The sequence below is a fragment of the Hyla sarda genome, chromosome 1 (assembly GCF_029499605.1).
Source record: "Hyla sarda isolate aHylSar1 chromosome 1, aHylSar1.hap1, whole genome shotgun sequence".
Classification (NCBI taxonomy): Eukaryota; Metazoa; Chordata; class Amphibia; order Anura; family Hylidae; genus Hyla; species Hyla sarda.
The window spans coordinates 601,602,820-601,674,869 of record NC_079189.1 but is presented as its reverse complement, the minus strand read 5'-3'; the positions used below and the strand labels follow the sequence as shown (position 1 = coordinate 601,674,869).

General features: G+C 44.6%; 1 protein-coding gene across 1 annotated transcript; it reads left to right on the top strand.

Moving 5' to 3' along the window:
- Nucleotides 1-33,777: 33,777 nt before the first annotated feature.
- On the top strand, nt 33,778-67,344 carry LOC130293926 (zinc finger protein 182-like). Its single transcript, XM_056543262.1, has 9 exons — nt 33,778-34,466; nt 34,550-34,617; nt 36,304-36,622; nt 42,069-42,981; nt 57,081-57,102; nt 57,226-57,376; nt 57,460-57,527; nt 61,065-61,476; nt 64,648-67,344. The coding sequence occupies exons 1-9, from the start codon at nt 34,379-34,381 to the stop codon at nt 65,892-65,894; spliced, it is 3,288 nt and encodes a 1,095-aa protein (XP_056399237.1). The 5' UTR covers nt 33,778-34,378; the 3' UTR covers nt 65,895-67,344.
- Nucleotides 67,345-72,050: the final 4,706 nt, after the last annotated feature.

Sequence of the window (72,050 nt, the reverse complement as noted above, 5' to 3'; positions counted from 1 at the left end):
CTAATTTACGCAGGAAAAGTCATCAACTGCCGAGCTGAGAAGTTCGTGACGAATCGAATTTACTCTAAGTTCGCTCATCTCTAATTGCGAGGTTAACTGAGAAATTTCAAAAAACAAAGTACTCAGTCCTCAGCAAACTAACTTAAAATTAGCTAATATGATGGATGGATGGTTCAAAAATTTAAAAAATAAAAGTTTCCAAATCTAAATATAATTTATTGTATGCATAAAATCAATACAGCAAATGAATGAATAATATACAGTGACCCCCCCGACCTACGATGGCCCCGACATATGATCAAATCGACATACGATGGCCTCTCATACGATGCTTTTTTATGTCGGGGCCATCGCATGAAGTGTTATCCGGCAGCGCCAAATGCTTAAGCTGCTGCCGGATAGCAGCTTAATGTTCCCTGTGTGGTGCGGTAAGTATTACTTACCCCTCCACGATGCTCCGGGGTGCCCTCCGGGTCCAGCGCTGGTCTTCCGGTGTCTTCTCGGCCCTCTCCGATGACGTCAATACGCTGCTGCGCCCAATAGGAATGGCGTACGCAGCGGCTTAATGACGTCGCTACGCAGGCCCAGTAAGGCCTTGCAGAGGACCGGAGAAGACAGCGGAGGAGCGGAGAAGACAGCGGAGGACCGAAGAAGACAGAAGAGGACCGGAAAAGACAGCGGAGGACCGGAGAAGACAGCAGAGGACCGGAGAAGACAGCAGAGGACCGGAGAAGACAGCAGAGGACCGGAGAAGACAGCGGAGGACCGGAGAAGACGACAGCGGAGGAGCGGAGAAGACAGCGGAGGAGCGGAGAAGCGGAGAAGAGAGCGGAGGACCGGAGAAGAGAGCGGAGGACCGGAGAAGAGAGCGGAGGACCGGAGAAGAGAGCGGAGGACCGGAGAAGAGAGCGGAGGACCAGAGAAGAGAGCGGAGGACCGGAGAAGACAGCGGAGAGCCCAGCGGAGGCCCAGGGACACCATCTCGAGCGGCAGGGACAGGTGAGTACAGCTTCCTATACTTTACATTGCCCGAATCCCTCAACATACGATGGATTCGACAAACGATGGATCGTTTGGAACGAATTACCATCGTATGTTGAGGGACCACTGTATATAAATAAGCTGCAGGGCCCTACAGCTGTGTATATTATAAAAATATATATATATATATACCTGGAGAGAAAAATAAGTATATAATAATGTAGACAAATTGTATAAAACAGTGATTCCCAACCGCGGTGCCGCGGCACACGTGTGTGCCGTTCGCCATTGGCCGTGGTGTCGCGGGATTTTGCTGTGATTTTTATTTTTTTTTTAAATATCCCGCCCCGGCCTGCGCGCTTATGACGGGCGGCGCAGGGGGGAAGGGAAGCCTGCGTGCGCACACAGCGTCCCCCTCCCCACTGCGTCCCCTGTGTCCCCTGCGTCCCCCTCCCCCTTCTACCTTGCGGTGCAGTGGGCCAAAAATGGGTCCCTGGGGCGGAACGATCTTCACCTGCGCCGGACTCCCGTGCCTGCCGTGGACCTGCAAAGCTGCGGGGACCGGCTTGCTTAAGGTACTGTACCCTTTCCACCCCTCTGTTACCCCTTCTCAACCCTGTCCAACCCCCTCCCCGCCATCACCCGGGTCCACCGTATACCCCCCCCCTGTCACCCATGTCCATCCCCCCTGTCACCCATGTTCACACCCCCCCTGTTGTTCACACCCCCCCTGTCACCCACGTTCACACCCCCCTGTCACCCATGTCCACCCCCCCTGTCACCCATGTCCACCCCCCCTGTCACCCATGTCCACACCCCCCCTGTCACCCATGTCCACACCCCCCTGTCACCCAGTCCGTCCCCCCCTCCTGTCACCCATGTTCACCCTCCTGTCATCCCTTTCACTCCCGTTCACCCCCTCCTGTCACCCATGTTCACCCCCTCCTGTCACCCATGTTCAACCCCTCCTGTCACCCATGTTCACCCCCTCCTGTCACTCATGTTCACCCTCCTGTCATCCCTTTCACTCCCATCCACCCTCCTGTCACCCATGTCACCCATGTTCACCACCCTCCTGTCACCCCTGTTCACACCCATGTTCACCCTCCTGTCATCCCTTTCACTCCCGTCCACCCCCTCCTGTCACCCATGTTCACCCCCTCCTGTCACCCATGTTCACCCCCTCCTGTCATCCCTTTCACTCCCGTCCCCCCCCCCTGTCCACCCTCCTGTCACCCATGTTTACCCTCGTCCACCACCCTCCTGTCACCCCTGTCCACCACCCTCCTGTCACCCCTGTCCACCACCCTCCTGTCACCCCTGTCCACCACCCTCCTGTCATCCCTTTCACTCCCGTTCACCCCCCATCACCTATGTCCACCCCCGTCCACCCTCCAGTCATCCCTGTCACCCCCGTCCACCCTTCTGTAATCCCTCTGTCATCCATGTTCACCCTCCTGTCGACCCATGTCCACTCCTCTGCACCCCTGTCCACTCCTCTACACCCCTGTCACCCATGTACGCTCCTCTATACCCCTCTGTACACTCCTCTACACCCCTTTGTCACCCATGTACGCTCCTCTACACCCCTCTGTCCGCTCCTCTACACCCCTCTGTACACTCCTCTACACCCCTGTCACCCATGTAGACTCCTCTACACCCCTGTCCACTCCTCTACACCCCTGTCACCCATGTACTCTCCTCTACACCCCTCTGTCCACTCCTCTACACCCGTCACCCATGTCTGCTTCTCTACACCCCTGTCACCCATGTACGCTCCTCTGCACCCCTCTGTCTGCTCCTCTGCACCCCTCTGTCTGCTCCTCTACACCTCTCTGTCCACTCCTCTACACCCCTGTCACCCATGTACGCTCCTCTACACCCCTCTCTACACCCCTCTGTACACTCCTCTAAACCCCTGTCACCCATGTACGCTCCTCTACACCCGTCACCCATGTACGCTCCTCTACACTCCTCTACATCCCTCTGTCCACTCCTCTACACCCCTGTCACCCATGTACGCTCCTCTACACTCCTCTACATCCCTCTGTCCACTCCTCTACACCCCTCTATCCACTCCTCTACACCTCTGTCACCCATGTAGACTCCTCTACACCCCTGTCCACTCCTCTACACCCCTGTCACCCATGTACTCTCCTCTACACCCCTCTGTCCACTCCTCTACACCCGTCACCCATGTACGCTCCTCTGCACCCCTCTGTCTGCTCCTCTACACCCGTCACCCATGTCTGCTTCTCTACACCCCTGTCACCCATGTACGCTCCTCTACACCCCTCTCTCCACTCCTCTACACCCCTCTGTACACTCCTCTACACCCCTGTCACCCATGTACGCTCCTCTACATCCCTCTGTCCACTCCTCTACACCCCTGTCACCCATGTACGCTCCTCTAGACCCCTCTGTCCACTCCTCTACACCCCTCTGTCCACTCCTCTACACCCCTCTGTCCACTCCTCTACACCCATCTATCCACTCCTCTACACCTGTCACCCATGTACACTCCTCTACACCCCTCTCTCCACTCCTCTACACCCCTGTCACCCATGTATGCTCCTCTACACCCCTCTGTACATTCCTCTACACCCCCCTGTCCACTCCTCTACACCCCTGTCACCCATGTACTCTCCTCTACACCCCTCTGTCCACTCCTCTACACCCCTGTCATCCATGTCTGCTTCTCTACACCCCTGTCACCCATGTACACTCCTCTACACCCCTTTGTACACTCCTCTACACCCCCCTGTCCACTCCTCTACACCTCTGTCACCCATGTACTCTCCTCTACACCCCTCTGTCCACTCCTCTACACCCCTGTCACCCATGTACGCTCCTCTACACCCCTCTTTCCACTCCTCTACACTCCTGTCACCCATGTACGCTCCTCTGCACCCCTCTGTCTGCTCCTCTACACCTCTCTGTCCACTCCTCTACACCCCTGTCACCCATGTACGCTCCTCTACACCCCTCTCTCCACCCCTCTTTCCACTCCTCTACACCCCTGTCACCCATGTACGCTCCTCTACACCCCTGTCACCCATGTACGCTCCTCTACACCCCTCTGTCTGCTCCTCTACACCCCTCTGTACGCTCCTCTACACCCCTCTGTCCGCTCTTCTACACCCCTCTGTCCACTCCTCTACACCCCTGTCACCCATGTACGCTCCTCTACACCCCTCTGTCCACTCCTCTACACCCCTCTATCCACTCCTCTACACCTCTGTCACCCATGTACACTCCTCTACACTCCTCTACACCCCTGTCCACACCTCTACACCCCTGTCACCCATGTACGCTCCTCTACACCCCTCTGTCCACTCCTCTACACCTCTGTCACCCATATACGCTCCTCTACACCCCTCTGTCTGCTCCTCTACACCCCTCTGTCCGCTCCTCTACACCCCTCTGTCCACTCCTCTACACCCCTGTCACCCATGTACGCTCCTCTACACCCCTCTATCCACTCCTCTACACCTCTGTCACCCATGTACACTCCTCTACACCCCTGTCACCCATGTATGCTCCTCTACACCCCTCTGTACACTCCTCTACACCCCTGTAACCCATGTACTCTCCTCTACACCCCTCTGTCCACTCCTCTACACCCCTGTCATCCATGTCTGCTTCTCTACACCCCTGTCACCCATGTACACTCCTCTACACCCCTCTGTCCACTCCTCTACACCCCTCTGTCCACTCCTCTACACCCCTGTCACCCATGTCTGCTTCTCTACACCCCTGTCACCCATGTACACTCCTCTACACCCCTTTGTACACTCCTCTACACCTCTGTCACCCATGTACTCTCCTCTACACCCCTCTGTCCACTCCTCTACACCCCTGTCACCCATGTCTGCTTCTCTACACCCCTGTCACCCATGTACACTCCTCTACACCCCTTTGTACACTCCTCTACACCCCCCTTTCCACTCCTCTACACCTCTGTCACCCATGTACTCTCCTCTACACCTCTCTGTCCACTCCTCTACACCCCTGTCACCCATGTACGCTCCTCTACACCCCTGTCACCCATGTACGCTCCTCTACACCCCTCTGTCCACTCCTCTACACCCCTCTATCCACTCCTCTACACCTCTGTCACCCATGTACACTCCTCTACACCCCTCTGTCCACACCTCTACACCCCTGTCACCCATGTACGCTCCTCTACACCCCTCTGTCCACTCCTCTACACCTCTGTCACCCATGTACGCTCCTCTACACCCCTCTGTCTGCTCCTCTACACCCCTCTGTACGCTCCTCTACACCCCTCTGTCCGCTCTTCTACACCCCTCTGTCCACTCCTCTACACCCCTGTCACCCATGTACGCTCCTCTACACCCCTCTGTCCACTCCTCTACACCCCTCTATCCACTCCTCTACACCTCTGTCACCCATGTACACTCCTCTACACTCCTCTACACCCCTGTCCACACCTCTACACCCCTGTCACCCATGTACGCTCCTCTACACCCCTCTGTCCACTCCTCTACACCCCTCTGTCCACTCCTCTACACCCCTGTCACCCATGTACGCTCCTCTACACCCCTCTGTCCACTCCTCTACACCCCTCTATCCACTCCTCTACACCTCTGTCACCCATGTACACTCCTCTACACCCCTGTCACCCATGTATGCTCCTCTACACCCCTCTGTACACTCCTCTACACCCCTGTAACCCATGTACTCTCCTCTACACCCCTCTGTCCACTCCTCTACACCCCTGTCATCCATGTCTGCTTCTCTACACCCCTGTCACCCATGTACACTCCTCTACACCCCTCTGTCCACTCCTCTACACCCCTCTATCCACTCCTCTACACCTCTGTCACCCATGTACACTCCTCTACACCCCTGTCACCCATGTATGCTCCTCTACACCCCTCTGTACACTCCTCTACACCCCTGTAACCCATGTACTCTCCTCTACACCCCTCTGTCCACTCCTCTACACCCCTGTCACCCATGTACGCTCCTCTACACCCCTCTCTCCACTCCTCTACACTCCTGTCACCCATGTACGCTCCTCTGCACCCCTCTGTCTGCTCCTCTACACCTCTCTGTCCACTCCTCTACACCCCTGTCACCCATGTACGCTCCTCTACACCCCTCTCTCCACTCCTCTACACCCCTGTCACCCATGTACGCTCCTCTACACCCCTCTCTCCACTCCTCTACACCCCTGTCACCCATGTACGCTCCTCTAAACCCCTGTCACCCATGTACGCTCCTCTACACCCCTCTGTCCACACCTCTACACCCCTGTCACCCATGTACGCTCCTCTACACCCCTCTGTCCACTCCTCTACACCTCTGTACACTCCTCTACACCTCTGTCACCCATGTACGCTCCTCTACACCCCTCTGTCTGCTCCTCTACACCCCTCTGTCTGCTCCTCTACACCCCTCTGTCTGCTCCTCTACACCCCTCTGTACGCTCCTCTACACCCCTCTGTACGCTCCTCTACACCCCTCTGTCCACTCCTCTACACCTCTGTCACCCATGTACGCTCCTGTACACCCCTCTGTACGCTCCTCTAAACCCCTTTGTCACCCATGTCCACCCCTCTACATCCCTCTGTCACCCATGTACACTCTTCTACACCCCTCTGTCACCCATTTAAAAAAAAGTTTGGCACCTAATAGATTTGTTTTGCAGGTTTAACGGTGAAGAATTGTGTGTGGAAGAAATCGTGATGATGGCCCCGACCAGATGGAGAAGAGAAGACAACATTGCAAATTAGAGAAGACGTCATTTGTGAGTTGCTGTATAAAGCAGCACTTTAAACTACATACCCACTGATAAATAGATATAGTGCATTGCATTTTTTTTTTACCATTTCCCCCCTTTTATTTTTTTATTTTTTTTTTGCTCGTCAACCTCTGTAGCGGTGCCCCGCGGAATTTTTTTTTTTCTTCGAGGTTTGCCCCGACCCGAAAAAGGTTGGGAAACACTGGTATAAAAAGATAACATAAGAATTGGGTTAACACATCGAGTTATCACATAAGGAGCCTGGCAGTCCGGCTGTTGGCGTTTGCCGTTAAGCGATTCCTGAAAATGAAAGTCACAGGCACTAAGTGCCACTCACCCACTCCACGCCAGTCCCGAGGGTCCCGGGGATGTTATCTTCTTGCTCCAGCTGGAAGCGGCGAAAGCAGAAAGATGATAACATCTCCAGGACCCTCGGGACTGGCGTGGAGTGGGTGAGTGGCACTTTGTGCTAGGGTCGGGGCGGTATACCGGTTCATACCGAATACCGAAATTTTTGTGCGGCACAATATAAATTTTAACCCATACCGCAATACCGGTTTAGCCCCTTCCCCTCGGGGATGAAACCACCATAAGTTACAAAAATACCGCGATACACATATTTGGCCATACCGCCCAGCCCTACTTAGTGCCTGTGACTTTCATTTTCAGGAATCGCTTACCGGCAAACGCCAACAGCCGGACTGCCAGGCTCCTTATGTGAAAACTTGAGGTGTTAACCCTATTTCTGGTGCTCCTCATATGGAACTTGACTTGTTGCCATTCACTATACAAGATTTATTCTTACCGGCCCAGATTTATCAAACTGTGTGAGGCTGGGTTCACACCACGTTTTTCAAATACGTTAACCGTATACGGTTTTCCCCAAAAAAAACGTATACGACCGTATCCGAAACCGTATGCATAGAGAATGCATTGTAAACCGTATACCAAATGTTGTGTACGGTTGCATCCGTTTTGCCTCGGATACAGTTTTGCCGATTTTTCAACCGTAGGCAAAAAACGCTGTCGACCACGTTTTTGCCTCCAGTTGGAAAACCGTATGCGAACCGTATGCGGTTCTTTTAACATTGTTGTCTATGAGAACCGTACACAGAATTTCAGAATACGGTTGCACACGGTTTTTCTAATCCGTTTTTTGGAGTTGACACACGCGCAGATCTTCTCTCACACTCTCCTCAAGCCAGGGTGATCCACACAGGAAACCACTCCCACATCCTTTGGAATTTCAATAGAACAATAGTAACTTTATTAAATTGCTGGAAAACTAATTCCAACAAAATAGCAAAACCGTTGGCAAAAACTGATGCAAATGGATAGAACAGTACGGGGGAAAAACCGTATACGTTTTAATTTGGATTCATACGGTTGTATACAGTTTTTGCCATACGTTTTTTAGCGGAAAACCGTATACGGTAACCGTATTTGGAAAACGTGGTGTGAACCCAGCCTGAGAGAGAAAGTGGAGGGATTTTCCCCTAGTAACCAATCACAGCTCAGGCAACAAGCTGAGGTAAAGTGAAAGCTGAGCTGTGATTGGTCGCTGTTGGACAATCTCTCCACTTTCTCTCACACAGTTTGATAAATCTGGGCCGCTATTCTTACCATTCTTCCTCTGGGACTTTTTTTGTTTCAGTTTATTCATCTACAGGATTGGCAACAATTTCATGAAACAATTGGGAACTGTTACTTTGTGATAATAGGACTTGTTCTACAATTTTTATCTGCAGGTTTTGTGATTATATATATATACAGTGATCCCTAAACTTACAATGGCCTCAGCATACAATAGTTTCAGCATACAATGGTCTTTTCTGGACCATTGTAACTTGAAACCAGACTCAACATACAATGCTTTGAAATCTGCGAAACGTGGTGGAAGAACCAACCAATCAGAATGGATATTTCACTGGTAAAACCCCTGTGCATGCACTGACTGGTGTCTGGTAGCGCCCCCTACAGTACAGGGAGGTATTACATGTTCTCTACAGTACTACTCTTTACCTGTATTACTGAAGTGTATGCACTGACTGGTGTCTGGTAGCGTCCCCTACAGTACAGGGAGGTATTACATGTTCTGTACTACTCTTTACCTGTATTACTGAAGTGTATGCACTGACTGGTGTCTGGTAGCGCCCCCTACAGTACAGGGAGGTATTACATGTTCTGTACTACTCTTTACCTGTATTACTGAAGTACATGCACTGAGTGATGTCTGGTAGGGCCCCCTACAGTACAGGGAGGTATTACATGTTCTGTACTACTCTTTACCTGTATTACTGAAGTGTATGCACTGACTGGTGTCTGGTAGCGCCCCCTACAGTACAGGGAGGTATTACATGTTCTGTACTACTCTTTACCTGTATTACTGAAGTACATGCACTGAGTGATGTCTGGTAGCGCCCCCTACAGTACAGGGAGGTATTACATGTTCTGTACTACTCTTTACCTGTATTACTGAAGTGTATGCACTGACTGGTGTCTGGTAGCGCCCCCTACAGTACAGGGAGGTATTACATGTTCTGTACTACTCTTTACCTGTATTACTGAAGTACATGCACTGAGTGGTGTCTGGTAGCGCCCCCTACAGTACAGGAAGGTATTACATGTTCTGTACTACTCTTTACCTGTATTACTGAAGTGTATGCACTGAGTGGTGTCTGGTAGCGCCCCCTACAGTACAGGGAGGTATTACATGTTCTGTACTCTTTACCTTTATTACTGAAGTGTATGCACTGACTGGCGTCTGGTAGCGCCCCCTACAGTACAGGGAAGTATTACATGTTCTGTGCTATTTACCTGTGCAAGGGTTAGCTTCTCCTTTGGTGAGGGCGGCTCCATTTTCCTTTTTTAGGACATTGCGTGTTCTGTACAGGACCCTGAAGAAGCTCCTGTCCTCTACATAGACCAGTGTTTCCCAAAGAGGTTGCCTCCAGCTGTTGCAAAACTACAACTCCCAGCATGCCCGGACATGCTGGGAGTTGTAGTTTTGCAACAGCTGGAGGCACCCTGGTTGGGAAACACTGACAGACAGTGATTACAGCTCCCAGCAGATCTTTCTTACTTTTATATGTAAGGATTTGCTTTATCTATATTAGTTATCTACTTATTTTTCTTTATTCCTCACTTTTTCCTATTTTTGGATGACATTTTGGAGGCTTCAGAACCAATTACCAGGTTTCCATAGAGTTATGGTCTCAACATACAATGGTTGTCCCAGAACCAATTAATATAGTAACTTGAGGGACCACTGTGTGTATATGTATATATGTGTGTATATATATATATATATAGTGAGAGAGAGAGACAGAGAAAGAGATATATATTTTTTTTCATTTGATTTTGCCGGACCGGTCGTAGTCATACAGTGGTCCCTCAACATACGATGGGAATCCCTTCCAAACGGACCATCGTTTGTTGAAACCATCGCATGTTGAGGGATCCGTGCAATGTAGACAATAGGAAGCTGTACTCACCTGTCCCCGCCGCGCCGGACCCGTCAGACCCTGGATGTTGCGCTCCATCGCTGTCACCGTGATGTCCCCGCCGCTCCGGAACCTCTCTGCTGCCCGGGATCGGCACTCTCGCGTCGCCGTCATCACGTCACTATGCACGGCGCTCCTATTGGATGACGGGACGGCGTGCGCGGCGACGTGATGACGACAATGGAGAGCACCGGCGATGTAGGGGATCTCGAAGAGGACGCTCCGGAGCCCCGAGGACAGGTAAGTGATCGTCACCGGAGCTCACAGGGCACCTTAAACGGCTATCCGGTGTCAGCTGAAGCAGTCTGCGCTGCCGGATAGCCGTTTATGCGATGGCCCCGACATACAAAAGCATCGTATGTTGGTGCTGCCTTCAATATGACCTCTGAGAGGCCATCGTATGTTGAAATGATCGTATGTCAGGGCTATCGTAGGTCCGGGGGGGGGGGGGGGGGGGTCCACTGTATTCTTATGTTATTATCTTTTTTAGAGATGAGCGAACTTACAGTAAATTCGATTCGTCACGAACTTCTCGGCTCGGCAGTTGATGACTTTTCCTGCATAAATTAGTTCAGCTTTCAGGTGCTCCGGTGGGCTGGAAAAGGTGGATACAGTCCTAGGAAAGAGTCTCCTAGGACTGTATCCACCTTTTCCAGCCCACCGGAAAGCTGAACTAATTTATGCAGGAAAAGTTATCAACTGCGGAGCCGAGAAGTTCGTGGCGAATCGAATTTACTGTAAGTTCGCTCATCTCTAATCTTTTTATACAATTTGTCTACATTATTATATACTTATTTTTCTCTCCAGGTTTATATATATTTATAATATACACAGCCGTAGGGCCCGGCAGCTGATTTATATATATTATTCATACATTTGCTGTATTGATTTTATACATATAATAAATTATATTTTTCGATTTGGAAACTTGTATTTTTTCCAAATTTTTGAACCATCCATCATATTACCTAATTTTGGGTTAGTTTGCTGAGGATTGAGTACCTTCTTCTTTTTTCAGATTTGTAAATTACTTCTATTAAAAAAATCTTAATCCTTCCAGTACTTATTAGCTGCTGAATACTACGGAGGAAATGCTTTTCTTTTTGGAACAAAGAGCTCTCTGCTGACATCACGAGCACAGTGCTCTTCTGACATCTCTGTCCATTTTAAGAACTGTCCAGAGTAGAAGAAAATCCCCATAGAAAACATGCAGTTCCTAAAATGGACAGAGATGTCAGCAGAGAGCACAATGTTTCAATGTTTCAAAAAGAAAAGAATTTCCTCTGTAGTATTCAGCAGCTAATAAGTACAGGAAGGATTAAGATTTTTTAATAGAAGTCATTTACAAATCTGTTTAACTTTCTGGCATGAGTTGATTTAAAAAAAGAAAGTTTTCCACCGTAGTACTCCTTTAATGTCTATGGGAGGAGGTGTGACAGCTATGTACTAGTCATCACCCCCCCTCCCATAGACATAAATGGAGGAGGCATAAACGAACACGGAAGCTCCAAGCGAAGTACCTGAACTGCGGAGAACACAGATCTGACCCCCCACATGGCTTAGTTACATGTCCCACCACTAGTATGTTTTGGACACATCTTATTTTCGTGCGAAATCCACAGAAAGAATAAACACGAATATTCTTTTAGTGGATGCCGGAATCAGGATTTCCGTGGCAGAAAGTGTGCACAGTGCAGCAGAATCCAACTGGAATCAACGGGATTTTGATGCAGTGGAATTTAGGAATGGAATATTCCTGTGGAATTCCGCTCAGAAAATCCGTCCCGTGAACATAGCCTTTAGTGGGACGGGGAGTTCTGCATTGTCTGCATTTATTTCTGTTCCTTATTTCACTGCTATGCGTCACATTTAGAGATGAGCGAACTTACAGTAAATTCGATTCGTCACAAACTTCTCGGCTCGGCAGTTGATGACTTATCCTGCATAAATTAGTTCACCTTTTCCAGCCCTCGGGAGCACCTGTATCCACCTTTTCCAGCCCACCGGAGCACCTGAAAGCTGAACTAATTTATGCAGGAAAAGTAATCAACTGCCGAGCCGAGAAGTTCGTGACGAATCGAATTTACTGTAAGTCCGCTCATCTCTAGTCACATTGTTACGTCGGATTTATCTTTGTATCTTTCATTTTGACTTCTGATGTTATTGTCAATCCTCACGTGGTCTTAGTCGGACTCATTTAGTTGTGAAACTGTTGGAAAATAATAATAAAATAAAAATATATAGTGTAGCTTCAGGTTTATTCTTTACTGAGGGGGAGGAAACGTTCCTGGGCTGGCCTTCATATCTCATGTGGGAATTTCTTTCCTTACTCCTAACAACTGGCTGCTCTGTGCACTGAGGCTCTGTTACACGCCCCTGGCTCGCACAGCAGGCTGATTGACAAGTTGAGAGCCTGCACACACAATTCCTGTATTTTCACTGTAATTTGATAAATCTCCCCCCACAGAGCTTTGGATAGGGGATAAGATGTCTTTGGCCAGAATACCCCTTTAGGCTACATTCACACGTAATAGGATCCTGCACAGATTTGATGCGCAGGATTTGTAACAGCCAATTAGAAGCTGTGCTCAGTTATTTAGTTTACATTGAAATCTGCAGCAGAAAATCCAATGGATCAAATCCTGCGCATCAAATCTGCGTACGTGTGAACGTACCCTTAAAGCGTACCCGTCAGATCCAACAAAGAACATTTTTTTTAAATATATCACTCAGTACCTAATCCTGACCATGTACATCTAATTTTTATGTGTCTAGAACCTTTATTTCTTTTTTTATTACACTTTTAATTCAGCTCACTAGTCTTAATTCCTCTCAAAGGGAGGGGGTGTGGCCTCACTGTGCAGGTCTCCGCCCCCTCCCTCAGTATGCTGTCTGCTCACATCTCCCCTAGCATCAGCAAAACTACAACTCCCAGCATGTCCTCAGTGACAGTAGCGGGACACAAGCTGACAGTGGGAGGACAGCCCTGCGCTCCCAGCTGTCAATCAAGGAAGTGTGTCCATGACATAGGTGATGACGCATGGACACAGCAGGACTAGTATGTATCTCAGGAGGCAGGGGGGGCAGTTGTTTGACTGGATTTTTCTGTATGAAATACTGAAAATTTTCTAATGAAAGCAATTGCAAAACCTATTGGTTATACATTCTTTACAACATATCAGAAGTTTTTGTATCTAACCGTGCCCATTTAATACTTACGTCACCGCAAGATTTTAGTTTTTCCTTTTTCAATACATTAGCAAAGATTTGTGACATTCTGTAATCACTATGGGGGAGATTTATCAAAACCTGTGCAAGGGAAAAGTTGCCCATGGCAACCAATCAGATCGCTTCTTTCATTTTGCAGAGGCCTTGTTAAAAATGAAAGAAGTGATCTGATTGGTTGCTATGGGCAACTGGACAACTTTCCCTCTGGACAGGTTTTGATAAATCTCCCCATTTGTCATTATGGGGGAAAAAGAATAATAGGGGCTGTAACAGAACAACGGTGAAAGGGTCTGAAAACTTTCTGACTGCATTTTATGTGCCGCTTGCTCAACTGAACCATAGACAGCGGAGGATGATTCTTTTGGCAGTAAAATTTCAGAGGCAGAAACTCAAAAAATGTTCATAGTGCAGTCTGTGCAGCAGAATCACATTGACACCAGAATATCCGAGCATAAATTTTTAAGCAGAATTAACCCTTGGAAAATTCTCAGTCGGAGCCCCGCCTTATGAAGAACTCCTCCAAACACAACAAGTTGAGTTTTTACCAAAAAGTTCTACTTTGGTTTCATCTGACCATATGACATTCTCCCAATACTCTTCTGGATTATCCAAATGCTCTCTAGCAAACTTCAGACGGGCCCGGACATGTACTGGCTTAAGCAGGGGGACACGTCTGGCACTGCATGATTTCAGTCCCTAGCGGCGTAGTGTGTTACTGATGGCAGCCTTTGTTACTTTGGTCCCAGATCTCTGCAGGTCATTCACTAGGTCCCCCCGTGTGGTTCTGGGATTTTTGCTCACCGTTCTTGTGATCATTTTGACACCACGGGGTGAGATCTTGCATGGATCCCCAAATCGAGGGAGATTATCAGTGGTCTTGTATGTCTTCCATTTTCTAATAATTGTTCCCACAGTTGATTTCTTCACACCAAGCTGCTTGCCTATTGCAGATTCAGTCTTCCCAGCCTGGTGCAGGTCTACAATTTTGTTTCTGGTGTCCTTCGACAGCTCTTTGGTCTTGGCCATAGTGGAGTTTGGGGTGTGACTGTTTGAGATAACACGTTCAAACAGGAGCCATTAATACAGGTAACTAGTGGGGGACAGAGGAGACTCTTAAAGAAGAAGTTACAGGTCTGTGAGAGCCAGACATCTTGCTTGTTTGTAGGTGACCAAATACTTATTTTCCACCATAATTTGAAAATAAATTCTTTAAAAATCTGACAATGTGATTTTATGGATTTTTTTCCTCATTCTGTCTCTCATAGTTGAGGTATACCTATGATGGAAATGACAGGCCTCTCATCTTTTTAAGTGGGAGAACTTGCACGATTGGTGGCTGACTAAATACTTTTTTGCCCCACTGTACATATAAGCACATTACATACTGAACTGTTACATGTATCCTATAAAGACAACAGGATTCCATAGATATAACAGCTCCATTAACAATACATACCACAGAGCTCAGCTACATGTACATTACACATATACAGCTCTACTGTGTACACATACAGCTCAGCTACATGTACATTACACACAGCTCTGCTGTGTACACATACAGCTCAGCTACATGTACATTACACATATACAGCTCTACTGTGTACACATACAGCTCAGCTACATGCACATTACACATATACAGCTCTACTGTGTACACATACAGCTCAGCTACATGCACATTACACATATACAGCTCTACTGTGTACACATACAGCTCAGCTACATGTACATTACACATATACAGCTCTACTGTGTACACATACAGCTCAGCTACATGTACATTACACATATACAGCTCTACTGTGTACACATACAGCTCAGCTACATGCACATTACACATATACAGCTCTACTGTGTACACATACAGCTCAGCTACATGCACATTACACATATACAGCTCTACTGTGTACACATACAGCTCAGCTACATGCACATTACACATATACAGCTCTACTGTGTACACATACAGCTAAGCTACATGTACATTACACATTACAGCTCTACTGTGTACACATACAGCTCAGCTACATGCACATTACACATACAGCACTACTGTGTACACATACAGCTCAGCTACATGCACATTACACATATACAGCACTAATGTGTACACATACAGCTCAGCTACATGTACATTACACATATACAGCTCTACTGTGTACACATACAGCTCAGCTACATGCACATTACACATACAGCACTACTGTGTACACATACAGCTCAGCTACATGTACATTACACACATACAGCTCTCCTGTGTACACATACAGCTCAGCTACATGCACATTACACATACAGCACTACTGTGTACACATACAGCTCAGCTACATGTACATTACACACATACAGCTCTCCTGTGTACACATACAGCTCAGCTACATGCACATTACACATATACAGCTCTACTGTGTACACATACAGCTCAGCTACATGTACATTACATATATACAGCTCTACTGTGTACACATACAGCTCAGCTACATGCACATTACACATATACAGCTCTACTGTGTACACATACAGCTCAGCTACATGCACATTACACATACAGCACTACTGTGTACACATACAGCTCAGCTACATGTACATTACACATATACAGCTCTACTGTGTACACATACAGCTCAGCTACATGCACATTACACATATACAGCACTAATGTGTACACATACAGCTCAGCTACATGTACATTACACATATACAGCTCTACTGTGTACACATACAGCTCAGCTACATGCACATTACACATACAGCACTACTGTGTACACATACAGCTCAGCTACATGTACATTACACACATACAGCTCTCCTGTGTACACATACAGCTCAGCTACATGCACATTACACATACAGCACTACTGTGTACACATACAGCTCAGCTACATGTACATTACACACATACAGCTCTCCTGTGTACACATACAGCTCAGCTACATGCACATTACACATATACAGCTCTACTGTGTACACATACAGCTCAGCTACATGTACATTACATATATACAGCTCTACTGTGTACACATACAGCTCAGCTACATGCACATTACACATATACAGCTCTACTGTGTACACATACAGCTCAGCTACATGTACATTACACATATACAGCTCTACTGTGTACACATACAGCTCAGCTACATGCACATTACACATATACAGCTCTACTGTGTACACATACAGCTCAGCTACATGCACATTACACATATACAGCTCTACTGTGTACACATACAGCTCAGCTACATGCACATTACACATATACAGCTCTACTGTGTACACATACAGCTCAGCTACATGTACATTCCACACAGCTCTACTGTGTACACATACAGCTCAGCTACATGCACATTACACATATACAGCTCTACTGTGTACACATACAGCTCAGCTACATGCACATTACACATATACAGCTCTACTGTGTACAAATACAGCTCAGCTACATGCACATTACACATATACAGCTCTACTGTGTACACATACAGCTCAGCTACATGCACATTACACATATACAGCTCTACTGTGTACACATACAGCTCAGCTACATGTACATTACACATATACAGCTCTACTGTGTACACATACAGCTCAGCTACATGTACATTACACATATACAGCTCTACTGTGTACACATACAGCTCAGCTACATGCACATTACACATATACAGCTCTACTGTGTACACATACAGCTCAGCTACATGTACATTACACATATACAGCTCTACTGTGTACACATACAGCTCAGCTACATGCACATTACACATATACAGCTCTACTGTGTACACATACAGCTCAGCTACATGTACATTACACATATACAGCTCTACTGTGTACACATACAGCTCAGCTACATGTACATTACACATATACAGCTCTACTGTGTACACATACAGCTCAGCTACATGTACATTACACATATACAGCTCTACTGTGTACACATACAGCTCAGCTACATGTACATTACACATATACAGCTCTACTGTGTACACATACAGCTCAGCTACATGCACATTACACATATACAGCTCTACTGTACACATACAGCTCAGCTACATGCACATTACACATATACAGCTCTACTGTGTACATATACAGCTCAGCTACATGTACATATACAGCTCAGCTACATGTACATTACACATATACAGCTCTACTGTGTACACATACAGCTCAGCTACATGCACATTACACATATACAGCTCTACTGTGTACACATACAGCTCAGCTACATGTACATTACACATATACAGCTCTACTGTGTACACATACAGCTCAGCTACATGCACATTACACATATACAGCTCTACTGTGTACACATACAGCTCAGCTACATGTACATTACACATATACAGCACTACTGTGTACACATACAGCTCAGCTACATGTACATTACACATATACAGCTCTACTGTGTACACATACAGCTCAGCTACATTACACATATACAGCTCTACTGTGTACACATACAGCTCAGCTACATGCACATTACACATATACAACTCTACTGTGTACACATACAGCTCAGCTACATTACACATATACAGCTCTACTGTGTACACATACAGCTCAGCTACATGTACATTACACATATACAGCTCTACTGTGTACACATACAGCTCAGCTACATGTACATTACACATATACAGCTCTACTGTGTACACATACAGCTCAGCTACATGTACATTACACATATACAGCTCTACTGTGTACACATACAGCTCAGCTACATGTACATTACACATATACAGCACTACTGTGTACACATACAGCTCAGCTTCATGTACATTACACATATACAGCTCTACTGTGTACACATACAGCTCAGCTACATGTACATTACACATATACAGCTCTACTGTGTACATATACAGCTCAGCTACATGTACATTACACATATACAGCTCTACTGTGTATACATACAGCTCAGCTACATGTACATTACACATATACAGCTCTACTGTGTACACATACAGCTCAGCTACATGTACATTACACATATACAGCTCTACTGTGTACACATACAGCTCAGCTACATGTACATTACACATATACAGCTCTACTGTGTACACATACAGCTCAGCTACATGTACATTACACATATACAGCTCTACTGTGTACACATACAGCTCAGCTACATGCACATTACACATATACAGCTCTACTGTACACATACAGCTCAGCTACATGCACATTACACATATACAGCTCTACTGTGTACATATACAGCTCAGCTACATGTACATATACAGCTCAGCTACATGTACATTACACATATACAGCTCTACTGTGTACACATACAGCTCAGCTACATGCACATTACACATATACAGCTCTACTGTGTACACATACAGCTCAGCTACATGTACATTACACATATACAGCTCTACTGTGTACACATACAGCTCAGCTACATGCACATTACACATATACAGCTCTACTGTGTACACATACAGCTCAGCTACATGTACATTACACATATACAGCTCTACTGTGTACACATACAGCTCAGCTACATGTACATTACACATACAGCTCTACTGTGTACACATACAGCTCAGCTACATGTACATTACACATATACAGCTCTACTGTGTACACATACAGCTCAGCTACATGTACATTACACATATACAGCACTACTGTGTACACATACAGCTCAGCTTCATGTACATTACACATATACAGCTCTACTGTGTACACATACAGCTCAGCTACATGTACATTACACACAGCTCTGCTGTGTACACATACAGCTCAGCTACATGTACATTACACATATACAGCTCTACTGTGTACACATACAGCTCAGCTACATGCACATTACACATATACAGCTCTACTGTGTACACATACAGCTCAGCTACATGCACATTACACATATACAGCTCTACTGTGTACACATACAGCTCAGCTACATGTACATTACACATATACAGCTCTACTGTGTACACATACAGCTCAGCTACATGTACATTACACATATACAGCTCTACTGTGTACACATACAGCTCAGCTACATGCACATTACACATATACAGCTCTACTGTGTACACATACAGCTCAGCTACATGCACATTACACATATACAGCTCTACTGTGTACACATACAGCTCAGCTACATGCACATTACACATATACAGCTCTACTGTGTACACATACAGCTAAGCTACATGTACATTACACATTACAGCTCTACTGTGTACACATACAGCTCAGCTACATGCACATTACACATACAGCACTACTGTGTACACATACAGCTCAGCTACATGTACATTACACATATACAGCTCTACTGTGTACACATACAGCTCAGCTACATGCACATTACACATATACAGCACTAATGTGTACACATACAGCTCAGCTACATGTACATTACACATATACAGCTCTACTGTGTACACATACAGCTCAGCTACATGCACATTACACATACAGCACTACTGTGTACACATACAGCTCAGCTACATGTACATTACACACATACAGCTCTCCTGTGTACACATACAGCTCAGCTACATGCACATTACACATACAGCACTACTGTGTACACATACAGCTCAGCTACATGTACATTACACACATACAGCTCTCCTGTGTACACATACAGCTCAGCTACATGCACATTACACATATACAGCTCTACTGTGTACACATACAGCTCAGCTACATGTACATTACATATATACAGCTCTACTGTGTACACATACAGCTCAGCTACATGCACATTACACATATACAGCTCTACTGTGTACACATACAGCTCAGCTACATGCACATTACACATACAGCACTACTGTGTACACATACAGCTCAGCTACATGTACATTACACATATACAGCTCTACTGTGTACACATACAGCTCAGCTACATGCACATTACACATATACAGCACTAATGTGTACACATACAGCTCAGCTACATGTACATTACACATATACAGCTCTACTGTGTACACATACAGCTCAGCTACATGCACATTACACATACAGCACTACTGTGTACACATACAGCTCAGCTACATGTACATTACACACATACAGCTCTCCTGTGTACACATACAGCTCAGCTACATGCACATTACACATACAGCACTACTGTGTACACATACAGCTCAGCTACATGTACATTACACACATACAGCTCTCCTGTGTACACATACAGCTCAGCTACATGCACATTACACATATACAGCTCTACTGTGTACACATACAGCTCAGCTACATGTACATTACATATATACAGCTCTACTGTGTACACATACAGCTCAGCTACATGCACATTACACATATACAGCTCTACTGTGTACACATACAGCTCAGCTACATGTACATTACACATATACAGCTCTACTGTGTACACATACAGCTCAGCTACATGCACATTACACATATACAGCTCTACTGTGTACACATACAGCTCAGCTACATGCACATTACACATATACAGCTCTACTGTGTACACATACAGCTCAGCTACATGCACATTACACATATACAGCTCTACTGTGTACACATACAGCTCAGCTACATGTACATTCCACACAGCTCTACTGTGTACACATACAGCTCAGCTACATGCACATTACACATATACAGCTCTACTGTGTACACATACAGCTCAGCTACATGCACATTACACATATACAGCTCTACTGTGTACAAATACAGCTCAGCTACATGCACATTACACATATACAGCTCTACTGTGTACACATACAGCTCAGCTACATGCACATTACACATATACAGCTCTACTGTGTACACATACAGCTCAGCTACATGTACATTACACATATACAGCTCTACTGTGTACACATACAGCTCAGCTACATGTACATTACACATATACAGCTCTACTGTGTACACATACAGCTCAGCTACATGCACATTACACATATACAGCTCTACTGTGTACACATACAGCTCAGCTACATGTACATTACACATATACAGCTCTACTGTGTACACATACAGCTCAGCTACATGCACATTACACATATACAGCTCTACTGTGTACACATACAGCTCAGCTACATGTACATTACACATATACAGCTCTACTGTGTACACATACAGCTCAGCTACATGTACATTACACATATACAGCTCTACTGTGTACACATACAGCTCAGCTACATGTACATTACACATATACAGCTCTACTGTGTACACATACAGCTCAGCTACATGTACATTACACATATACAGCTCTACTGTGTACACATACAGCTCAGCTACATGCACATTACACATATACAGCTCTACTGTACACATACAGCTCAGCTACATGCACATTACACATATACAGCTCTACTGTGTACATATACAGCTCAGCTACATGTACATATACAGCTCAGCTACATGTACATTACACATATACAGCTCTACTGTGTACACATACAGCTCAGCTACATGCACATTACACATATACAGCTCTACTGTGTACACATACAGCTCAGCTACATGTACATTACACATATACAGCTCTACTGTGTACACATACAGCTCAGCTACATGCACATTACACATATACAGCTCTACTGTGTACACATACAGCTCAGCTACATGTACATTACACATATACAGCACTACTGTGTACACATACAGCTCAGCTACATGTACATTACACATATACAGCTCTACTGTGTACACATACAGCTCAGCTACATTACACATATACAGCTCTACTGTGTACACATACAGCTCAGCTACATGCACATTACACATATACAACTCTACTGTGTACACATACAGCTCAGCTACATTACACATATACAGCTCTACTGTGTACACATACAGCTCAGCTACATGTACATTACACATATACAGCTCTACTGTGTACACATACAGCTCAGCTACATGTACATTACACATATACAGCTCTACTGTGTACACATACAGCTCAGCTACATGTACATTACACATACAGCTCTACTGTGTACACATACAGCTCAGCTACATGTACATTACACATATACAGCACTACTGTGTACACATACAGCTCAGCTTCATGTACATTACACATATACAGCTCTACTGTGTACACATACAGCTCAGCTACATGTACATTACACATATACAGCTCTACTGTGTACATATACAGCTCAGCTACATGTACATTACACATATACAGCTCTACTGTGTATACATACAGCTCAGCTACATGTACATTACACATATACAGCTCTACTGTGTACACATACAGCTCAGCTACATGTACATTACACATATACAGCTCTACTGTGTACACATACAGCTCAGCTACATGTACATTACACATATACAGCTCTACTGTGTACACATACAGCTCAGCTACATGTACATTACACATATACAGCTCTACTGTGTACACATACAGCTCAGCTACATGCACATTACACATATACAGCTCTACTGTACACATACAGCTCAGCTACATGCACATTACACATATACAGCTCTACTGTGTACATATACAGCTCAGCTACATGTACATATACAGCTCAGCTACATGTACATTACACATATACAGCTCTACTGTGTACACATACAGCTCAGCTACATGCACATTACACATATACAGCTCTACTGTGTACACATACAGCTCAGCTACATGTACATTACACATATACAGCTCTACTGTGTACACATACAGCTCAGCTACATGCACATTACACATATACAGCTCTACTGTGTACACATACAGCTCAGCTACATGTACATTACACATATACAGCTCTACTGTGTACACATACAGCTCAGCTACATGTACATTACACATACAGCTCTACTGTGTACACATACAGCTCAGCTACATGTACATTACACATATACAGCTCTACTGTGTACACATACAGCTCAGCTACATGTACATTACACATATACAGCACTACTGTGTACACATACAGCTCAGCTTCATGTACATTACACATATACAGCTCTACTGTGTACACATACAGCTCAGCTACATGTACATTACACATATACAGCTCTACTGTGTACATATACAGCTCAGCTACATGTACATTACACATATACAGCTCTACTGTGTATACATACAGCTCAGCTACATGTACATTACACATATACAGCTCTACTGTGTACACATACAGCTCAGCTACATGTACATTACACATATACAGCTCTACTGTGTACACATACAGCTCAGCTACATGTACATTACACATATACAGCTCTACTGTGTACACATACAGCTCAGCTACATGCACATTACACATATACAGCTCTACTGTGTACACATACAGCTCAGCTACATGTACATTACACATATACAGCTCTACTGTGTACACATACAGCTCAGCTACATGCACATTACACATACAGCTCTACTGTGTACACATACAGCTCAGCTACATGTACATTACACATATACAGCTCTACTGTGTACACATACAGCTCAGCTACATGTACATTACACATACAGCTCTACTGTGTACACATACAGCTCAGCTACATGTACATTACACATATACAGCTCTACTGTGTACACATACAGCTCAGCTACATGCACATTACACACATACAGCTCAGCTACATGCACATTACACATATACAGCTCTACTGTGTACATATACAGCTCAGCTACATGCACATTACACATATACAGCTCTACTGTGTACACATACAGCTCAGCTACATGCACATTACACATATACAGCTCTACTGTGTACACATACAGCTCAGCTACATTACACATATACAGCTCTACTGTGTACACATACAGCTCAGCTACATGCACATTACACATATACAACTCTACTGTGTACACATACAGCTCAGCTACATTACACATATACAGCTCTACTGTGTACACATACAGCTCAGCTACATGTACATTACACATATACAGTTCTACTGTGTACACATACAGCTCAGCTACATGTACATTACAAATATACAGCTCTACTGTGTACACATACAGCTCAGCTACATGTACATTACACATATACAGCTCTACTGTGTACACATACAGCTCAGCTACATGCACATTACACATATACAGCTCTACTGTGTACACATACAGCTCAGCTACATGCACATTACACATATACAGCTCTACTGTGTACACATACAGCTCAGCTACATGTACGTTACACATATACAGCTCTACTGTGTACACATACAGCTCAGCTACATGCACAGTACACATATACAGCACTACTGTGTACACATACAGCTCAGCTACATGCACATTACACATATACAGCACTACTGTGTACACATACAGCTCAGCTACATGTACATTACACATATACAGCTCTACTGTGTACACATACAGCTCAGCTACATGCACATTACACATATACAGCTCTACTATGTACACATACAGCTCAGCTACATGTACATTACACATATACAGCTCTACTGTGTACACATACAGCTCAGCTACATGCACATTACACATATACAGCTCTACTGTGTACACATACAGCTCAGCTACATGCACATTACACATATACAGCTCTGCTGTGTACACATACAGCTCAGCTACATGCACATTACACATATACAGCTCTACTGTGTACACATACAGCTCAGCTACATGCACATTACACATATACAGCTCTACTGTGTACACATACAGCTCAGCTACATGTACATTACACATATACAGCTCTACTGTGTACACATACAGCTCAGCTACATGCACATTACACATATACAGCTCTACTGTGTACACATACAGCTCGGCTACATGCACATTACACACATACAGCTCTACTGTGTACACATACAGCTCAGCTACATGTACATTACACATATACAGCTCTACTGTGTACACATACAGCTCAGCTACATGTACATTACACATATACAGCTCTACTGTGTACACATACAGCTCAGCTACATGCACATTACACATATACAGCTCTACTGTGTACACATACAGCTCAGCTACATGTACATTACACATATACAGCTCTACTGTGTACACATACAGCTCAGCTACATGCACATTACACATATACAGCACTACTGTGTACACATACAGCTCAGCTACATGCACATTACACATATACAGCTCTACTGTGTACACATACAGCTCAGCTACATGCACATTATACATATACAGCTCTACTGTGTACACATACAGCTCAGCTACATGTACATTACACACATGCAGCTCTACTGTGTACACATACAGCTCAGCTACATGCACATTACACATATACAGCTCTGTGTACACAAACAGCTCAGCTACATGCACATTACACATATACAGCTCTACTGTGTACACATACAGCTCAGCTACATGTACATTACACATATACAGCTCTACTGTGTACACATACAGCTCAGCTACATGCACATTACACATATACAGCTCTACTGTGTACACATACAGCTCAGCTACATGTACATTACACATATACAGCTCTACTGTGTACACATACAGCTCAGCTCCATGTACATTACACATATACAGCTCTACTGTGTACACATACAGCTCAGCTCAATGCACATTACACATATACAGCTCTACTGTGTACACATACAGCTCAGCTACATGTACATTACACATATACAGCACTACTGTGTACACATACAGCTCAGCTACATGTACAGCTCTACTGTGTACACATACAGCTCAGCTACATGCACATTATACATATACAGCTCTACTGTGTACACATACAGCTCAGCTACATGTACATTACACACATGCAGCTCTACTGTGTACACATACAGCTCAGCTACATGCACATTACACATATACAGCTCTGTGTACACAAACAGCTCAGCTACATGCACATTACACATATACAGCTCTACTGTGTACACATACAGCTCAGCTACATGTACATTACACATATACAGCTCTACTGTGTACACATACAGCTCAGCTACATGCACATTACACATATACAGCTCTACTGTGTACACATACAGCTCAGCTCCATGTACATTACACATATACAGCTCTACTGTGTACACATACAGCTCAGCTACATGCACATTACACATATACAGCTCTACTGTGTACACATACAGCTCAGCTACATGTACATTACACATATACAGCACTACTGTGTACACATACAGCTCAGCTACATGTACATTACACATATACAGCTCTACTGTGTACACATACAGCTCAGCTACATGCACATTACACATATACAGCTCTACTGTGTACACATACAGCTCAGCTACATACACATATACAGCTCTACTGTGTACACATACAGCTCAGCTACATGTACATTACACATATACAGCTCTACTGTGTACACATACAGCTCAGCTACATGCACATTACACATATACAGCTCTACTGTGTACACATACAGCTCAGCTACATGTACATTACACATATACAGCTCTACTGTGTACACATACAGCTCAGCTACATGTACATTACACATATACAGCTCTACTGTGTACACATACAGCTCAGCTACATGTACATTACACATACAGCTCTACTGTGTACACATACAGCTCAGCTACATGTACATTACACATATACAGCTCTACTGTGTACACATACAGCTCAGCTACATGTACATTACACATATACAGCACTACTGTGTACACATACAGCTCAGCTTCATGTACATTACACATATACAGCTCTACTGTGTACACATACAGCTCAGCTACATGTACATTACACATATACAGCTCTACTGTGTACATATACAGCTCAGCTACATGTACATTACACATATACAGCTCTACTGTGTATACATACAGCTCAGCTACATGTACATTACACATATACAGCTCTACTGTGTACACATACAGCTCAGCTACATGTACATTACACATATACAGCTCTACTGTGTACACATACAGCTCAGCTACATGTACATTACACATATACAGCTCTACTGTGTACACATACAGCTCAGCTACATGCACATTACACATATACAGCTCTACTGTGTACACATACAGCTCAGCTACATGTACATTACACATATACAGCTCTACTGTGTACACATACAGCTCAGCTACATGCACATTACACATACAGCTCTACTGTGTACACATACAGCTCAGCTACATGTACATTACACATATACAGCTCTACTGTGTACACATACAGCTCAGCTACATGTACATTACACATACAGCTCTACTGTGTACACATACAGCTCAGCTACATGTACATTACACATATACAGCTCTACTGTGTACACATACAGCTCAGCTACATGCACATTACACACATACAGCTCAGCTACATGCACATTACACATATACAGCTCTACTGTGTACATATACAGCTCAGCTACATGCACATTACACATATACAGCTCTACTGTGTACACATACAGCTCAGCTACATGCACATTACACATATACAGCTCTACTGTGTACACATACAGCTCAGCTACATTACACATATACAGCTCTACTGTGTACACATACAGCTCAGCTACATGCACATTACACATATACAACTCTACTGTGTACACATACAGCTCAGCTACATTACACATATACAGCTCTACTGTGTACACATACAGCTCAGCTACATGTACATTACACATATACAGTTCTACTGTGTACACATACAGCTCAGCTACATGTACATTACAAATATACAGCTCTACTGTGTACACATACAGCTCAGCTACATGTACATTACACATATACAGCTCTACTGTGTACACATACAGCTCAGCTACATGCACATTACACATATACAGCTCTACTGTGTACACATACAGCTCAGCTACATGCACATTACACATATACAGCTCTACTGTGTACACATACAGCTCAGCTACATGTACGTTACACATATACAGCTCTACTGTGTACACATACAGCTCAGCTACATGCACAGTACACATATACAGCACTACTGTGTACACATACAGCTCAGCTACATGCACATTACACATATACAGCACTACTGTGTACACATACAGCTCAGCTACATGTACATTACACATATACAGCTCTACTGTGTACACATACAGCTCAGCTACATGCACATTACACATATACAGCTCTACTATGTACACATACAGCTCAGCTACATGTACATTACACATATACAGCTCTACTGTGTACACATACAGCTCAGCTACATGCACATTACACATATACAGCTCTACTGTGTACACATACAGCTCAGCTACATGCACATTACACATATACAGCTCTGCTGTGTACACATACAGCTCAGCTACATGCACATTACACATATACAGCTCTACTGTGTACACATACAGCTCAGCTACATGCACATTACACATATACAGCTCTACTGTGTACACATACAGCTCAGCTACATGTACATTACACATATACAGCTCTACTGTGTACACATACAGCTCAGCTACATGCACATTACACATATACAGCTCTACTGTGTACACATACAGCTCGGCTACATGCACATTACACACATACAGCTCTACTGTGTACACATACAGCTCAGCTACATGTACATTACACATATACAGCTCTACTGTGTACACATACAGCTCAGCTACATGTACATTACACATATACAGCTCTACTGTGTACACATACAGCTCAGCTACATGCACATTACACATATACAGCTCTACTGTGTACACATACAGCTCAGCTACATGTACATTACACATATACAGCTCTACTGTGTACACATACAGCTCAGCTACATGCACATTACACATATACAGCACTACTGTGTACACATACAGCTCAGCTACATGCACATTACACATATACAGCTCTACTGTGTACACATACAGCTCAGCTACATGCACATTATACATATACAGCTCTACTGTGTACACATACAGCTCAGCTACATGTACATTACACACATGCAGCTCTACTGTGTACACATACAGCTCAGCTACATGCACATTACACATATACAGCTCTGTGTACACAAACAGCTCAGCTACATGCACATTACACATATACAGCTCTACTGTGTACACATACAGCTCAGCTACATGTACATTACACATATACAGCTCTACTGTGTACACATACAGCTCAGCTACATGCACATTACACATATACAGCTCTACTGTGTACACATACAGCTCAGCTACATGTACATTACACATATACAGCTCTACTGTGTACACATACAGCTCAGCTCCATGTACATTACACATATACAGCTCTACTGTGTACACATACAGCTCAGCTCAATGCACATTACACATATACAGCTCTACTGTGTACACATACAGCTCAGCTACATGTACATTACACACATACAGCACTACTGTGTACACATACAGCTCAGCTACATGTACAGCTCTACTGTGTACACATACAGCTCAGCTACATGCACATTATACATATACAGCTCTACTGTGTACACATACAGCTCAGCTACATGTACATTACACACATGCAGCTCTACTGTGTACACATACAGCTCAGCTACATGCACATTACACATATACAGCTCTGTGTACACAAACAGCTCAGCTACATGCACATTACACATATACAGCTCTACTGTGTACACATACAGCTCAGCTACATGTACATTACACATATACAGCTCTACTGTGTACACATACAGCTCAGCTACATGCACATTACACATATACAGCTCTACTGTGTACACATACAGCTCAGCTCCATGTACATTACACATATACAGCTCTACTGTGTACACATACAGCTCAGCTACATGCACATTACACATATACAGCTCTACTGTGTACACATACAGCTCAGCTACATGTACATTACACATATACAGCACTACTGTGTACACATACAGCTCAGCTACATGTACATTACACATATACAGCTCTACTGTGTACACATACAGCTCAGCTACATGCACATTACACATATACAGCTCTACTGTGTACACATACAGCTCAGCTACATACACATATACAGCTCTACTGTGTACACATACAGCTCAGCTACATGTACATTACACATATACAGCTCTACTGTGTACACATACAGCTCAGCTACATGCACATTACACATATACAGCTCTACTGTGTACACATACAGCTCAGCTACATGTACATTACACATATACAGCTCTACTGTGTACACATACAGCTCAGCTACATGTACATTACACATATACAGCTCTACTGTGTACACATACAGCTCAGCTACATGCACATTACACACAGCTCTGCTGCAGACATATATAACACACACATACACAGCTCTGCACCACGCACATCACACACACACAGCTCTGCTGCATACACATAACTTCAGCTCATCCAGCAGCGATCACAACCAGCACAGCAGAGTCCTGCATACACTGAGCAGATGAGCCGAGAGCAGCAGCCCCTGATCATGTGACTCCTCCTCCTCTTCCTCCATGTGACTGATCACATGACTGTGACATCATGGCAGGTGGTGTAAGCACAGGGTAAGTACCCGGCTCTGTACAGTCTGCAGGTGGAGGTATGTAGTGTACATATATATATATATATATGAGGATTGTGATGTCATCAGGAGGAGACGCAGTTCTCAGTGACGTCATTACGGGGGATTTTTATTAATGGTGGATGAAATGAAAGCAGGGATTCCTCCATTGTTTCGGAGTAATATAGACTCTTGTCCTCTGAGGGGTCCCATAGACTTATATGTCACACGTGATATATTGTCTCTCTTTCCTTAACCCATTACTTTCCTCCCTCCTATCATAGTAGATAACATAGTCTACAATGTGCTGGGTGCAGTAGTCCTACATATGTCGGGGTTCTTCCTCTCCTAGGACGCAGACAGGTGAGTCTGTTCTCCATACACATGGGGCCCTCCCCGGATACGCTGCTGTCATCATCCTTGTCCTTATACGCCGAGGGGCACGACGTACTGTATTAAAGGGATTTCCCGGTTATTAAAAAAGTATCCCCCATCTATAAGATCAGACCACCCCCACACCCTCCAGAATTGGACCCATCTTTTACATCGGGGCCTCCACCTTCCACGACCAACTGATTTCGGGGGGGGATTGGCTGAACCGTCACTGCCAAGACCAGAAGGTAAAGGGTTTGGAGATTAAATCATGGGGGTACCAGTGCCCGGACCACCCACGATCAGACACTTATTCCCTATCCTGTGTATAGGGGATGTGTTTTTAAAGGGGTACTCCAGCCATAGACATCTTATACCCTATCCAAAGGACAGGGGATAAGATGTCTGGTCACTGGGGTCCTCCTGCGATCTCCATGCAGCACCGGCTGGGATGACCCCTCGTGACGTGACACCACGCCCCCTCCATTCATGTCTATGGGAGGGGGAATGTCGGTTGTCAAATCGCCGTGGTCCCGCTGCTGGAGACCCCGAAATCGCTGCTGCGGCACCGCGCTATCATTACTGCACAGAGCGAGTTTGCTCTGCATGTAATGACGGGCGATACAGGGGACGGAGCAGGGTGATGTCATGGCTCCGCCCCTTGTGACATCACGACCCGCCCCTTTAATGCAAGTGTATGGCAGGGGGCGTGACGACCACCATGCCCCCTTCCATAGACTTGTATTGAGGGGGCGGGGCGTGACATCATGAGGGGCGGAGCCATGACATCACGCTGCTCCGTCCCCTGTATCGCCCGTCATTACGTGCAGAGCGAACTCACTCTATGCAGTAATGATAGCGCCGTGCCGCAGCAGCGATCCCGGGGGTCCCCAGCAGCGGGACCGCGGCGTTCTGACATCTTATCCCCTATCCTTTGGATAGGGGATAAGATGTCTAGGGGCGGAGTACCCCTTTAAGGTAAGCCCCCTACACCATATCCAATGGACTGAAGATTCATAGCCCCAATGTACTTCTAGTATAATGCAGCAGCAGTCTGGATCAGTGCGAGAGTCCCTGTAGCAATGCAGCCCCACATTTGACATCACATTACCCCCTCCACCCCCAATCACTACATACTGTACTCGTGTATCTCTGTCTCTCCCACGTGCCAACACACCACTCTATGTAGCGGGAGAACCGGACCCCATTCTGGAGATGGAGGGAAGGGGGTCCCAGCAGTCGGATCCTTGCCCTATGATCAGACTCTTATCCTCTATCCTGTGGATATGAAATACGTCTTTAAAGGGGTACTCCACTGGAAATGTTTTATTTATTTTTACTAAATCAACTGGTGCCAGAAAGGTAAACAGATTTGTAAATTACTTCTATTAAAAAATCTTAATCCCTTCAGTACTTATCAGCTGCTGTATGCTCAAGAGGAAGTTCTTTTCTTTTTGAATTTGCTTTCTGTCTGACCCCAGTGCTCTCTGCTGACACCTCTGTGCATTTTAGGAAGTGTTCAGAGTAGGAGCAAATCCCCATAGCAAACCTCTCCTGCTCTGGACAGTTCCTGACATGAACAGAGGTGTCAGCAGAGAGCACTGTGGTCAGACAGAAAGGAAACTCAAAAAGAAAAGAACTTCCTGTGGAGCATATAGCAGCTGATAAGTACTGGAAGGATTAAGATTTTTTAATAGAAGTAATTTACAAATGGGCTTAACTTTCTGGCACCAGTTGATTTAAAAGACAATGTTTTCCAGTGGAGTACCCCTTTTAAGGGTCAGAGCACCCCTTGGGGAACAGGAGAGTTTATCTGAGTGTTTTTTTTTTTTTTCATTTTATTCTTCATGTTTTCTCACGTTGTGTGGATATTTCGGGGGCTCTGGAACAAGTTACATAAAGTTATAGACTCAATATACAATGATCGTCCTGGAACTGGGGATGTCCCGATACCATTTTTTTAAGACCGAGTACGAGTACCGATACTTTAATTCTAGTACTCGCCGATACCAAGTACGAGTACTTATATTTTAAAGGGAATCTGACCCCAGGGTGACCCGATCTCTGGCGCTGTTTACCGTATGATATGTGGGTCCTTGTTGTGTACAATGGAGGCGGCTGCTGTAGTATGAGCCAAGATTTCTCTCTTCTCCATTGGACAGAACAGGGAATTTACATTTCCGGCGAAACCGATGTCTCCGGAGCGATTGCGCTGACATTCACATGATGAGCAGCGGTAGAAACCGGGTCACCTGCATCTACCTATAAATTCAAGTTAGTGCAGGTGACTCTAGTATCCCCTTGCAGACATTAGCAGCAGTCCCCACTTTTAGACAGCAATTCCCCCCCTTTAGACAGCAGGCCCCCATTTAGACAGCAGCCCCCACCCTTGTAGACAGCTCATCTGCGGCTGTCCTCTGTTGGGTACTGTCGCTCCACTGCCCCGTTCTTCCGTCCTCCCGTCCGCATCATGGCGTCCTATGGTGGAGCATGTGACATACACGTCACTCTGCTTCCTCCGTAGCGTTACGCTGGGCGCAGGGGAGGAGGTGGAGTGATGTGTGTCACATGCTCTTCCATAGGACGCCATGATGCGGATGGGAGGACAGGGGAACGGGGCAGCGGAGCAGGTATCGGATTTGGTTTCGGGGACATTGAACGAGTCCCCGATACCATGGCTAGTATCGGCCCCGATAACGATACTAGTATCAGTATCGGGACATCCCTACCTGGAACCAATTAATATGTGTGTGGAGGGACCTGTACGTTGTATATGCCTATATTCCTGATGTTTTATACATATATATGATGTGTCAACGTACCCTTAGTGTATATACCTAATGTTTTGTCTATATATATATATATATATATATATGTTTTGCTTACCAAATTACAATATGAGTCATTGTCAGTCTAATTTATTTTATTCCTAATTTTGACTCCTTTCTGCTTGTGATGTGATATTTACATATACATTATTAATATTATTATTATTAGCAGGTTCTGTGTGAACAAGGCCCAACACGTTGGCTCTTTTGTATTTTTTGTGGTATTTTCTGTACTTTCCTAATCTCACTAACCTGCCTGTCTGTGTCCCAATGGATGTAACTAATATAAAGTAACATTCCTTATATAGAGAACAGTGCTGAGGTCTCTCCAGGTTCCTATAAGGTGTCAGGACGTGGCGGTGTATTTCTCCATGGAGGAGTGGGAGTATGTAGAAGGACACAAGGATCAGTACAAGGATCAGGTGATGATGGAGGATCAGCAGCCCCTCACATCAGCAGGTAATAGACATGACTATATACACACGTCCTCTCATTATTTGTATGTAAAGAATGAATTCAGTCTCTGTATGTGTTCCCTACAGTCAGATCCAGTAAGAGAACAGCAGCAGAGAGGTGTCCCCGTCCTCTTCTTCCACAGGATCAGGATCAGGTAGATGGAGATATTCCCTATGATCTGTAGAAGGGCTGTGAAGCTCTTGTGTTCAGTCTTGTTTTATCCTACAGTATTATATGCTTTATACTTGTGGAATGAGAAAGGTGGAGCCGATATCTATGAGCAGCTCATTGTTTTCCTGTGCATATTAATTAACCAGCCCCTTCCCTGCTGGGCCCTGACTATTTTACCCCTAGAGGACTATGTGATCAAGACAAGCCGGCTGTTGTTATCACTAGTGAGGACCTCATAGGTAATGGCTGACATCAGCAATCACACTGATTTCCACCAATAGCCCTTTAGATGCTGTGATCAATACTTAAAGGGGTACTCCGCCCCTAGACATCTTATCCCCTATCCAAAGGATAGGGGATAAGATGTCAGATCTCCGCGGTCCCGCTGCTGGGGAGCCCTGGGATCCCTGCTGCGGCACCGCGCTCTCATTACAGCACAGAGCGAGTTCGCTCTGTGCGTAATGACGGGCGATACGGGGGACGGAGCAGCGTGACGTCATGGCTCCGCCCCTCGTGACATCACGGCCCGTCCCCTTAATGCAAGTCTATGGGAGGGGGCGTGACGACCGCCACGCCCCCTCCCATAGACTTGTATTGAAAGGGGCGGGCCATGACGTCACGAGGGGTGGAGCCGTGACGTAACGATGCTCCGGCCCCTGTACTGCCCATCATTACGTGCAGAGCGAACTCGCTCTGTGCTGTAATGATAGCGGGGTGCCACAGCGGGGATCCCAGGGCTCCCCAGCAGCGGGACCCCGGCGATCTGACATCTTATCCCCTATCCTTTGAATAGGGGATAAGATGTCTAGGGGCGGAGTACCCCTTTAAGCATTAGAGGTGCTTTCTGAGACTAAGAAGACCACCCGCAACACGATTGAAGGGGTTCAGTGAGTCAAGAGGGCGGTAGGAGCTCTGTTTACCTGGTCCACACCACCCTGCTGCCATCCACTGATATGGTCTGCCTTCTGGCAGACTATACAAGTGGATTGCAGCTATTACTGATTAGTCCTATGCCAATGCATAGCACTGAACAGTAATAGCAATCAAAAAATTGCTATAAATATGGAGACTTACAAAATTATTTCAAAAAAAGTAATAAACAGTTTTTTTTTTAAGTGAATAAGCACCTCCCCAATAAAGATTAAATCACCCATTTTACAAATAAAACGGTGTAAAAGCAATACATAAATATATTTGGTATTGTCACACGTGGAAACGTCTGAACTAATCAAATATAATGTTAATGATCCTGTATGGTAAATGACATAAAAAATACCATTGCTCAAGGCTTAATTCACAGTTAAGACTGCTTACAACTGCTTTATAATGTCTTATATACCACTGCTGCTTCTTAGTGTGTACCATAAAGAGAAAGAAACACATGGATCCTCTCATCTGTGTGTGCAGTGTGTGGGAGACATCATGGAGGCTAGGCTGCACCCACCAGCTCAGGGACAGTTTAAAATTAGAGATAAAGCCTGCAGAGCACAAATCTAGTGAAAATGCCATACACAAGTTATATAATGGCCAGAAACAGTTCTACTTCTTATGCACACATATGACAGCTTATCCTGAGAAGCTACCTAAAATGACCGCTGTGCTTTAATTATCTTCTCTTCTGTAAAACATTTCCTACTTTCTGATGACTTTTTCAATATTTCCCCTACAGCTTATGAATCAGGATGAAGATATGAACAATATTAGCGGTATAAATATAATAGTAAAAGAAGAGACAGATGTGAGCAGCGATGAGCAATATATGGAGGATGTACCAACAAAAAAAGATCTGATCTATATTAATGCTCCAGATATAAAGGAAGAAGATAAAGAGACAGATGAGAGCAGTGATGAGCAGTATAAGGAGGACATTCCTACAGAGAAAGATCTGATCTATATTAATGCTATAAAAGTAAAGGTAAAAGAAGAAGAGACAGATGTGAGCTGTGATGAGCAGTATAAAGAGGACAATTATACAGGTAATCGGCCAGGTGAGTAATGCAGCGAAGAATCACAGATTCTATTTAGTCAATTTCATTGGGAATTGTTGGACTCTAAAAATTAGTGTACGGTTATTTTTTTTCGGGCTATAGGTGATAACACACAATTCTACATATAGATGTATAATTTACAGCTAAAATATGAACTTGAAATTCACCTATGTGCAAGAGGCCTATTCCTTCATCTTCTGCTGTCCCTACTGATAAGGAGAAAGTATTTTAACTTTGGGACTAAAGAGCTGGTAGCCCCTTTTATATGTACAAGAAAGAAAGAAAATAGATTTGTTGAAACATAAGCAACAGCTGCAGACTTGGAGAAAGTATATTGAAGTCAGCAGCTGGCACAGTGTTTATTTTTTATTTATGGGGAAAACACTGGTTTCACTGGAATTCTGAACCACTTTCTATGGTTATGAGATCAGTCTTCTCTGTATCCTATATCATGAATCTGATGTACATGTTTTCTGTATGTTTGTAGTATACTGGTAATTATCCTACAATGTCTGAATGCCAAAGCCAGTCTCTACATCTTCTGCTGTCAGTGCTGATGAGGGCAAAGTATTTTTCCAATTTTGGAACTAAGGAACCATTTGCTCCTATGTAGCCATTGGCTAATAAGTAGAAGCTAGAAAGATAAAATATTTGTTGAAATATAAGCAACAGCTGCAAAAGCAACACTTGTTAGTATAATGAACCACTTTCTATATGGTTATGAGGTCAGCCTGCTCTGTTTCCTTCATCTTGAATCGGATGTACATGATGTTCTCTGTAGGTCTTAAAGAAGCACTGTGAAGAACGCAAGTTGCACATGTACAGTGGTCCCTTAAGTTACAATATTAATTGGTTTCAGGACGACAATTGTATGTTGGGACCATTGTATGTTGAAACTATTCTATGTTGAGACCAGAACTTTATGGAAATCTGGTAATTGGTTCTGAAGCCCCAAAATGTCACCCAAAAATAGGAAAAAAGTGAGGATTAAAGAAAAATAAGTAGATAACTAATATAGATAAAGAAGGTCCATACATATAAATATAAGTAAGATCTGCTGGGAGCTGTAATCACTGTCTATGTAGAGGACAGGAGCTTCTTCAGGGTCCTGTACAGAACACAGTGTCCTAAAAAGTAACATGGAGCCGCCCTCACCTGGTGTCCAAAAGGAGCAGCTAACCCTGGTACAAGTAAAGTGTACAGAACATGTAATACCTCCCTGTACTGTAGGGGGCGCTACCAGACACCAGTCAGTGCATACACTTCAGTAATACAGGTACAGGTAAAGAGTAGTACAGAACATGTAATACCTCCCTGTACTGTAGGAGGCGCTACCAGACACCAGTCAGTGCATACACTTCAGTAATACAGGTAAAGAGTAGTACAGAACATGTAATACCTCCCTGTACTGTAGGAGGCTCTACCAGACACCAGTCAGTGCATACAATTCAGTAATACAGGTAAAGAGTAGTACAGAACATGTAATACCTCCTTGTACTGTAGGGGAGCGCTACCAGACACCGGTCAGTGCATACACTTCAGTAATACAGGTAAAGAGTACAGAACATGTAATACCTCCTTGTACTGTAGGGGGCACTACCAGACACCAGTCAGTGCATACACTTCAGTAATACAGGTAAAGAGTACAGAACATGTAATACCTCCTTGTACTGTAGGGGGCGCTACCAGACACCAGTCAGTGCATACACTTCAGTAATACAGGTAAAGAGTACAGAACATGTAATACCTCCCTGTACTGTAGGAGGCGCTACCAGACACCAGTCAGTGCATACACTTCAGTAATACAGGTAAAGAGTACAGAACATGTAATACCTCCCTGTACTGTAGGAGGCACTACCAGACAGTGCATACACTTTAGTAATACAGGTGTTTTACCAGTGTATGTCCATTCCGATTGGTCGGTTCTTCCAGCCATTGACAGGTATCACAGATCTGGACTGTCTGTACATTGTATGTTGAGTCTGGTTTATAGTTACGATGGTCCAGAAAAGACCATTGTATACTGAAACTATTGTATGTTGAGGCCATTGTTAGTTGTGGGATCACTGTATGTTCTATGCCTGCTGAGCGTGTTTTATCGATTGTGGCATCTAAATATGGGAAATAGCATTGCCGGTTACTCATGAATGCTAATCGGGATCATCACACTGAAATAGCGGGGTTCTGATCAGCTGAGAGGACAAGTGTCAGCCTGTATTAATGGAGCGCTGATAGCACTGATCAGTGACGTTCTATGGCACGGCATTGTTATAATCGCATGATTACATATAATAATAGTTATTCATTTAAATTTTTTAATGTTAAAGAGGTATTCCGAGCAAAAACTCCCTGCAGCACCCGCATTCTATGCAAGGCTGCGTCTCCAGGCCCAGAAACCTCATTCTATGGGAGGGGGTGTGACGGCTGGATAACCCCTTTAATAAATGTGAATAATCCCCTTCCCTAATAATAAAAATTTGAATTAGAGATGAGCGAACTTACAGTATATTTGATTCGTCACAAACTTCTCGGCTCGGCAGTTGATGACTTTTCCTGCATAAATGAGTTCAGCTTTCAGGTGCTCCCGTGGGCTGGAAAAGGTGAACAAAGTCCTAGGAGACTCTTTCCTAGGAATGTATCCACCTTTTCCAGCCCACCGAAGCACCGGAAAGCTGAACTAATTTATGCAGGAAAAGTCATCAACTGCCGAGCCGAGAAGTTCGTGACGAATCGAATTTACTGTAAGATCGCTCATCTCTAGTTTGAATCACCCCTTTTTCAAATAAAATAATGTAAAAAAAAATAAATAAACATAAATATATGTGGTGTCACTGCGTGTGGAAACGTCCCAACTATTAAAACAACTTTAATGAAACCACACGGTCAGTGGCGTAAACATAAAAAAAAAATCTAAAAGTTCAGAATTGTTTTTTGGTCACCACATATAGCAGATTTATTTTTTATTTTTAATAAAGAGCAATCAAAATAAAAATGACACCGATAAAAACTACAGCGCATCGAGTATTGTTGTAATCTTATCGACCTACAAAATAAGGATAATGGGGGAGATTTATCAAAACCTGTGCAGAGGAAAACTTGCCCAGTTGCCCATAGCAACCAATCAGATCGCTTCTTTCATTTTTCACAGGCCTTCATAAAAATGAAAGCAACAAGCTGATTGGTTGCTATGGGCAACTGGGCAAGTTTTCCTCTGCACAGGTTTTGATAAATCTCCCCCCATGTGTACAGTGGTCCCTCAACATACGATGGTAATTCGTTCCAAATGGACCATCGTTTGTTGAAACCATCGTATGTTGAGGGATCCGTGCAATGTAAAGTATAGGACAGTGGTCTCCAACCTACGGACCTCCAGATGTTGCAAAACTACAACACTCAGCATGCCCGGACAGCCGACGGCTGTCCGGGCCTGCTGGGAGTTGTAGTTTTGCAACATCTGGAGGTCCGCAGGTTGAAGACCACTGGTATTGGAGGTTATACTCACCTGTCCCCGCTGCTCTGGACCTTCACCGCTCGTCACCGCTCCCCTGGATGTCGCCGTCCATCGCTGTCGCCGCATCCCCGTGGTGTCCCCGACGCTCCAGCGCGTCCTCTGGTTCCCCGGCATCCTCGCTCTCCGTCGCCGCCATCACGTCGCTACATACGCTGCTCCTATTGGATGACCGGACGGCGCGCGCAGCGACGTGATGACGACGATGGAGAGCGCCGACGATGGAGGGGATCCCGAAGAGGACGCGCCGGAGCCCTGAGGACAGGTAAGTGATCGTCAGCGGACCACATGGGGCACCGTAAACGGCTATCCGGCGGTAGCTGAAGCAGTCTGCGCTGCCGGATAGCCGTTTATGCGACATACAAAAGCATCGTATGTTGATGCTGCCTTCAATATGACCTCTGAGAGGCCATCGTATGTTGAAATGATCGTATGTCGGGGCCATCGTAGGTCGAGGGGGGTCACTGTACTTGTTATTGTAGTGCGCTGCGTGGAAACTGAAACCCCCAAAAGTTGCAAACATTTTTTTTTTCTAATCTTGCCCTACAAATAAATTTTTTTTTTTTGTTTCACAAATTTTTGGGATAAAATGACTGAAGTGGTTACAATGTGATATTGGCGGTGCAAAAAACAAGCCTCATATGGGTCTGTTGGGGGGGGGGGGGGATTGAAAAGGTTATGGCTATTAGAAGGCGAGGAGGAAAAAAACGAAAGGGGAAAAATGAAAAAAAAAATCCCTGCATCCCTGAGGGGTTCTATAGTGCAGTATAGGCCTTTACGAGGCCTCCGACCATGCAGAGCACCAATCTAACACAGCAATGCTCATCTAATTTTTTAAAATAAAATAAAAACAAAAAATGACATGTTTGGTATCGCTGCTTGTAGAAAAGTCTAAACTGATAAAATACTGCATAATGTTATTGACCCCGCATGGTGAACAGAGACGTGATTTGTTTGATTCTGGTCTGGGTGTTCAGACCTATACCACTCATTTGAAACAGCCAAGAGAAGCGTGCAGCTGTGCTCTTCACTCCCCGGCTCACTGCGATCTCAGTTAGTGACGCGCTTTATAGTAGGGATCGTCCGATATAGTTTTTTTAGGGCCGATACCGATAATCGGTGGAGGTTAGGGCCGATAACTTATACCGATATTCCGGTATAAGTTATCGGCTATTTATCCCCCCTCGACACCGCTGCAGATCATTGATTTAAAGCGGTCGCTTTAAATCAATGCACTGCAGTGGCTTTTGCGGTGCCATAGGCCGCCGCCTCCACCACCCGCTTCTCTCCCCCTACCTGTCAGTGTGGTCCGGGCCATCCATCCTTCCTGTAGTGTCCGGGGGCATTCCGGGTGGAGGGTGTACCTGACGTCACGGCGTAGCGGCGTCTATGCAGCGTACTAGGCCGGAGCCTCCCCGGAGTGGAGAAGAGGACCCCCGGAGAAGGACAGCCCAGACCGGTTCACCCTCCACCCGGATTGGCGCCGGACACTACAGGAAGGAAGGATGGCCCCCGGACCACCCCCATTACGGGTAAGTTTATTATTATTTTTTTATTGACTCGGAGGGTGGGGGAGGGGCCCGACCGGTATAGGCAAAAATCCATACCGGTATACCGCCCAGCACTACGGTGGGGGTGCGACGCGGTGGGTCGGGGGGGGCGGTCGCGGTGCGTCAGGCGGTCGCGGTGCGGGGCATTATCGGCAAGGTAATTGCCGATACCGATAATGCCCAAAATCGTGATTATCGGCCGATAATATCGGCCATACCGATAATCGGTCGATCCCTACTTTATAGACTTACAATGGATCTTGTCTCCTGCAGTGAGACTGAAAAGTCAGTGAACCCGGGGAGTGAAGAGCACAGTGTAAGCTAACAAGGATAGAATGTCAGAGGTTATATTACTGAAAAATAAGAGAAACTGTCTTATTCTTGACAGATAAATGTTCCAGAAGCTCAGACGGACACGTGAAATCTTCAACTTTTAGAGCAGAGGATCATATCACACAAGATACATCCTCAGCATCTAGGCAAAAAAAAAGCTACATAAAGGGTGTTCGACATAAGAGAACTCGCAAAGAAAATAATTCATATCCATGTTCAGAATGTGAAAAATGTTATCCTTTGAAATCACAGCTTGTTGAACATCAGAGAATTCACACAGGGGAGAAGCCATTTTCATGTCGGGAATGTGGGAAATGTTTTCCTCGAAGATCCACTCTTGTCCATCATAAAAGAATCCACACAGGGGTGAAGCCGTTTTCATGCTCAGAATGTGGGAAAGGTTTTACTCAGAAAGCAAATCTTATTTGCCATCAAAAAATCCACACAGGGGAGAAGCCATTTTCATGTTCAGAATGTGGGAAATGTTTTACTGTGAAATCGAAGCTTGTTAGACATCTAAGAATTCACTCCGAGAGGCAGCAATTCTCATGTTCAGAATGTGGGAAATGTTTTACCGTACAATCAAATCTTGTTGAACATCAAAGAACTCATACAGAAGAGAAGCGATTTTCCTGTCAAGAATGTGGGAAATTTTTTACCATGAAATCAAATCTTGTTAAACATCAAAAAACTCACAAAGGGGAGAAACCATTTTCATGCCAAGAATGTGGCAAATGTTTTTCCCAAAAATCAGTACTTGTCAGACATGCAGGAATTCACACAGGGGAGAAGCCATTTTCATGCCAAGAATGTGGGAAATGTTTTTCTGTCAAATCAAATCTTGTTCAACATCAGAGAACTCACACAGGGGAGAAGCCATTTTCATGTTCAGAATGCGGGAAAGGTTTTTCTCGGAAATCACATCTTCTTTACCATCAAACAACTCACACAGAAGAGAAGCCATTTTCGTAACATGTGAGGTCTTGTAATAAACTCCAACTGGACATCTAAGAACTCAAAAAGAAAATATTTTCATGATCAAAATGCTGGAAGCGTTTAGTCTTCTGGTGCCAGAAAGTTAAACAGGTTTATAAATTCCTTCTATTAAAAAATCTTAATCCTTCCAGTACTTATTAGCTGCTGAATACAACAGAGAAAATCTTTTCTTTTTGGAACACAGAGCTCTCTGCTGACATCATGACAAACAGTGCTCTCTGCTGACACCTCTGTCCATTTTAAGAACTGTCCAGAGTAGGAGAAAATCCCCATAGAAAACACATGCTGCCTTGGACCATTCCTTGGACCATTCCTAAAATGGACAGAGATGTCAGCAGAGAGCACTGTGGTCATGATGTCAGCAGAGAGCACTGCGTTCCAAAGAGAAAATAATTTCCTCTGTAGTATTCAGCAGCTAATAAGTACTGGAAGGAGTAAGATCTTTTTTTTAATAGAAGTAATTTACAAATCTGTTTAACTTTCTGGCACCAGTTCATTTAAAAAAATAAGAAATTTTCCCCCTTTTTAAAGTTTTTTTTTCCCACAATTTTGCACACTTAAAAGTCTATAAAAAAAAAAAAAAAACCTTATACTCACTTCCAGTGGTGCCTCCGGTGTCCCGCTCTGGTCCCCGAATGTGCTACTTTTCCGCTCAGAAATCGTGACACCTAGGCCCGGGGTAACATCAGGACCGGGAGTGTCACAATGCCCCTCAGCCAATTACTGGCCGTGGCGATGTCCCCCCAGTAATTGACTAAGGGGCGGTGTGACACTCCAGGCCTAACAGTCACAATTTCTGGAGTGGAAGAGGAGCGCACGGGGACCGGAGTAAGATACTAGAGTCACTGCTGGAGATAGGTAAAAGTTTGGGTTATTTTATAGACTTAAGTGGGTAAAGTTGTGAAAACCACGCTCCTGCTGGATAACCCCTTTAAAGGGGTACTCCAGTGAAAACCTTTTTTCTGTTACATCAACTGGTGGTAGAAAGTTAAACATATTTGTAAATTACTTCTATTAAAAAATCTTAATCCTTCCTGTACTTATTAGCTGCTGAATACTACAGAGGAAATTCTTTTCTTTTTGGAATGCTCTCTGATGACATCACAAGCACAGCACATCTCACTGATAACACACTGTAACAAACCTCCTCATGTAATCTCCTTACTACTGGGATCACACACTGATAATACACTGTAACAAACCTCCTCATGTAATCTCCTTACTACTGGGGTAACACACTGATAACACACTGTAACAAACCTCCTCCTCATGTAATCTCTCTACTGGGATCACACACTGATAACACACTGTAACAAACCTCCTCCTCATGTAATCTCCTTACTACTGGGATCACACACTGATAACACACTGTAACAAACCTCCTCATGTAATCTCCTTACTACTGGGGTAACACACTGATAACACACTGTAACAAACCTCCTCCTCATGTAATCTCCTTACTACTGGGGTAACACACTGATAACACACTGTAACAAACCTCCTCCTCATGTAATCTCCTTACTACTGGGATCACACACTGATAACACACTGTAACAAACCTCCTCCTCATGTAATCTCCTCTCTACTGGGATCACACACTGATAACACTGTAACAAACCTCCTCCTCATGTAATCTCCTTACTACTGGGGTCACACACTGATAACACACTGTAACAAACCTCCTACTCATGTAATCTCCTCTCTACTGGGATCACACACTGTAACAAACCTCCTCCTCATGTAATCTCCTTACTACTGGGATCACACACTGATAACACACTGTAACAAACCTCCTCCTCATGTAATCTCCTTACTACTGGGATCACACACTGATAACACACTGTAACAAACCTCCTCCCCATGTAATCTCCTTACTACTGGGATCACACACTGATAACACACTGTAACAAACCTCCTCATGTAATCTCCTTACTACTGGGATCACACACTGATAACACACTGTAACAAACCTCCTCATGTAATCTCCTTACTACTGGGATCACACACTGATAACACTGTAACAAACCTCCTCCTCATGTAATCTCCTTACTACTGGGATCACACACTGATAACACACTGTAACAAACCTCCTCCTCCTCATGTAATCTCCTTACTACTGGGATAACACACTGTAACAAACCTTCTCCCCATGTAATCTCCTTACTACTGGGGTCACACACTGATAACACACTGTAACAAACCTCCTCCTAATGTAATATCCTTATTACTGGGGTCACACACTGTAACAAACCTCCTCCTCATGTAATCTCCTTACTACTGGGATCACACACTGATAACACACTGTAACAAACCTCCTCCTCATGTAATCTCCTTACTACTGGGGTCACACACTGATAACACACTGTAACAAACCTTCTCCTCATGTAATCTCCTTACTACTGGGATCACACACTGATAACACTGTAACAAACCACCTCCTCATGTAATCTCCTTACTACTGGGGTCACACACTGATAACACACTGTAACAAACCTCCTCCTTATGTAATCTCCTTATTACTGGGGTCACACACTGTAACAAACCTCCTCCTCATGTAATCTCCTTACTTCTGGGATCACACACTAATAACACTGTAACAAACCTCCTCCTCTTGTAATCTTCTCACTACTGGGGTCACACACTGATAACACACTGTAACAAACCTCCTCCTCATGCAATCTCCTTACTACTGGGGTCACACACTGATAACACACTGTAACAAACCTCCTCCTCCTCATGTAATCTCCTTACTACTGGGGTCACACACTGATAACACACTGTAACAAACCTCCTCATGTAATCTCCTTACTACTGGGGTCACACACTGATAACACACTGTAACAAACCTCCTCATGTAATCTCCTTACTACTGGGATCACACACTGATAACACTGTAACAAACCTCCTCCTCATGTAATCTCCTTACTACTGGGATCACACACTGATAACACACTGTAACAAACCTCCTCCTCATGTAATCTCCTTACTACTGGGGTCACACACTGATAACACACTGTAACAAACCTCCTCCTCATGTAATCTCCTTACTACTGGGATCACACACTGATAACACACTGTAACAAACCTCCTCCTCATGTAATCTCCTTACTACTGGGATCACACACTGATAACACACTGTAACAAACCTCCTCCTCATGTAATCTCCTTATTACTGGGATCACACACTGTAACAAACCTCCTCCTCATGTAATCTCCTTACTACTGGGATCACACACTGATAACACACTGTAACAAACCTCCTCCTCATGTAATCTCCTTACTACTGGGATCACACACTGTAACAAACCTCCTCCACATGTAATCTCCTTACTTCTGGGATCACACACTAATAACACTGTAACAAACCTCCTCCTCATGTAATCTCCTTACTACTGGGGTCACACACTGATAACACACTGTAACAAACCTCCTCCTCATGTAATCTCACTACTGGGATCACACACTGATAACACACTGTAACAAACCTCCTCCTCATGTAATATCCTTATTACTGGGGTCACACACTGTAACAAACCTCCTCATGTAATCTCCTTACTACTGGGGTCACACACTGTAACAAACCTCCTCCTCCTCATGTAATCTCCTTACTACTGGGATCACACACTGATAACACACTGTAACAAACCTCCTCCTCATGTAATCTCCTTACTACTGGGATCACACACTGATAATACACTGTAACAAACCACCTCCTCATGTAATCTCCTTACTACTGGGATCACACACTGATAACACACTGTAACAAACCTCCTCCTCATGTAATCTCCTTACTACTGGGATCACACACTGTAACAAACCCCCTCCTCATGTAATCTCCTTACTACTGGGATCACACACTGATAACACACTGTAACAAACCTCCTCCTCATGTAATCTCCTTACTACTGGGATCACACACTGATAACACACTGTAACAAACCTCCTCCTCATGTAATCTCCTTACTACTGAGATCACACACTGTAACAAACCCCCTCCTCATGTAATCTCCTTACTACTGGGATCACACACTGATAACACACTGTAACAAACCTCCTCCTCATGTAATCTCCTTACTACTGGGATCACACACTGATAACACACTGTAACAAACCTCCTCCTCATGTAATCTTCTTACTACTGGGGTCACACACTGATAACACACTGTAACAAACCTCCTCCTCATATAATCTCACTACTGGGATCACACACTGATAACACACTGTAACAAACCTCCTCCTCATGTAATCTCCTTACTACTGGGGTCACACACTGTAACAAACCTTCTCCCCATGTAATCTCCTTACTACTGGGGTCACACACTGATAACACACTGTAACAAACCTCCTCCTCATGTAATCTCCTTATTACTGGGATCACACACTGATAACACACTGTAACAAACCTCCTCCTCATGTAATCTTCTTACTACTGGGGTCACACACTGATAACACACTGTAACAAACCTCCTCCTCATGTAATCTCCTTACTACTGGGGTCACACACTGATAACACACTGTAACAAACCTCCTCCTCCTCCTCATGTAATCTCCCTACTACTGGGGTCACACACTGATAACACACTGTAACAAACCTCCTCCTCATGTATTCTCCTTATTACTGGGGTCACACACTGATAACACACTGTAACAAACCTCCTCCTCATGTAATCTTCTTACTACTGGGGTCACACACTGATAACACACTGTAACAAACCTCCTCCTCATGTAATCTCCTTACTACTGGGATCACACACTGATAACACACTGTAACAAACCTCCTCCTCATGTAATCTCCTTACTACTGGGGTCACACACTGATAACACACTGTAACAAACCTCCTCCTCGTGTAATCTCCTTACTACTGGGGTCACACACTGATAACACACTGTAACAAACCTCCTCCTCATGTAATCTCCTTACTACTGGGATCACACACTGATAACACACTGTAACAAACCTCCTCCTCATGTAATCTCCTTACTACTGGGATCACACACTGTAACAAACCTCCTCCTCATGTAATCTTACTACTGGGATCACACACTGATAACACACTGTAACAAACCTCCTCCTCATGTAATCTCCTTACTACTGGGGTCACACACTGATAACACACTGTAACAAACCTCCTCCTCATGTAATCTCCTTACTACTGGGATCACACACTGATAACACACTGTAACAAACCTCCTCCTCATGTAATCTCCTTACTACTGGGATCACACACTGATAACACACTGTAACAAACCTCCTCCTCATGTAATCTTACTACTGGGATCACACACTGATAACACACTGTAACAAACCTCCTCCTCATGTAATCTCCTTACTACTGGGGTCACACACTGATAACACACTGTAACAAACCTCCTCCTCATGTAATCTCCTTACTACTGGGGTCACACACTGATAACACACTGTAACAAACCTCCTCCTCCTCATGTAATCTCCTTACTACTGTGATCACACACTGATAACACACTGTAACAAACCTCCTCCTCGTGTAATCTCCTTACTACTGGGGTCACACACTGATAACACACTGTAACAAACCTCCTCATGTAATCTCCTTACTACTGGGATCACACACTGATAACACACTGTAACAAACCTCCTCCTCATGTAATCTCCTTACTACTGGGATCACACACTGATAACACACTGTAACAAACCTCCTCCTCATGTAATCTTACTACTGGGATCACACACTGATAACACACTGTAACAAACCTCCTCCTCATGTAATCTCCTTACTACTGGGATCACACACTGATAACACACTGTAACAAACCTCCTCCTCATGTAATCTCCTTACTACTGGGGTCACACACTGATAACACACTGTAACAAACCTCCTCATGTAATCTCCTTACTACTGGGATCACACACTGATAACACACTGTAACAAACCTCCTCCTCATGTAATCTCCTTACTACTGGGATCACACACTGATAACACTGTAACAAACCTCCTCCTCATGTAATCTCCTTACTACTGGAATCACACACTGATAACACACTGTAACAAACCTCCTCCTCATGTAATCTCCTTACTACTGGGATCACACACTGATAACACACTGTAACAAACCTCCTCCTCATGTAATCTCCTTACTACTGGGATCACACACTGATAACACACTGTAACAAACCTCCTCCTCATGTAATCTCCTTACTACTGGGATCACACACTGATAACACACTGTAACAAACCTCCTCCTCATGTAATCTCCTTACTACTGGGGTCACACACTGTAACAAACCTCCTCCTCATGTAATCTCCTTACTACTGGGATCACACACTGATAACACACTGTAACAAACCTCCTCCTCATGTAATCTCCTTACTACTGGGATCACACACTGTAACAAACCTCCTCCACATGTAATCTCCTTACTTCTGGGATCACACACTAATAACACTGTAACAAACCTCCTCCTCATGTAATCTCCTTACTACTGGGGTCACACACTGATAACACACTGTAACAAACCTCCTCCTCATGTAATCTCACTACTGGGATCACACACTGATAACACACTGTAACAAACCTCCTCCTCATGTAATATCCTTATTACTGGGGTCACACACTGTAACAAACCTCCTCATGTAATCTCCTTACTACTGGGGTCACACACTGTAACAAACCTCCTCCTCCTCATGTAATCTCCTTACTACTGGGATCACACACTGATAACACACTGTAACAAACCTCCTCCTCATGTAATCTCCTTACTACTGGGATCACACACTGATAATACACTGTAACAAACCACCTCCTCATGTAATCTCCTTACTACTGGGATCACACACTGATAACACACTGTAACAAACCTCCTCCTCATGTAATCTCCTTACTACTGGGATCACACACTGTAACAAACCCCCTCCTCATGTAATCTCCTTACTACTGGGATCACACACTGATAACACACTGTAACAAACCTCCTCCTCATGTAATCTCCTTACTACTGGGATCACACACTGATAACACACTGTAACAAACCTCCTCCTCATGTAATCTCCTTACTACTGAGATCACACACTGTAACAAACCCCCTCCTCATGTAATCTCCTTACTACTGGGATCACACACTGATAACACACTGTAACAAACCTCCTCCTCATGTAATCTCCTTACTACTGGGATCACACACTGATAACACACTGTAACAAACCTCCTCCTCATGTAATCTTCTTACTACTGGGGTCACACACTGATAACACACTGTAACAAACCTCCTCCTCATATAATCTCACTACTGGGATCACACACTGATAACACACTGTAACAAACCTCCTCCTCATGTAATCTCCTTACTACTGGGGTCACACACTGTAACAAACCTTCTCCCCATGTAATCTCCTTACTACTGGGGTCACACACTGATAACACACTGTAACAAACCTCCTCCTCATGTAATCTCCTTATTACTGGGATCACACACTGATAACACACTGTAACAAACCTCCTCCTCATGTAATCTTCTTACTACTGGGGTCACACACTGATAACACACTGTAACAAACCTCCTCCTCATGTAATCTCCTTACTACTGGGGTCACACACTGATAACACACTGTAACAAACCTCCTCCTCCTCCTCATGTAATCTCCCTACTACTGGGGTCACACACTGATAACACACTGTAACAAACCTCCTCCTCATGTATTCTCCTTATTACTGGGGTCACACACTGATAACACACTGTAACAAACCTCCTCCTCATGTAATCTTCTTACTACTGGGGTCACACACTGATAACACACTGTAACAAACCTCCTCCTCATGTAATCTCCTTACTACTGGGATCACACACTGATAACACACTGTAACAAACCTCCTCCTCATGTAATCTCCTTACTACTGGGGTCACACACTGATAACACACTGTAACAAACCTCCTCCTCGTGTAATCTCCTTACTACTGGGGTCACACACTGATAACACACTGTAACAAACCTCCTCCTCATGTAATCTCCTTACTACTGGGATCACACACTGATAACACACTGTAACAAACCTCCTCCTCATGTAATCTCCTTACTACTGGGATCACACACTGTAACAAACCTCCTCCTCATGTAATCTTACTACTGGGATCACACACTGATAACACACTGTAACAAACCTCCTCCTCATGTAATCTCCTTACTACTGGGGTCACACACTGATAACACACTGTAACAAACCTCCTCCTCATGTAATCTCCTTACTACTGGGATCACACACTGATAACACACTGTAACAAACCTCCTCCTCATGTAATCTCCTTACTACTGGGATCACACACTGATAACACACTGTAACAAACCTCCTCCTCATGTAATCTCCTTACTACTGGGATCACACACTGTAACAAACCTCCTCCTCATGTAATCTTACTACTGGGATCACACACTGATAACACACTGTAACAAACCTCCTCCTCATGTAATCTCCTTACTACTGGGGTCACACACTGATAACACACTGTAACAAACCTCCTCCTCATGTAATCTCCTTACTACTGGGATCACACACTGATAACACACTGTAACAAACCTCCTCCTCATGTAATCTCCTTACTACTGGGATCACACACTGATAACACACTGTAACAAACCTCCTCCTCATGTAATCTCCTTACTACTGGGGTCACACACTGATAACACACTGTAACAAACCTCCTCCTCATGTAATCTCCTTACTACTGGGGTCACACACTGATAACACACTGTAACAAACCTCCTCCTCCTCATGTAATCTCCTTACTACTGTGATCACACACTGATAACACACTGTAACAAACCTCCTCCTCGTGTAATCTCCTTACTACTGGGGTCACACACTGATAACACACTGTAACAAACCTCCTCATGTAATCTCCTTACTACTGGGATCACACACTGATAACACACTGTAACAAACCTCCTCCTCATGTAATCTCCTTACTACTGGGATCACACACTGATAACACACTGTAACAAACCTCCTCCTCATGTAATCTTACTACTGGGATCACACACTGATAACACACTGTAACAAACCTCCTCCTCATGTAATCTCCTTACTACTGGGATCACACACTGATAACACACTGTAACAAACCTCCTCCTCATGTAATGTCCTTACTACTGGGGTCACACACTGATAACACACTGTAACAAACCTCCTCATGTAATCTCCTTACTACTGGGATCACACACTGATAACACACTGTAACAAACCTCCTCCTCATGTAATCTCCTTACTACTGGGATCACACACTGATAACACTGTAACAAACCTCCTCCTCATGTAATCTCCTTACTACTGGAATCACACACTGATAACACACTGTAACAAACCTCCTCCTCATGTAATCTCCTTACTACTGGGATCACACACTGATAACACACTGTAACAAACCTCCTCCTCATGTAATCTCCTTACTACTGGGATCACACACTGATAACACACTGTAACAAACCTCCTCCTCATGTAATCTCCTTACTACTGGGATCACACACTGATAACACACTGTAACAAACCTCCTCCTCATGTAATCTCCTTACTACTGGGGTCACACACTGTAACAAACCTCCTCCTCATGTAATCTCCTTACTACTGGGATCACACACTGATAACACACTGTAACAAACCTCCTCCTCATGTAATCTCCTTACTACTGGGATCACACACTGAGGAGCAGAGATCTCCACACATAACACAACAGCAGTGACTGCCCGACCAGGACCTGCCATGTATCTTCTACATCCTGGAGGTGTAGGACCTGTGATGATGTCACAATCATGTGACCAGTACATTGGGGGCGGAGCTCAGCAGGACAGACGAGATTTTGGATGAAGGTCCTGTGAGGATGATCATGTGACAGGAGTGGGCGGAGCTAAACAGTCGGAGAGCGAGAAAGGTTTTGCATTAATTTTAAAAAAAAGCTACAAAAACATTTATAGTGGAGGTCACAGGTTTCCTGTGTAAAATGTGGTCCAGTTTGCTGCCAGACCTCTCCATGAGCTTCTCCTGATCATGTGACTCCTCCTCCTCTTTCTCCATGTGACTGATCACATGACTGTGACATCATGGCAGGTGGTGTAAGCACAGGGTAAGTACCCGGCTCTGTACAGTCTGCGGTGGAGGTATGTAGTGTATATATATATATATATGAGGATTGTGATGTCATCAGGAGGAGTCGCAGTTCTCGGTGACGTCATTATGAGGATATGTATGACTCTTATTAATGGTATTGTTCCTCCCCCGGCCTGTGTGTACAGTGGTGGATGTGCTTAGAAAATACAAATCCGCTTTAGTAGCAGAATGACACAAACAATGTATCCTAATAGGCTACTGTGTTCACATTATACCGGAGGACTGGGGGATCTAATACCGGAGGACTGGAGGATTATACCGGAGGACTGGAGGATCTAATACCGGAGGACTGGAGGATCTAATACCGGAGGACTGGAGGATCTAATACCGGAGGATCTAATACTAGGGGATCTAATACCGGAGGACTGGAGGATCTAATACCGGAGGACTGGAGGATCTAATACCGGAGGATCTAATACTAGGGGATCTAATACCGGAGGACTGGAGGATCTAATACCGGAGGACTGGAGGATCTAATACCGGAGGACTGGAGGATTATACCGGAGGACTGGAGGATCTAATACCGGAGGACTGGAGGATCTAATACCGGAGGACTGGAGGATCTAATACCGGAGGATCTAATACTAGGGGATCTAATACCGGAGGACTGGAGGATCTAATACCGGAGGACTGGAGGATCTAATACCGGAGGATCTAATACTAGGGGATCTAATACCGGAGGACTGGAGGATCTAATACCGGAGGACTGGAGGATCTAATACTAGGGGATCTAATACCGGAGGACTGGAGGATCTAATACCGGAGGACTGGAGGATCTAATACCGGAGGACTGGAGGATCTAATACCGGAGGATCGGGGGATCTAATACTGGAGGAACGGAGGATCTAATACTAGGGGATCTAATACCGGAGGACTGGAGGATCTAATATCGGAGGACTGGAGGATCTAATACCGGAGGACTGGAGGATCTAATACCGGAGGACCGGAGGATCTAATACTGGGGGATCTAATACCGGAGGACTGGAGGATTATACCGGAGGACTGGGGGATCTAATACCGGAGGACCGGGGGATCTAATACTGGAGGACCGGAGGATGTAATACTGGGGGATCTAATACCGGAGGACTGGAGGATCTAATACCGGAGGACTGGAGGATCTAATACCGGAGGATCTAATACCTGAGGACTGGAGGATCTAATACCGGAGGATCTAATACCGGAGGACTGGAGGATCTAATACTGGAGGATCTAATGCCGGAGGATCGGGGGATCTAATACTGGGGGATCTAATACCGGAGCACCAGAGGATCAAATACCGGAAGACTGGGGGTTCTTATACCGGAGGACCGGGGGATCTTATACCGGAGGACTGGGGGATCTAATACCGGAGCACCGGAGGATCTAATACCGGAGCACCGGAGGATCTAATACCGGAGGACTGGAGGATCTAATACCGGAGCACCTAATACCGGAGCACCGGAGGATCTAATACCGGAGCACCGGAGGATCTTATACCGGAGGACTGGGGGATCTAATACCGGAGCACCGGAGGATCTAATACCGGAGCACCGGAGGATCTAATACCGGAGCACCGGGGGATCTAATACCGGAGGACTGGAGGATCTAATACCGGAGGACTGGAGGATCTAATACCGGAGGATCTAATACCGGAGGACTGGAGGATCTAATACCGGAGGATCGGGGGATCTAATACCGGAGCACCAGAGGATCAAATACCGGAAGACTGGGGGATCTAATACCGGGGGATCTTATACCGGAGGACCGGAGGATCTAATTCTGGGGGATCTAATACCGGAGCACCGGAGGATCTAATACCAGAGGACTGGAGGATCTAATACCGGAGGATCTAATACCGGGGGATCTAATACCGGAGGACCGGGGATCTAATACCGGGGGGATCTAATACCGGAGGACCGGGGATCTAATACCGGGGGATCTAATACCGGGGGATCTAATACCGGAGGACCGGGGGATCTAATACCGGAGGACTGGGGGATCTAATACCGGAGGACTTGGGGGGAATATAATACCGGAGGACTGTGGGGGGAATATAATACCGGAGGGACTGTGGGGGGGATATAAAATACCGGAGGACTGTGGGGGGGATATATAATACCGGAGGACTGTGGGGGGGATATATAATACCGGAGGACTGTGGGGGGGGATATATAATACCGGAGGACTGTGGGGGGGATATATAATACCGGAGGACTGTGGGGGGGATATAAAATACCGGAGGACTGTGGGGGGGATATATAATACCGGAGGACTGTGGGGGGGATATATAATACCGGAGGACTGTGGGGGGGGATATATAATACCGGAGGACTGTGGGGGGGATATATAATACCGGAGGACTGTGGGGGGGGGGGGGGAAATATAAAATACCGGAGGACTGTGGGGGGGGGGGGGAATATAAAATACCGGAGGACTGTGGGGGGGGGGGATATAAAATACCGGAGGGATAGTATACTGGAGGACTGGAGATTATTCTAGAGAAGTTTATTGTTGGGGAGTTTTGAATGATATTTAGTGTTGTTTATACTTTGAGGGTAAGTGACGTGCGCCATATACACAGCTGACCATGATACTCATTGACTTCAATGTAGGAAAATATGCAGCAATATGCGGCACGTTACTTACCCTTAGGGTGTATTCACACGTACAATATTCTGCACATACTGCATTTGAAGATGTGTTCAGTCTCGCTGCGTTCTCCTTCCAGCCTCACTAGACGCCCAATACACTTATAAGGTTACTCAGGAGATATTGTCTCTGTTTCCTTAAAGGGGAACTCCGATGGAAAACATTTTTTTTTTCTTTTCCAAATCAACTGGTGCCAGTAAATTAAACAGATTTGTAAATTACTTCTGTTAAAAAAATCCTAATTCTTCCAGTACTTATCAGCTGCTGTATGCTCCACAGGAAGTTCTTTTCTTTTTGAATTTATTTTCTGTCTGACCACAGTGCCCCCTGCTGACACCTCTGTCCATGTCAGGAACTTTCCGGAGAAGCAGAGGTTTGCTATGGGGGATTTGCTCCTTCTCTGGACAGTTCCTGACATGGACAGAGGTGTCAGCAGGGAGCACTGTGGTCAGACAGAAAGGAACGGCTAAACTTCCTCTGTAGTATACAGCAGCTGATAAGTACTGGAAGGATTAAGATTTTCTAATAAAAGTAATTTACAAATTTGTTTAACTTTCTGGAATCAGTTGATTTTAAATCCCCCCCCCCCCCCCAAATATTTTTTCTTTTTTCATTCACACATTTTAACCCCTTCCTGCCCCAGGACGTATGCATTCCCCCCCCCCCCCCCCCCCCCCAGCTGCGGACACTGTAGCGCAACTGGATGTATACATACGTCATAGTGAAATCATGCACGGCGTCATGCGCCGCAGGAGATCAGCGAGATCCCGCTGTCAATCATAGCCGGGGTCCCGCCGCAGCTGCTGAGACCGGAATCGCACTGGTGTTGGCAGCATTAACTCCATACATGCCGGGATATTCTGCCTTTCAGACCCTGAACCTTCGTGCACCTGTCGTTTCTACTTTGTAGGGTTAAACGACAGACATAAGCGCAACTCCATGATGTCCCTTATAAACGGGGAGTGTCGGCTGCTGATAGCAGCTGAGAGTCACCGGCTATGAATTAATTAGAGATGAGCGAATTTACAGTAAATTCGATTCGTCACGAACTTCTCGGCTCGGCGGTAGCTGTCTTTTCCTGCATAAATTACACCTTTTCCAGCCCACCGGAGCACCGGAAAGCTGAACTAATTTATGCAGGATAAGTCATCAACTGCCGAGCCGAGAAGTTCGTGACGAATCGAATTTACTGTAAGTTCGCTCATCTCTAGAATTAATATAATATTTTAATAAATCCCAGTCTAATTTGTTTTATTAATTTTGATCCTTTTCTGCTTAGTGTTCTTGACATATGCGTTATTATTTTCCACAGATCTGCCGTGAAGAATTCCCCGGTTTGCTGAAACGTTGGTTATTCTGGATTTTTTGTGGTATTTTCTGTACTTTCCTAATCTCACTAACCTGCCTGTCTGTGTCCCAATGGATGTAACTAATATAAAGTAACATTCCTTATATAGAGAACAGTGCTGAGGTCTCTCCAGGTTCCTATAAGGTGTCAGGACGTGGCGGTCTATTTCTCCATGGAGGAGTGGGAGTATGTAGAAGGACACAAGGATCAGTACAAGGATCAGGTGATGATGGAGGATCAGCAGCCCCTCACATCAGCAGGTAATAGACATGACTATATACACACGTCCTCTCATTATTTGTATGTAAAGAATGAATTCAGTCTCTGTATGTGTTCCCTACAGTCAGATCCAGTAAGAGAACAGCAGCAGAGAGGTGTCCCCGTCCTCTTCTTCCACAGGATCAGGATCAGGTAGATGGAGATATTCCCTATGATCTGTAGAAGGGCTGTGAAGCTCTTGTGTTCAGTCTTGTTTTATCCTACAGTATTATATGCTTTATACTTGTGGAATGAGAAAGGTGGAGATGACAGGATAAAGGGGTACTCTGCTGCTCAGCGTTTGGAACAAACTGTTCCGAATGCTGGAGCTGGGAGCTCGTGATGTCATAGCCCCGCCCCCTCATGATGTCACGTCACGCCCCCTCAATGCAAGTCTATGGGAGGGGGCGTGACGGATGTCACGCCCCCTCCCATCGACTTGCATTGAGGGGGCGGGACTTGATGTCATGATGCGCGGGGCTATGACATCACGAGCTCCCAGCTCCAGCGTTCGGAACAGTTTGTTCCAAACACAGAGCAGCAGAGTACCCCTTTATCCTGTCATCTCCACCTTTCTCATTCCACAAGTCCACAATATTTTTTTTTCTATTGAAAAACTTTTTATTTTATTGTTTACACTTTTTTACAGGTTATACTATGCTGCAATACATTTTTTCTGCAGCACAGTATAATCTGATCTGCTGCACACACTACAGTCTCTGCGATCCAGCCTCTGGCTGGATCTCACAGGCTTCCATAGCAGGCAGACAGGAGGTCATGATCTGACCTCCTGCTGCCATAGCAACCAACAGCGACCCGCGATCGTACCGCCGGGTCCCGTCGCCGATCTCCTGTGCTGCCCGCGGCAGTGCCGGAGATCGCTGAGACGTATGCATACGTCCAATTGCGCGAACTAACTTGTCGGATGCTTGGACGTATGCATACGTTCTATAGCGGGAAGGGGTTAAAGGGGTTATCCAGGAAAAAAACTTTTTTATATATATCAACTGGCTCCAGGAAGTTAAACAGATTTGTAAATTAACAATATGAATTCGAGTAGAATACAGACATAGCGCACATCTACAATCTTGTATAATGATCTGATTGCTTCTCAGCACAATATCAAAAACTAACAGGTTGTTATTATACATTTTTGATCAAAAAGTACAAGCCCACTCGCCACGTCAAGGCCACCTATTCAGAGTGGGTCCCTAACATCCCTAGCATAAAATGGCGTAGCACCGGGCGGCGACCACCACCGCCGCGACACAGGTGCCCACGGGGGGGAGCGACCCACTGGCAGAGCGGCCCCAATGCCTCTCAAACCAGTCTATAGGCCGCACCCGCCCGCAGACACAGCGCCACGGCAGCAACAGACGCCGCCCCGCACCACATCAGTGTGAACAAGGTGTAATGGCTCACTTACCCTGCTCTCCCAGTCAGACTGGGAGGCTGCTAGGAGTGAAATGGCCCTAGTGTGGCTAATTACCACCTATATAGGTTTGGGCTGAGGGGGTGGGGAAGAGTGCAGCACATGTTAAAAAAAGAGTAGGGACCCACTCTGAATAGGTGGCCTTGACGTGGCGAGTGGGCTTGTACTTTTTGATCAAAAATGTATACTAACAACCTGTTAGTTTTTGATATTGTGCTGAGAAGCAACCAGATCATTATACAAGATTGTAGATGTGCGCTATGTCTGTATTCTACTCAAATTCAGATTTGTAAATTACTTCTATTAAAAAATCTTAATCCTTTCAGTACTTATGAGCTTCTGAAGTTAAGGTTGTTCTTTTCTGTCTAAGTAATCTCTGATGACACGTGTCTCGGGAACCGCCCAGTTTAGAAGAGGTTTGCTATGGGGATTTGCTTCTAAACTGGGCGGTTCCCGAGACACGTGTCATCAGAGAGCACTTAGACAGAAAAGAACAACCTTAACTTCAGAAGCTCATAAGTACTGAAAGGATTTAGATTTTTTAATAGAAGTAATTTATATATCTGTTTAACTTTCTGGAGCCAGTTGATATATAAAAAACTGTTTTTTTCCTGGATAACCCCTTTAAATGTTATAATTCTCCCAGTTCACTGCCCCATCATTATAAACTACCCCCTGCCTTTATTTTTATTATTTTTTTCTACCTTCGGATAGTGGATACGTTTTTTTTTAGAAACTTGTCCTTTAAAATGATACCTAACTTATTTAGGTTTGATTTGTTTTACTTGTTTTAAAAAAAAATTAAAACTTTTTGTATGAAAATTTGTATGTTTAAAAATGTCATCTACTGACCCCTATAACTTTTTTATTTTTTTTATTTATTTTTCCGTATACAGGGATGTGTGAGTTTTTTTTTTTGTGTATCTAGAGTGACCAAAAAACACAATTCCGGACTTTGAAATTTCTTTACGTTTACACCACGGACCGTGCTGGTTTAATTAACATTATATTTTTATAGTTCGGATGCGTACACGCGCCGTTCCAACATTTGTTTATTTTTATTTACATATGTTTTTTAAGTGGAAAAAGGGGGAGATTCAAACGTTTTTTAAGAAGGGGTTATAATACATTGTTTAAGATTTTTTTTTTTTATACATTTTTTTTTTCACTATTATTTATCCAGGACTATTCCATGCAATCCTTAGATTGCATATACTGTTCAGTGTTATGTTATAGCATAGTGTTGAACAGTGTTATCTGTGCTCGATTCCTCCTGCCTGTTGAGGCCTCCTCGAGCATCGAGCCACTGATCGGACGGCGAGGAGACAGGTAAGGGCCCTCTCGCTGTCCTCTCAGCTGATCAGGACATCACGATTTCACTGCGATGGTCCTGATCAGCTCAGCTTAGCTGCCAGGAGTGTTTTTTTAACTTTTAGATGCCGCAATCAACTTTTGATTGCAGTGTCTAAAGGGTTTATGCCAGGCATTACCGCGATCAGTGATGTCCTGCATTAGACACTCCACTATGACTTGGGCTCAGCTCCTGAGCCTGCGTCATAGAAGGGAAGAAGGCACAGGGTGTACATGTACGCCCTGCATCCTTAAGGGGTTAAAGGGTTCGTGCGTGTGTTTCTACTATGTCATCAACCTATTCGTACCCTCCATTACCTACCTAAGGCAGCTTCGCCTGTTGATCACTGCCTGAGCTATAGTGTTATTTTACCATAGCAAAGGTGTGTTGTTTCTGATCTGTGCCTGTTTTCCTAAACCATATGTGCTACGTTGACCCTCCTGTACATGACCCAAATTGCTATGATTTAGCTGCTGGACTTCCTGCTGCCACTTTGCTGCCTGAACTTGACACTGCTCCTGTAGTGGAGTCAAAAGTACAAACTCTAGTTGGGTAGCACAGTGGGTCCAGACCCATCGAATTTACCTCAAGGCCTGATTCACAGCTTAGACTGCTCGCTACTGCTCTATAATGTCCTTCATGCCACTGCTGCTCCTTAGAGTGTACTATAAAAAGACAGAAGTACAGGATTCTTGTGTCTGTGTGTGCAGTGTATGGGAAACATCATAGCGGATAGGCGGCACCCATCAGATTAGTGACAACATGAAAAATCAGGTGAATAATGGCAAGTTATATTATGGCCAGAATTAGTGCTACTCCTTATGGACGCACACACGACAGCTTATCCTGAAATGTTACTTAAAATGACTTCTACTGTCTGATAACTTTTACAATATCTCTTCCACAGATAATGAATCAGGGTGAAGATCTGACCTGTATTAGTGGTATAAACATAATAGTAAAAGAAGAGCCAGATGTGAGCGGTGATGAGCAGTATAAGGAGGACATTCCTACAGGAAAAGATCTGAATATAAATTCTACAGACATAAGGATAAAAGAAGAGACAGATGTGATCGATGATGAGCAGTATAAGGAGGACATTTTTACAGGGAAGGCTCTAACCTTTATTAATGGTATTAACATTATAGTAAAAGAAGAGACAGATTTGAGCGGTAGTGAGCAGTATAAGGAGGACATTCCTACAAGGAAAGATCTGAGCTATGTTAATACTACAGGCAAGGTAAAACAAGAAGAAAAAGAGACAGATGTGAGCAGTGATGAGCAGTATAAGGAGGACATTCCTACAGGTAACCTTTCAGGTGAGCAGTATTAACTAAATGCAGAGAAAAGTAACCAATTTATATTTAGTCAGTGACAAAAAAAATCATTAAATAAGTGTACGGCTGTTCTGTCACTATTTATTTCTGCTGTGTATTTCCCCATGCAGCCTAAATATAAATGAAATATAGAAAGAAATTGACATCCTTATACACATGCATTGTGCTTATAATATGTATGAAAAATACAGCTGGAAAATGGACATGAAATACACCAATGTGAATGAGGCCTATTGCTTCATCATCTGCTTTCAGTGAAAGATTAAAAAGATTTGTTGAAATATGAGCAACAGGTGCAGGCTCCAATTAAATTATGGAGGAAATATATTGAAGTCAGCAGGTGGCGCTGTGTAACTGTTACACTGTACACTGATTCCTCTGATATGCTTAAAGGGGTATTCCACTGGAAAACCTTTTTATTTTTTTTAATTTTTTTAAATCAACTGGTGCTAGAAAGATTTGTACATTACTTCTATTAAAAAATCGTAATCCTTCCAGTACTTATCAGCTGCTGCATGATCCGCAGGAAGTTCCTTTCTTTTTGAATTTCCTTTCTGTCTGACCACAGTGCTCTCTGCTGACACCTCTGTCCAGAGTAGGAGCACATCTCCATAGAAAACCTAACCTGCTCTGGACAGTTCCTGACATGGACAGAGGTGTCAGCAGAGAGCACTGTGGTCAGACAGAAAGGAAATTTAAAAAGAAAAGAACTTCCTGTGGATCTTACAGCAGCTGATAAGTACTGGAAGGATTAAGATTTTTTAATAGAAGTAATGTACAAATCTTTCTAGCACCAGTTGATTTAAAAAAATTAAAAAAAATAAATAGAGCAAATCTGTTTAACTTTCTGGCACCAGTTGATCTAAAAAAAAATGTTTTCCAGTGGAGTACCCCTTTAACCACTTTCTGTGGGTATGACAGACTTTTCTGTATCCTCCATCTTGAATCTGATGAACATGTTCTCTAGTAAGCTGGTAATTTTCTCACAATGTCTGAATGCTGAGGCCTATATCTTCATCAACTAATGTCTCTACTGATGAAGTATTTTTCCCATTTTGGGACTAAGGAACCGTAAGCAAGTATTATACATAGAAGATTAAAAAATAAAAGATTTGTTGAAATATAAGCAACAGCTGCAGACTTGTTTAATTGGAGGAAATTTACTGATATCAGCAGGTGGCGCTGTGTTACATGTGTACACTGATTCCTTTGATATAATGAACTACACTGTTCAAAACAAATAAAGGGAACACTTAAACCACACAATATAACTCCAAGTCAATGACACTTCTGTGAAATCCCACTGTCCACTCAGGAAGCAACACTGATTGACAATCAATGTCACATGCTGTTGTGCAAATGGAACAGACAACAGGTGGAAATTATAGGCAATTAGCAAGACACCCCCAATAAAGGAGTGGTTTTGCAGGTGGTGACCACAGACCATTTCTCAGTTCCTATGCTTCCTGGCTGATGTTTTTGTCACTTTTGAATGCTGGCAGTGCTTTCACTCTAGTGGTAGCATGAGACGGAGTATACAACCCACACAAGTGGCTCACGTAGTGCAGCTCATCCAGGATGGCACATCAATGTGAGCTGTGCCAAGAAGGTTTGCTGTGTCTGTTAGCGTAGTGTCCGGAGCATGGAGATGCTACCAGGAGACAGGCCAGTACATCAGGAGATGTGGAGGAGGCCATAGGAGGGCCACTCATATGGTCAGAAACAGACTCCATGAGGGTGGTATGAGGGCCCAACGTCCACAGGTGGGGGTCCACAGTCCAACACCGTGCAGGACGTTTGGCATTTGCCAGAGAACACCAAGATTGGCAAATTCACCACTGGCACCCTGTGCTCTTCATAGATGAAAGCAGGTTCACACTGGACACATGTGACAGAGTCTGGAGACGCCGTGGAGAATGTTATGCTGCCTGCAACATCCTCCAGCATGAACAGTCTGGCAGTGGGTCAGTAATGGTGTGGGGTGGCATTTCTTTGGGGGGCCGCACAGCCCTCCATGTGCTTGCCAGAGGTAGCCTGACTGTCATTAGGTACTGAGATGAGATCCTCAGACCCCTTGTGAGACCATATGCTGGTGCGGTTGGCCCTGGGTTCCTCCTAATGCAAGACAATGCTAGACCTCATATGGAGGGAGTGTCAGCAGTTCCTGCAATCATTATAAGGTTAGATAATGAGGTAATAGTATTGTCCTCTGCCCACACCCTAGTAAGCAATCTTAGGGACAATCTGATCACAATGTATATATATATGAATGGACAGTACAGAGATCTTTCTAGTTTCTAGTTATATCTAGGCCGGTAACCATGACAAGGGGGCATCCTCAACGTCTAGAGGAAAGAAGGTTTCACCATCATCACCCAGGGTAGAGGGTAATGCCAGCTGACAAGGATAGAATGATAGAGGTGAGGAGGAAACATGGGGGGAGATTTATCAAAAAAAGAAAAGTTGCTTAGTTGCCTATAGCAACCAATCAGGTTGTTTCTTTCATTTTGCAGAGGCCTTGTTAAAAATGAAAGAAGCGATCTGATTGGTTGCTATGGGCACCTGGGCAACTTTCCCTCTGGACAGGTTTTGATAAATCTCCCCCAATGTGTCTCTATACACAACGAGGAAAAAGATGTTAGATACTTAGGCCGCGTTTACACTAGAAATGTTGGACAGGAATTCTGATGCATGAAGGTTAGCATGCAGGTGAATGGGTTTTCGGTGAACGTGTTCACGCGGCAAAATTTCGCACCAAAAAAATCCCAATTTAAAAAAAATTATAATAATAATAATTCAGCGAAGAACATTGAACGTTCTCAATGTTCTGGCGGAATCCGTGCGCCGCAGACAATGCCGTCTATGTGTGAAAACTCCACCCGGAGCTTCCGAGCGTGGCCAGCGCCAACGGCGCTGGCCACGCTCGGAAGCTTCGGATGGAAGTTTTCCGTCCGGGGGTTCGCAAGTGTGAACCCAACCTTCACTGATCAGAGGGTGAAGATGCTCTATAATGTCAAATTCTGGTATAAATCCAATTTCTGCACTTATAATGTTACACTAAGGGATGTTGCATAAAAATACTTACCTGACAAAAATTGCATATATTTATAGTTAATATAACTTAAAAATGATAAATTGTCTTATCCTTGGCAGATTCTTGTACCAGGAGATCAGAGGAGAATCTTATATCTTCAGATTATAAAGCAGATGATGATATCGCACAAGATACATGTGAAGAGCGTTCCATCGGGAAATCAACACCTGTTCAACACGAGAGAGGTCCCACACTGTCAAAGCAACTTTTATGCACAGAGTGTGGGAAATATTTTAGTAACAAGTCAAATCTTGTGAAACACCGGAGAATTCACACAGGGGAGAAGCCATATTCGTGTTCAGAATGTGGGAAATGTTTTTCTTTGAAAATAAATCTCGTCGATCATCAGAGAACCCACTCGGGGGAGAAGCCTTTTTCGTGTTCAGAATGTGGGAAATGTTTTACTCAGAAATCAACGCTGGCTCTACATCAGAAAGTTCACAGAGGAGAAAAGCCATATTTATGCACGGAATGTGGAAAAGTTTTTGTGGTGAAGTCAAAACTTGTTACACATCTGAGAACTCACACGGGGGAGAAGCCCTTTTCATGTTCAGAATGTGGGAGACGTTTTACTCAGAAATCCGCGATGCTTGACCACCAGAAACTTCACACCGGTGAGAGGCCGTATTCATGTTCAGAATGTGGGAAATGTTTTATTAAGAAATCATCCCTCCTTCTACATCAGAGAACTCACACAGGAGTAAAGCCGTTGTCATGCCTAGAATGTGGGAAACATTTCAGTCAAGAATCCTATCTTGTTGCACATCTGAGAACTCACACAGGGGAGAAGCCATTTTCATGCCCAGAATGTGGAAAAACGTTTAGTAAGGAATCATATCTTGCAGAGCATCAACGAACTCACACAGGGGAGAAGCCATTTTCATGTTCAGTATGTGGAAAACATTTTAGTCAAAAATCTATTCTTGTTCAACATCAAAGAACCCACACAGGGGAGAAGCCGTTCTCATGTTCAGTGTGTGAGAAACATTTTAGTCAAAAATCCATTCTCCTTCGACATGAAATAACTCACACGGGAGAGAAGCCGTTTTCATGTTCCGAGTGTGGGACTTGTTTTATTAGGAAATCCGGTCTTCTTCGACATCAGAAAACTCACACAGGAGAGAAGCCGTTTCCGTGCCCAGAATGTGGGAAATGTTTCGCTCTAAAGGCAGATCTTGTTCGACATCAAAGAACTCACATAGGGGAGAAGCCATATGCCTGCCCAGAATGTGGGAAATGTTTTGCTCTGAAATCAGAGGTCATTGTGCATCAAGAAACTCACACTGAGGAGACGCCTGTCTTATAAAAGATGCAAATAGTCTTTGAACCAAAAGTTGTAAAAGCCCGTTTAACCTCCTTTAAAGTGTCTAACAGAGATAAGTATGGGGGGGGAGGGGGGTACCGTAAGGGGGAAAAGAATTACAAGAATTGCTAGTGCATCGATATCTTTCAAATATTAATTCTTCTAAAATTTGGCTAGAAACGTCAGCAACAGCTTCACACCTCTGCGGAAGATGTTTCTCTTGTCCATATGTTCCAATGACAAGCCCGATTACGCAATATAATAATTGGCAAAACCATTCGTGTCCTCTAAGGGGCACTAAGTTATAAGCACTGGAGACGTGATGTCACGCCACACCCCCTCCATTCATGTCTATGGGAGGGGGCGTGACATCAGTCACGCCCCCTCCCATAGACATGAATGGAGGGGGCGTGGCGTGACGTCACGTCTCCAGTCCCGGAAACTCGGAGCTTTCCGAGACTGGAGCAGCAGCCCGGCACAGAACATGCTGGGTGCTGCACAGAGATCATGGGGGGTCCCGGCGGTGGGCCCCCTGCGATCAGACATCTTATCCCCTATCCTTTAAATAGGGGATAAGATGTCTTTGGCCGGAATACCCCTTAAAATTTCTGGAGTATCTGTCGCCTAACCCCCCAAGGAAATGTGTATATATACATGCATACTACTGCTTTCAATATTCAATAATGTTGCATTTTACGATATATTTTGCTTTACTCTTTGGCTTATACTATTATACCTATGGTGTTTTTAGTTTATGCATACACCTGTTTAATTGGTAATTATATTGTAAATAAATATTTTGGCTATCTTCTGTTTAAACTCGTTGTTTTGGGAATAAAAATAATTAAATGATATGGCTGAAAGTCGTGTTTAAAAATAAATAAATTAAAAAAAAAGGCATACTCACCTACCCCCATTCCTGCAGCTGCTGATCCTCCACTATTTCAGGTTACCGCTTGTCCCTGCTTCTTCTTCGTTCCTGAGAAGTGTTGTTTCAGTGTTGTTTGAACTGCGCGGCCAGCATATCATTGGCGCCGGCGATTTTCTGAGCAGGCAGATCCTGCTAAGACGACTTGTCATATGAATGATGAAGAGGAGGGGACTGGAAGTGTCAAAGAGGCAGCTGCTGGGGGATCAGGGTAGGTCAGTATGTCATTTTTTATTTTAACACTACTACAAGTCATATATACATTTTTTTATTCCCTGACAAGCCCCACTATTAATATCTAGTAAAGGCACTTGCCGTATTGTTTTGTGTGATACATTCATATAGATATTGTTGAGATATGTAAAATAGTTTATAGTTCCACAATAAATGATTATTTCATTGTAGAATTATACTGGTATCTTTTAAATTGATGCTGTTTTGAAGTCAAAGGGGGGTCACACCCTTTTGTTTCTCTTCTGTTCATTTACTTTACATTTTGTCGATTGATGAAAAATAAACTATTTACACCCCTATTTTTTTAAGTATTTTTATTTTGCAGTATTTTTTTCCACACTTGCCCCAAAACTTTTGCTCAGTACTGTATACCTTTTTATTTTTATTTTTTTTTATTCTTAAAGGGGTACTCCGTCCCTAGACATCTTATCCCCTATCCAAAGGATAGGGGATAAGATGTCAGTACGCCGCGGTCCCGCTGCTGGGGACCCCGGGGATCGCTGCTGCAGCACCCCGCTATCATTACTGCGCAGAGCGAGATCGCTCTGCACGTAATGACGGGCAATACAGGGGACGGAGCATCGTTATGTCACGGCTCCACCCCTCCTGACGTCACGGCCCGCCCCCGTCAATACAAGTCAATGGGAGGGGGCGTGGCGGTCGTCACGCCCCCTGCCATAGACTTGCATTAAGGGGACGGGCCGTGATGTCATGAGGGGCGGAGCCATGACGTCACCCGGCCCCTGTATCACCCGTCATTACGCACAGAGCGAACTCGCTTTGTGCAGTAATGATGGCGGGGTGCCGCAGCGGCGATCCCCGGGGTCCCCAGCAGCGGGACCGCGGCGATCTAACATCTTATCCCCTTTCCTTTGGATAGGGGATAAGATGCCAGGGGCGGAGTACCCCTTTAATACAACATTTATTACAATTCCCAAAGAACTCGATGTTGGTGACAACCAGTGTCATGTTACCCCTGAGGATACTCAGCAAAACATGTCGGGGGGGGGGGGGGGAGGAGAATGCTGTTAGTTTCTATTTTAAATAGTAATCTGCCGCAGCTGTGATTTGCAGGCACATCCATACAGGTTATAATCTTATACATCATGGTTGGAAAGTGGCGTGTCAGCAGTGGAATACAATGAGACTCTAAGAATAGCAAACTGTATAGAAGGCTTCAACTAGGAGTGATCGGACCTTCTTGTGTGTCGAAACTGTGAACCTTGCACGTGTACTCCAGACACTATATGTTCTACAGAGTCTGTATAGCAGAGCCGACACAGAATAGCATGTATAGCGGAACCCGTATAACAGAGAGCGAACACTGACTCGGCTCTGCTACACGGCAGGAAGGTTTTTCGTCTGAGGGAGTTTTGGATGATGGCTGACGCCTGATGGAGATTGGTCCGAGGGAGGAGGCAGGACACTGTTTTGCCTGACGCGGGAGGGAGTTGCGGCTGACAACTGACAATATCCTAAAATGGACACCGTATATGGGGATTTGCCCCTACTCTGGATAGTTCCTGACATGGACAGAGGTGTCAGCAGAGAGCACTGTGGTCAGACAGAAAGGAAATTCAAAAAGAATAGAACTTCCTGTGGAGCATACAGCAGCTGATAAGTACTGGAAGGATTGAGATTTTTATTATAGAAGTCATTTACAAATCTGATTAACTTTCTGGCACCAGTAAACAATGTTTTCCAGTGGAGTACCCCTTTAATATCCTAGTTAAACCATCCAAGTGACACGTTCACTTTATTCTGTATGATTGACAGTGTCTGAAGAAGGTAGAAGAAGACCAAATAGCTGCTTTATAAATGGCTTTTGACTGAGGCGTCAGCATTTCCCATAGAAGTCTATGCAGAGAAATGTAGGGATCGTAGGGCAGTGCCGCCATCTTCCCCAGCTAATCACCGGTGATCAGGAGGAGATCCGGTGCCATCTACAACCTGTGACATGTCTGATCGCCATTTGATAAGGTTGCTTGTAATGATGGTAACACATTAAAGGGGTACTCCACTGGCCAGCGTTCACGCGTAATTGTTCCAAATGCTGTTTTCGCGCTGCGGGGGTCGGCCATGCCTCTTGTGATGTCACGGCCATGCCCCCTCAATGCAAGTCTATGGGAGGGGGCGTGACTGCAGTCACGCTCCCTCCAATAGACTTGCATTGAGGGGGCGTGGCCATGATGTCACGAGGGGCATGGTCGACCCTCAGCATTCGAAACATTTACTTCCATACGCTGGCCAGTGGAGTACCCCTTTAAAGGAAAACTGTCAGCAAGTTCACCCACACTAAACCCAGTACATTGTGTTATAATGTGGGGGAACAGGAGTCTCAGGAGTGTCCGCCATCCATCCCGACTTTGCGCGCAGCAGGCGGGTCCCCCGCCGGCAATCTCACTTTGGGTTCCGGAGGCAGGTGACCGAATCCCGCCCCCCCTTGTTGCACATTCATTTCTTGTTTCTCCACATCCATAATGGCTTCAGAGCGCATGCGCAGTTTTGTTTTCCTGTCCTGATGAGGTGAGAGCCGTGTGTCCCCAGAATCGCTCTGCGCCGCGAAACTGTGCATGCGCTCTGAAGCCAGATCGCAGCGCTCAGAGGGGCAGATAACTCCACCTTGTTAGTACGTGGCGAAACAAGAAATGAATATGCAACAAGGGGGGTGGGATTCTGACTCCGGAACCCAAAGCAAGATTGGCGGCGCAAAACCGGGATGGATGGCGGACACTTTAGAGGACGCAAACTCGCCCTAAACACAACTTTACTAAATAAGTCAGCACGTTACAGACTCCTGTTCACCCACACTATAACCCAATGTACTGGGTTTAGTGTGGGTGAACTTGCTGACAGTTTTCCTTTAAAGGGGTACTCCGGTGGAAAAAAAAATATATATATATTTTTTTTTAAATCAACTGGTGCCAGAAAGTTAAACAGATTCGTAAATGACTTCTATTAAAAAAAAATCTTTACCCTTCCAGTACTTTTTAGCAGCTGTATGCTACAGAGGAAATTCTTTTCTTTAAGAATTTATTTTTTGTCTTGTCCACAGTGCTCTCTGCTGACACCTCTGGACAATTCCTAAAGGGCATCAGGTGTCAGCAGAGAGCACTGTGGACAAGACAAAAAAGAAATTAAAAAAGAAAAGAATTTCCTCTGTAGCATACAGCTGCTAAAATGTACTGGAAGGGTAAAGAAGTTTTATTAGAAGTAATTTACAAATCTGATTAACTTTCTGGCACCAGTTTATTTAAAAAAAAAATGTTTTCCACCGGAGTACCCCTTTAAAGCCAACTGGGAATGGCTTATGTTTAGATACCTATGATAGACTGATAGCCTGCTTGACCCGACTAGAAAGGGTGCACTTACTTGCTGTCTTAAGCTACATTCACACTAAGAAATCTGCCACCAAACTCCTAAATATTCAGACCCTTTTCTATGACTCCTGAGATTTAGGGAATCTCTCAGACTTAACTCAAAAAAGCTGTTGGCAGCACGTTATATAAGGTAACATCTATATTCTTACCATGTCTCGTCCTCCAGGACATCAGGATAGTCAATATGATTACTTTTCTAATGTTCTCGTGCTATATGGCGGTGCCCTGTAAGTAGTCCAGGGGCGCACAGCATCTTCATGTAATTACCACTGCTCGAGCTGTAACTACACCGACAAGGCGCAACCTGCGTCACCACTGAGCAGAGCAGTCATGGGAGATATGCCTAGTATTTGTACTTAGAGCCCAAGCAGAGGGAGCAGAGCAGTGATCAGGGATGTGCCTAGTATTTGTAGTTAGAGCCCAAGCAGAGGGAACAGAGCAGTGATCAGGGATGTGCCTTGTAGATGTGGTTACAGCCTGAGCAGAGGGAGCAGAGCAGTGATCGGGGCTGTGCCTAGTATTTGTAGTTAGAGCCCAAGCAGAGGGAGCAGAGCAGTGATCGGGGATGTGCCTTGTAGATGTGGTTACAGCCTGAGCAGAGGGAGCAGAGCAGTGATCAGGGATGTGCCTTGTAGATGTGGTTACAGCCTGAACAGAGGGAACAGAGCAATGATCGGGGCTGTGCCTTGTAGATGTGGTTACAGCCTGAGCAGAGGGAGCAGAGCAGTGATCGGAGCTGTGCCTTGTAGATGTGGTTACAGCCTGAACAGAGGGAGCAGAGCAGTGATTGGGGCTGTGCCTTGTAGATGTGGTTACAGCCTGAGCAGAGGGAGCAGAGCAGTGATCGGGGCTGTGCCTTGTAGATGTGGTTACAGCCTGAGCAAAGGGAGCAGAGCAGTGATCGGAGCTGTGCCTTGTAGATGTGGTTGCAGCCTGAGTAAAGGGAGCAGATCAATGATCGGGGCTGTGCCTTGTATATGTGGTTACAGCCTGAGCAGAGGGAGCAGAGCAGTGATGGGGGCTGTGCCTTGTAGATGTGGTTACAGCCTGAACAGAGGGAGCAGAGCAGTGATTGGGGCTGTGCCTTGTAGATGTGGTTACAGCCTGAGCAGAGGGAGCAGAGCAGTGATCGGAGCTGTGCCTTGTAGATGTGGTTGCAGCCTGAGTAAAGGGAGCAGATCAATGATCGGGGCTGTGCCTTGTATATGTGGTTACAGCCTGAGCAGAGGGAGCAGAGCAGTGATGGGGGCTGTGCCTTGTATATGTGGTTACAGCCTGAGCAGAGGGAGCAGAGCAGTGATCAGGGTTGTGCCTTGTAGATGTGGTTACAGCCTGAGCAGAGGGAGCAGAGCAGTGATGGGGCTGTGCCTTGTAGATGTGGTTACAGCCTGAGCAGAGGGAGCAGAGCAGTGATGGGGCTGTGCCTTGTAGATGTGGTTACAGGCTGAGCAGAGGGAGCAGAGCAGTGATGGGGGCTGTGCCTTGTATATGTGGTTACAGCCTGAGCAGAGGGAGCAGAGCAGTGATGAGGGCTGTGCCTTGTAGATGTGGTTACAGCCTGAGCAGAGGGAGCAGAGCAGTGATCGGGGCTGTGCCTAGTATTTGTAGTTAGAGCCC

What these genes read in the sequence shown, in the direction of transcription:
- LOC130293926 (XM_056543262.1), top strand. Translation starts at nt 34,379, where the DNA reads ATGGAGGAGTGGGAGTATGTAGAAGGACACAAGGATCAGTACAAGGAT. An exon ending in GCAGCCCCTCACATCAGCAG is followed by an intron (nt 34,467 to 34,549) that starts GTAATAGACATG and finishes TGTTCCCTACAG; the next exon opens with TCAGATCCAGTAAGAGAACA. An exon ending in TCCTACAGGTAACCTTTCAG is followed by an intron (nt 61,477 to 64,647) that starts GTGAGCAGTATT and finishes TATCCTTGGCAG; the next exon opens with ATTCTTGTACCAGGAGATCA.